We start from the raw sequence: 63,996 nt of genomic DNA, 5'->3' as shown, positions 1-63,996 counted from the left end.
ACACGGTTGGAGACTTGGAGTTATGAAAATGAGAGTGATGTTTGATTTTAGATTTAAGATATAAAAAAAATAAAAATAAAACATAGAATGTGGGGCCAAAAGCACTTTGCATTTTCAAACACTAGATTGGGTTTAGTAAAAACAAAAAAACAAAAAATACTTGATTGGGAGAAATTATTAAATTAGTTTGGCTAAGAGTGGAAGTATAAAATTAATCACTCTGATAACTTGTCTAAAACCAGCTTATTTTCATATGATGCACGTGACACAAGTTCATAATTTAAAAAATATTAATAATAATTACCATTTTTTATCTACACTTTTTTCAGATGAATTTACATGCAAAGTTCATTTATAACGATTTATTTATTTCACGTGAGTTTTAGACTATTATATTAACTCAGAGTTTATTTAGATAGTGTTTTGGAATGTTTTTAATAAACACTTTTGAAATTTTTTTGTCATAAAATTTGTGAAAGAAAAACATTTTTGAATTCGTGAAAAAAAGAACTCAAAATACTTCCTAAAAACATTTCAAAATACTACTTTATACATGTGAAAGATAACGGTGAAAGTGCTTTAAAACAATCACAATTTATTAGATAAAAAACCACCTATGTACGATGGTTTTTGTACCATTTTAGTACACTATTGTTCTCGTTAAAAGGACAATAAATAATGGGCCAACTCAAAGCACATGTAACTTTTTGCAAAACACTTTTTTTTTTTATTTTTTATTTTAATTTGGTTTGTTTAACACTCTTAACTCTAGCCATGCATTCTTTATCCCATTACACAATAAAAATATAATAATTGTTATATCACAACCTCCACCATATGAGCATTGTCTAGGTATGATATACCTATGTAATGATAAAATAAGCCACGTCCAATTAACCCATAAAATAATGTTTTTTTTTAAAGTTGTATCTGAAAAATGTTATTTTGATATAAAAAAAATGATTCGAGAGTTAAATTTTTTGTGGAATTTCGAAAATAGTATAAAGATTTTAATTGAATTTCCAAAGGCACGTTATATAACGTTATCTTTTAAGAGATGTTTTTCGATCTCTTTCAGGATACAATTAATGGAGTAAACCACTCTAATTCAAGACATGATATTGAATCTGATATTGTACATATTTATAGCAATTAAGAGTCAATTTTGAATAGTTAGTATCTTTTCTGAATGGGCACGCATCCGTTCATGAAACAAAACGTCCACTCACGAACGGACACAAGGTTTCTGAAGAGGTCGATTCCCGTAATTTTCGCAGTGAAGACCATTATTCGTTATCGGCACCAAAATTTCTGAAAATATTAAATGAATTCAGAAAATTATACAAACAAAATTTTAGAAAAAAAATTTCCCGAAGAAATTTCTTCTCATATAAATTAATTAATAATTCAGCACCTTGCATTCCTCCAAATTAGCTCCGAAAAAAGTAATCTATCATCTACAAAAAAGAGGTGATAGATCGAAGGAGCCGATCTAGCCACCTTAATGCCATGAAGCCGGCCTCTTCGAAATCAGGGATTTGTGATGCTCTTGGCGTGAGATATACAACTGATCATGGGCAATATCTGGGTCTTCCTTCTCTTATTGGAAGAAAAAAAACTGATATTTTTGCATTCCTTAAGGAGAAAGCGTGGAGAAGGATGAATGGGTGGAAGGAAAAAATGTTATCTAGAGCAGGTAAAGAGATTTTGCTTAAAGCAGTGGTTCAAGCACTTCTTTCTTATGTGATGAGTGTATTTGCGATTCCACAGTTGTTGTGCATGGAATTGGAACGTATGATGAATTCGTTTTGGTGGGAAAAATCGGGGCAAAGTGGGAATGGTATGCGCTAGAAAAGTTGGCCTAAACTTTGCCAGAGGAAGGATATGGGAGGGTTGGGGTTCAAGAAGCTTCATGAATTCAATTTAGCTCCTTGCGAAGCAAGGCTGGAAACTTCTGACAGATCCAAACGCTCTCGCTTCTCAGGTTTTAAAAGCTCGGTATTTCCCTCATTGTAATTTCCTGGATGCAAAAATTGGTCGTAATCCAAGCTATGTTTGGAGAATTTATTGATGTCCCAAAATCTTATCAGAAAGGGGGCACGTTGAAGAATTGGTTCTGGCCACCAAACAAATATTTGGAATGAACCTTGACTCCCAGATATAAACAACCCTTATTTAGAGTCCTTGGGCTGTTCTAAAATGGCCAATTCAAAATCCAGTTCTCTGCGCATTGCTTCAAACAGTGGTTGCGATATTGATATCTTGAAGGATTTATTCTCAAAAAGGGATCAAAGATTAATCTTATCGATTCCGTTAAGCCAGCACTTGTTTGATGATAAATGGGTGTGGACAGATGCACCGAAGGGTGAATATACAGTCAAGAGTGGGTATAAACTCTTAATGAACAACATCGCGTTGGACCCTATTGCACCAAATTTTAATTGGAAGTTTATGTGGAAGCTAAAAGTGCCGGCTAAAGTGAAGAATTTTCTATGGAGACTTTTTTCTTCTTGTTTACCAACGAAGAAAGCTCTCTTATCTCGGAGGGTGAATGTGATTGAGTGGTGTTCATTGTGTCGTCATGAGCCAGAAGATGAATTTCACGCATTAGTTGCTTGCCCTCTTGCTCGAAATGTTTGGAGTCTCACCTCTATAGGGAGTAACCTGCCAGTCACTCAATCTATCTTGGAGTGGTGGAATAGTATTGTTATGCGTCACGAGCATTCAGATATCGAATTTGCTTATATTGTTCTTTGGTTTATTTGGCAAAATAGAAATGATGTAGTTTGGAATGGCAGAAGCAAGGTCGCAAGTACTTCTATTTTCCAGTCAGCGTTCCAGCTTCTTTCTCAATGGAAGACAATATCGATGTCGGCGGCTCCTCTTCAGCAAAATCCTCAGCCTGCTCACAATACTATTTGGAAACCTCCACCCGAAAGTCACTTGAAGTGTAATACAAATGTAGCGGTGTTCGAAGGAGCGGAGTTTATTGGTTTTGGTTGCATTTTGAGAAATTCTCATGGATTGGTGATAAATGCTATTTATGGTACTGTGAGGGGGTATTTTTCTCCAACTACTGCTGAAGCTATTTGTATTAAAGAGACGCTAAGCTGGATGAAGACCAAAGGCTTTTCGCATGTTATCGTGGAATCAGATGCTAAAGTGATGATTGAGGCTTTGAATATTATGGAACCCGACACTTCTAGTTTGGGTCTTATTTTGCAGGATTGCATAATCCTTTCTAAGAATTTTCCTTTTTGTAGTTTTTCTTTTGTGTTTAGATCAACGAATCAGACGGCCCATGCTTTGGCTAGGGAAGCTGTTTTTTTGACTGATGAGGCGAGATGGGTCACTCCATCTCCTTCTTTGATTTTTAATGTAATTATTTCGGACTTGGTTTAATATTATCCAATGTGTGTTTAAAAAAAAAGAGAGAGGGAATTTCAAGTTCACACGTCTCTTTCAATATATTACTTATCCTTTTTTTTATTTTTTTATTTTTAAAAAACTAACAATTCATTCCTAAATCAATAAATCTACGAAGTTTGTGTTTGGAGTGAAGAATCAGAAGATTTTAAATTATATATGAATTTCAAATGATTAGGTGGAAGAGTTGACTCAAAATTTAAGCAAAAATATCTATTTAACTAAGAGGTCTCATGTTCGATTTCTGCTAATTGCGGGTTAGTTTCCTAATTTATTTAAGTTGATTTAGTTACTTTCATTGCTCGAGACAAGCACGTCTCGAGTTTATGCTCAAGTTCCGATCGGATGTAGGGACAATTTCATTCTTTAGTGTTATAATTTAATGTAATTTGATATCCGATGTACTTGTACTAATAAAAATCTTTCAATATTTTTTAGGGAATCTCTCATTCTAATTTTGGGTCAAATTGATACGATTTCAAATCCATATATTCAATCAAAATACAACCTAAGTACAATCTATCATATAACTATATACTCTATCTTAATGCAAAAGGTATTTATTTGATTTTTTTGACAGGGGTATTTATTTGATTTTTAATTGGCTATTTTTTAGAAAATAAAAGCACAATGAGAAATTCATTTAGTGAACTTTGGGATACAAGGAGAAAATAATGTTATAAGCTAAGAAATATATATAAGTGGATTTAGAGAAATATAGAATTTCTCCACATACGATGACATCAAATAAAAGAATTTTTATCCAATTATGATGATAAATAGTATCGGGCTTGGATACTCTCATCCGTACATGGGAATTTACATGCGAAAATGGGATGAAAGATTATTTATCTATCATACTTTGTTTTCACGGTCAATTTCTTATAATTTATTAAAAACTTAAAAGGTTTTTTTATTACAAGATATGTCTACCAAACAGAAAAATCTCTAGTCTCCGAAACAAATTGGAAAGAAGAGGAAATAACAAAACTGACTATCAAGTGTGCCATCCTATTCGTTGAGCGCCACACATGACTAAAATATATAATCCAATTCATGGGTTATATTTGTAATGACTTGATGAGTCTTAACGTTGCGTATCTGGTCTTGTAACTAGTTGTATTTGTTTGATTGAGTAATATAATTTATTTATAAAAAATATATAATCCAATTCATGGGTTTTTTATTCAAGTTTTCACGTGTCGCTCACTCATCAACATATAGGTTCACAAAAGCAACGAAATAGGAATCGATCATAAAAATCGAAACAAATGACGTGGATATAGTTCTACCGAGAAGTTATTATTTATTTATTATTTATTGTAATTTTAGTATTTTGTGTTATTAAATTTTGATCTTATTCTTTTTTAATATTTTTTTCCCATGATGTTTATATAACACATGCAGTGACAAATAAGCATTCATATTGAAAAATAACGGAAATCATAAAAAATTGAAAAATACATTAGCAAAATTAAAATTTATCAATATAGAAGATCAAAATATCGATGAAGCAAACAATACATGATCAAAACTGTGAATTTCCGTGCTTTATAACCAGAAAATGCAGTGCAACTTGTACACGTACGTAATACATGAATTTATTTACAAAAAAAGACTTTGTTCATGAATAATAATGACAATGTTAATTCGAGACAAATCGACTTTCATATATTCTAATGTTTTATAAAAGAGGTTAACTTCAGTGCTTCACTGACTGCTGCCGCTCTTCGTGGAAATGGGAAATCATTTGCCAAGGAATTCTACGAGTGCAGCATAGCCAATGATCCAAGGGTTCAAATCTACCGTATGTAATACATTTGACGGATCATAGTTTCAACCTAGAAAAATAATACGATGGAATGAAACAATAAAATATAAATGGTCCTAGAATATTTATATAAATTACTTCTAATGAATTAACTATTTTGTGTAAGATTCCATATCTATAAATTCTCTATAACATATAGCATCTAGACTTTTAACATTTTCCAACGGGTTAGGAACAATGAAACAAGAATATTCCCATTTCATTTGTTTTTTAAAAATGAAAATGAAATGGGAATAGAGATAGGTAGAGGACAACATACCTAAATGATGGGAGGCGAAAATTTTTGCAATGATAATGCGAGAATGGGATTGCTCGAGTGGTGATTTATGATGCTTACATTAATCAATATTTTAGTAAAACAATTCATAATATTTTATCTAATAATTAATTAGTTTGATTACAAGCAGGATGAACTGTATTTAATTTTTTTAACCCATTAAAATTTCATTGAATAAATTTTAATTTAAATCGGTTTCATCAATAATCAAAATTAGAGGTGTTAAAACGGGCCAACGAGGCGAGCCGACCTACAACCCGTCATAACCCACCATTAGGCAGGGCGGGGTGGACCGTCCCACCTTTTAGGCGAGTTGAGAAAACACCAACCCAACCCAACCCACCTATTTTAGGTGGCGGGGCGGGCCAACCTGATGGACTCACGTGTAAATTGACGGATTTTTGCGGGCCAATCCGCAACCCAGCACAACTCACCATTAGGCGGGGCGGTGCAGGCCGACCCACCTTTTAGGCGGGTTGAAAAATTGTCATCTCAACCCACCAATTTTGTATGGCGGGGCGAACTAACCTGACGAGCCTAACCCATTTTGACATCTCTAATCGAAATCTTCTGGCACCGTAACTTTTGGTTTGGAACAATGATCAGACCTACTTTTAAAACAAATTAATTTTTTTTATATAACTACTTATTTCTAGACAATTAGTTGGCTATTTCACAATGCTCAAGATATCCCCCAACAAAGAGAACATATGGTACTACTTTCTATTGAATGAATTACAATAACTTTCTCACATTATAATACACTGTCACTCATTCCAAAAAAAAAAATAATAAAAAAAATTGATCCTATGAAAATTCAGGACGAGCCCTAGTTTGAAATGATGTCAATCCTTGATATATTATATGCTATATAGGAAGAAACACTCTCGATATTTTTGTACAAAATGTTTGGACGAATATATCATTTTAAAGCAAAAAAAATTACGTACGAGCCTCACATGTTAGACAACATGTTGAGCAATTATATCACAAAACAGAGGAGAGAAAGCCAGTAAAAAAAGACTTGATAACTATTGTAAACAAAGTACGAGTCATCTCTTGCTTTATCAATCTTGAAATATGACATAAACAAACAAAATGTCAACTAGTAGTTGTTTCTTGGAAAGTAAGAGTAGGAATTCGTCAAACACCAGGCATAAAATATCCTTCACCCTGGTTCATACCAGATTACCTGGAGACATGGATTTCATCTCGATTTCATCAGCCGCTTTTATTTTCGGCTTCTTTACGATAATCACAGCTGCAATTCACGATCACCAGTATCTCACAGGTGACATTCTTATAAACTGCGGGTCAACCAAAAATTTTGCAGCAGTTGATGGCAGGAAATGGATAGGAGACACATCGGTGCGAGTAAAGGGCTCATCGACAAGCTCGAGTGTTGCCGGTGGATCAACACTATCTGCTGATCAAGCTCAGTACAAGACAGCGCGGATTTCGCGTTCTCAGTTCTCATACACATTTCATCTCAATCCAGGTCCCAAGTTTATTCGCCTTCATTTTAATCCGGTTTTATACCGAGGATTTACGTGGTTCAAGGATTTATTCACAGTTGAAGCCGGTCCATTCACTCTGCTTGGTAACTTTAGTGCTTCACTAACTGCTGATGCTCTAGGTGATAATGGGAAGTCTTTTGTCAGGGAATTCTGCATAAACATAGAAGAAAACCAATGGTTGGATATAGTTTTGTATCCTGATCAAAGCATTCAACCACGAGATGGTACGTATGCTTTCATCAATGGTATAGAGATAATATCAATCCCCATGCATCTTTCTTATTTTCGTGGAGGAGTTGAAGTGGTTGGCCTCAAGTACTCTCTTCTGTCCCACATCTATAATCACAATCACACTGCTTTTGAAATAATCCACCGACAGAATGTGAAACCAAGTGATGATTTTGCCAACATGTTTAGTGTCAGGACAGCCATTCCCGAGCGTAGAATCAACAAGCTCAATAACATTACTTGGAAAATAGCTGTGGATGTGGGATTCAGGTACTTTGTTAGGATTCATCACTGTGAGCTAGGACTCAAGAATGCAAAACAAGCCCAAGTGATCTTCAAAATCCTCATTAATGAAATCAGAGTAGAAGACTATGCTATTCAATTGGTTGAAAAAATGGACGAGAATGAGTTCCTACCATATAGGGACTACGTGACCACAATACAAGGACGAAAACAGGATGGCAAACAAAGTCTATTGATTTCCATAGAGTCAACTGATGAACTGATGGATAGGAATGGACCCTTTAAAGGATTTGAAATATTAAAGTTGAGTAACTTGGACAACAGTCTTGCGAGCCCGAATCCACAGCCACCAGCACGAGATTCACCATACTCAACTATACACAAGTTACTCAAAGTTTGTGGGGGCCGAAATATAATTGCGACTGCTAGTGTAACTATAATAACTATCGTAAACATAGTTGTTTATATATTGCAGCGACTTTGGGAGGATAACATTACAAAAGAAGAAAAAATGCCATCAGCCAGGGCGAGAAGACTATGCCGCCGTTTTTCACTTGCTGAGATTGAAGCAGCCACCCGAAACTTCAACCATACTTGTGTTATTGGAAAGGGTGGATTTGGTAAGGTCTATAAGGGAATTATTAACAATGGACAAGATACCGTCGCCATAAAGAGATTAAAGTACAGCTCCAATCAAGGAGCACGTGAATTTTGGACAGAAATTGAGACACTTTCTGAGTTGAGACATGTTAATCTTGTCTCATTAATTGGCTACTGCAATGAGCAACAGGAGATGATTCTTGTATACGAGTATATGATCCATGGAACTCTAGGTGATCACCTCTTCAAACAAGCTATGGGTGACAAACATTCTTCTTCTCTCTCCTGGAACCAATACCTTAACATCTGCATTGGAGCCGGTCGGGGGCTAGACTATCTCCACACAGGTCAGGGAATCATACATCGTGATGTAAAAACTTCAAACATCCTTTTGGACAAAAATTTCATAGCTAAGGTTTCAGATTTTGGCTTGGCCAAGCCAGAAAACGTATGCGGCTCGCAAAGCTATGTTAGTACAAATGTTAAGGGAACACACGGGTACTTCGACCCATATTATATTAGAACTCGTGAAGTGACAAGGAAAAGTGACATTTATGCCTTCGGTGTGGTCCTGTTAGAAGTATTGTGTCGGAGACCGGCTTTAGATCCTAGGCTTGAAGTAGATCAGCGCAGTCTAGCCACATGGGCTCGAGGAAACATTAGTAAAGGAGAGGTTGAAAAGATTATAAGTTCAGATATCAAGGGAGAAATCTTACCAGATAGCTTGAGGGCATTTGTGAGAGTTGCTGAAAGTTGTTTAGATGACGAACCAAAGAATCGACCAACAATGGGCCAAGTTGTATTACAACTTGAGTTTGCACTTGACCTACAGGAGAAGCCAAATTCGTTGGTATCTAATGGGACAGGTACGGCATGGGATGCATTTTCAAATGCAGCAAAACCATCCAACAAGAAAGACTTGAAAGATTCAGCAATATCAGGTAACTCTGTTCAATTTCCTATGAATATTTACAATAACTAACAGCAGCTTCTAAAGGGACGTCGTAATTCCTCAAACTTCTCCTAGTTAAGCTCAACCGCTTATAAAAAATTAATATTTGTATCGTAACATAAAACTGATATATGAAACAGTTAGTTACTAGGAAGAAAAAAGAGAGGTACTACTAGTTTTTCCTTTTGTAACTATTACATGGCAATGAATAAAAAGTAAAAAAATCCCTAGCTCCCTCTCCCAGTTTCTTCTTATATACATTTCTGAGTTATAAATCTATCACTTATTCCTTTGGAATTTGGGGACATTGCCTTTGCCTTACAAATGAAACCTCACAAGCGCTAAATGAATAAAAATTTAGCTATTGTACCATGTAATCCATTGGATGCAAGGAACTCCTTAATGCACGAGACAGTAATGCAAAAAAATTATGTATGCGACAGATATCAAAATGGGAAATTTTGACTGGGAAACAATTCAAGCTGCCACCAACGGATTCTCTGGTTCACATATTATTGGCAAAGCGCGAGGAGGCACTTTTTACAAGGTAACTTTTCAAGGCTAACGATTCAATTATATATTTCCCTCTATATCTTTAACCTTCACCATAACCATCCTTGTATTACAGTAGTAATGACTTTGTCATTGGTTCATATAGGCCGTGCTACATACAAGACAACAGGTAGTTGCAGTTAAACGGGTCAATCGTTCTTTCGCTGATTATTATCTGTGGATACGTGAGATTGACCATCTATCCAAATATAAGCATCCAAACATCATGAAATTACTAGGGAGCTTGGTTCATGGAGAAGAAATGATACCTGTATACGAGTTCATGGAAAACACAAGTAGTCTCAGAGCCATTTTGATATTGGGTTAGAATCTTTTCACTATAATTAATTTTGTCCCGCTTTAATTCACACGTACATTACCTGTGAAATTGATGAATAAATTCGTTTGATGATACAGAAGGGCGTGATCAGCTTCCTTGGGCGCTGTGCTTCAAACTCATCACTGGGATTGCTCGAGGGGTTCATTATCTTCATCAAAGTCCAGACTTGAGAACCATTTTCAGCAATATTGATCCACGCAATATTTTCTTGGATCATGACAACAATCCTAAAATATCAATCAACTATTGTGACCCTAAAACCGATACGGAAATCAGCACAACGTGAGTTCAAGATCCATGCATATATCTTAATTTCTGCAAAAAAAATTGATATCAATGGACAATGTTACTTTTGTGGGCAGGGACTACGACCCTCCGGAAGGTCGTTGTGCGGATAATATATATGCATCAGACATCTATAGCTTTGGACTTATAATCCTGGAGATACTGAGCGAAGGGAAACAAGACACTCTAGATCGGGTAATCGAAGGTTCTTAAACTCATAAACACAACTTCACTTTGGTCTATTAATAATGCTTAAGTCATTTACACTTCAAATTAAGGCCATATCTCAACTTCATTTCGGGGCGCATTGTTTCAGATCATTGAAACTTCAAAAACTAAAAACTAACGACTTTTAGAAATATCTCCACACAATCCTAGACGAAAATAAACTTTTTCTTATTGTTAGATCAATTGGAACTTCTTCTTCTTGAGTCTTCGAGGATTCCACTCACATTGGATTAATCAGACCATGCCACATTGGTATGATATTGATCAATGGAATACGAATATCTCACAATGATATGAATTTGAGCATAAACCCTCATGGTTTTCTTCTGAAACCAAAAAATGTCTCGTACAATGGAGATATCATTTTATCTATTAATCCATGATTTTTCTCTTAAATTTCTAATGTGGACTTTGGTTGACAATTCCTAACATATACAAATATGTAAGTTTATTTTAGAATTTACATGTCTACCCTCTATTACTACATAATCGATATGATTTTTTTTTAATTTATGTAACTATTCAATTAACTAATTTATTTTAAAAGTATATCATTCACTCTTTCAAATAAAAAATTAAAATTTTGTGCATTATCACGTTCTACTATTTATTATTTGCTATTTTTGTTATTTGATTTAATTTTTTTATTATATATATCTAATATATAATCTAATACTCAATTCTAATTTATTACATTATATACATATATATTTGTATATCGATCTATTATATTACATATATAAATATGTGTTTTCATTTGTGAATATACATGGATACATTCTGTTACTACATAATTATTGCGTTTTTTATATTATTTATATAACTATTGATCAATTAACTAATTTATTTAAAAATATATTATGCACTCTTTCAAATAAAAAAAATTAAAATTTTGTGCATCTATTATTTATTATTTGCTATTTTTCTTATTTGATTCAATTTTTTTTATTATATATCTAATATATAATCTAATACTCAAATTCTAATTTATTACATTACATATATAATTAAATATTTGAGTTTATTTGTAAATTTGTATGACTACTCTCCATTACAACATAATTAATTTGTTTTTTAATTATTTATTTATGTGACTATTCAATTAACTAATTTATTTTTTAAGAAAAATATATTATGCACTCTTTCAAATAAAAAAACTAAAATTTTGTGCATCTACTATCTATTATTTGTTATTATTTTTATTTTATTTTATTTTATTTTTCTATTATATGTATCTAATATTCAATCTAACACTCAAATTCTAATCTAACTATATTTATATATATATATATATATATATATATATATATATATATATTCTATACTATCTACAAATATGTTAGTTTGTTTTGTGTATAGTCATAATATAATTGTTCTTGTCTTAATTGTTATTTTATTTGAATGGTGAAAAGTCAATAGAATATTAAGTCATTTTCACAATAAATATATGTTTGAACTTGCGTGATTTTGATATTTGACATAAATAATTAAGGTCAACTGATATTTCCTAACTAAACTGCACTCACGCAACAAGCGAAACTAAAGAAGAAGACTGAACAAGTTTCAGAGCTAAACTGACATATTGATTGAGTTGACCATTGACCATAGCTCAACCAAACTTACGAAGTAAATTGCATTCAGTTTAGGGAGCTAAACTGAATCAGTCTCCCAGATCTAAACCGTCCCAACGAGCCAAACTGAAATCACCAAGAAGGGACAGTCGCTCAACTGAACAATCCAAGACCACATGACCAAGACTGAACTCTTTATATCAGTCTACCTTTTATGGATAGAATTTCCCGTACATAGCTAGCTGTCGTCGCAAAGCTACAGAACCACAGAGTACCTTCACGTCAAAGAAGTATGAGGTAGTAAACAAGACAAGATAGCAACTAGAATTTGAATTGAAAGAGCCGTTACAATCCACTTATACATAGAGATCAAAGGAAATATGTAGAAGTTGCCGGCTCTAAGAAAAACTCACAAACACACTCAAATTACAAAGAGGTAAACTGAACAGTTTACCCAAAAAATATTTAGTCGACCCTTAAGGAAGTGTCCAAGTTGGTGGAGTAGGTGAACTCTTTGCCAGAGGTCAAGAGTTCAATTCCTTCTACCAACACCTTTTTGGACTAACCTGTCATACAAGACTTGCTTAGTGTGGTTTACCTGGATTGTTCAGTTTACCCAAAAAATATTTAGTCAAACCCCAAGGGGGTATCCAAGTTGGTGGAGTAGGTGAACTCTTGGCCAGAGGTCAGGAGTTCAATTCTCCCTACCAACACCTTCTTGGACTAGCCTGTCATATAGGGCTTGCTTAGTGTGGTTTACTTGGCTAATGTAGTTTGCAGGCTATTGCGTTAGTACGAAGGTTTATCCAATACACATTGAAAGGTAGTGGCTGCGGATTCCCACGTTACACAAAAAATATTCAACCGAGGAGTTCAAAACTTACAACGAAGATTATATCAAGAGCCGAAGAACACAAGCACACTCATCAAGAATATCAAATAAGTTAAGATCATATTGTGCGAAGTATTGAGTTCTAACACAAACATTGTTGTATCTGTTGTAATCAATTGATGTGCTGCAAACAACATTGTGACAAGAAGCACTCGTGAACTATATTATTGTAGTGTTTCTAGGAGTTCTGGGATAGACAATGTGATAAGTTCTAGTCTTGGAGTATGTTTGTACAAATATGTTGTATAAATCAAAGTCTTCTAGAGTGAACCCTTCTGAGGTGGAAGAATAGTTGACGTAGGAGTTGTTGAAATCTTAGAACATCCATAAAAAAATTCTTGTTTTGTTACATTTCCAGTCAATCATGAATCTCACCCACTCAAAAATTCCATTTGAATAAGTTCAATCAGTTAGTCGACCTCATTCTGCACTTATCTATGTTGGTTGATTAACATAGACACACGAAAAAGAAAGCAATTCAGTTGACCAACCTCAACTGTGGGAACCTCGAGTACTAATCTCATTTTAGGGTAAATTATACATTAAAAATCATTAATGTAAATAAATTAAATCAAGCTCCAATTTTTTTTTAATTTTTTAAAAATACACGGACTTCGTGCACAGGTCCGTGCTCGGGTTTGTGCATTAATCTGTACGCACAAGATTAGAATTCAAGGTACACGGACCCCGTGCCAACCTCCGTATCCAAGTTTCAAAATTTTTTGAAGCTACTGTTTTCAACCTTACCTACACGGACCCCTACACGGACCATGGCACAGGGTCCGTGCCTTTGTTATTTCAAACAAATTCCAAAACAGTGAACTACACGGACCCATGCACAGGGCATGCACAGGGTCCGTGCCCTGCACTAGAAATTCAACACTTAGGCATATTTCAAGTCTGGAAAATGTGTAATCTATGGTACAAACTCTCATTCATATTCAACATGATATACATGCATGTAAACTTTTAAGAAACAATCTAAAATACATGAAATCACAACCATATACACATATCTAACATAAGTTCTTGTTTTTGTTTCCAATATGTTTATCAAACTTCAAAGTTTCCAAACTAAATACATCGTCTTAAACCCGAGTCACCACGTGCTACATCTCTCTCTCAAGCTACCCATGTTTTCGATAACTAGCTCCAGTCTCATCTGTTGCCATGCACACATACAAAACAATACAACAACCGAAAACATCCGATGAGAATATAATTCTCAGTATAAACGATATATGCATGGAAAACAATATAACATAAACTCTAACATATTGACTCAAGAATAAATAATATAACGCATATCTCAAGAATTGATTCATATCAAACTTTGCCATCAAGATTCGTATCCGATCTTGACATGGATATCCATCTATCGTAGTCGCATCCGACTCAAAAATAAGATCGCATCAGACCTTGGCATTAAAATCAATTCATTTATCATATCATATAAAATTCAAAGATCCACTACCTGAAATGAATCAACAATCACAAGTTCTAACTTAAGAATAATCAAAGAACAAGTATGTGATTTTCGGCAACTCAAGAATTGAAATATCGAGTATCAAATGCCACGCAATCAATATCAATTTATACCTTTTGTTCTCGTGAATTGTAGACTCTTCAAATCTGAAAATCTACAACAAAACCTCATATCACAATCTATTCAACTTCTCAAGTCAAATAACAAAAGAAAGTGGCCTCAACCTTCTTCACTTCGATCCCGGTTTCGAATGCGTATTTCTCGAGTTCTTCAATCTCTTAACAAGGCTGAAATATAGTGTTTATAATAATGAATATAAGCTTCCAACACTAATACACAACACAACTCATTCAAAAAATCAAAAGTGTAGAAATTCTGAAACCGACGGCGTAACGGTACAAAATCGGTAACTGAAACGATATCGAATTCAATATACCAATCTTTTCCAACTTAAAACATATACATATAAGCAAGATATAATTGAAAACCAACAATTTTAGATCTCTAACATAAACTGAAATATCATAATAAATGCATACGATGTCCGTTTTACGATCCGATTTCGATATAACAATTCATATGACGTCAAGAACAAAGACTAACAATCCATTCAAATTCCTCCCAACTTCCATAATTTTGAAATCAGCTGAAACATCAAAAGACTTACATAAAATCGAAGCCCTTCTTGCAAGGATCGCAATGCTATATTCGAAATTGAAATCGGATAACAGGAACACAAGATATTGAAGCTCAAAGATGATGAAAAATGCTTCCAAATCTGAAGATGGTGGTCTCGGTTATTAGCTGAAGAATTTCTAAGTAAAATGCATACATACACACGTGAATACATATAAAAATAATAAGTGTCCAAGCCAAATTTCAATATTTTCACTTTGGCCCCTCGAGTTTCCACTATTTGTAATTCAGTCTCCGAAAACTCAAAATAATTCAATTTCAATCCTAATTAATTTAATAATATTAGAATTTAATTCTAAACTCTCAATACTCCCAAATTAATTATTTTCGGATTAAAATTAAATACTTTTGGGCCTTAAATCAACTGAACTCAATCTGGAAGAATAAGTGGTCAACTACTATAGTGTCATTTATTAGCTTCGAGAAAGCAGTTTACCACCCCAAAACCGATCCAATCAAGTGGTATCAGAGCGAAGTTTTTTCTCATCTCAGAACAAATTCAAGATGGACTCTGCAAGTACCATTCCAATGTTCTCTATTGAAGATTTTGAAGTATGGAGAATAAGAGTACAAGCTCACTTGGCTGCGTATAATGATGATGTGGTTTGTCATAACTGATGGACCCATTACAGTTGCAAAGCCAAGATGTAAATGGACAGCTGAAAAGAAGATGATGACCAATATTGACATTAATATTGCCAATAAATTTCTGTTCAACAATCTCGATGATTATATTTTTTTGGCAAGATCAAGAGATGTCTTACTGCCAAGGACATTTGAGAAATATTGATTGAGCATGGAGAGCAGACTAAACCATAGAAATAATCTTATTGCTCAGAAATCCTACCAAGCCAAGATGATGAAGAACCAATCATGTGCTTGACTAATGATGATCAAGCATCCACAAGTACTGATGATGAAGAAGAGATCATCTACATGCAGGCTATAACTGATGTAAAACTAGAATTACCAGTAGATAGGACTTGCAGAGACTAGTTGGAGACAAAACTGGTCTAGGCCATGTTGAATATGATAACAATTCTGACATTGGTACTCAACCACAATTTCACACAAGCAAAAAAAAAAAATTCATTTAGTTTGTAAACTCCAGTGTGGTACATAAACAAGGTGATCCTACCGTGCAAAATGATAAACCAATTGAATTTAAGCACAAGGCCAAGAAGTTTGGCCTAGTATATGTGCCAAAGAGCTCTAGTGTAAAGTACGACTAGAGGACCAATCGAGCCAAACATGGCTCAATGAATGACAAGCATAACCTAGACTATAACAGAAAGCCTTTTCAAACAAAATTTGGGCCGACTCATGATTTGGGGAAGGTGAAACAATCATATGCATATCACACACATCACTCACAGTTCAATCCATATTATTTGCCTTACAAGCACACGAAACACAAAGCACAAACCTTATGAGACACATTCATGATAAATGAGTCAGGTTAATCAAACTTTGGATTTCTAAGGGAATAATTCATCAAGGACCAACAAAAGACTTGAGTACCATAGTCTAGTTTGATTTTGTGAATGCAAGTAACAAAAATTGAAGACCAGTTTTGATAATGAGACAAGAGGCGAATTGGTGTAAAGCTAAACTAATATCATGACTGAACTTCCCTCGTATAACTAAAGATTCTTATACAACTGTCAGAGCAGTCGCAACTGGACGGTGAAACCCACTTGAGCTAACCAGTATTTTTCAAACAAAGATTGATGGAGAATCAAGTCAGGGGAACACAAGCTTTTCCAAACTACTCATCAGTTGAGGGGGAATAAAGACAGACTAGGCAGACCTAATCTCAACAAGTGATATCAGTCGATGCACAATCCATCGTCAAAAGTTATATCATATTGGTTGCCAACAAGTGAGATATAGAAGAACAAAATCAGATTGTAGATGATCAAAGATGGAAGAATATCAGTCGAGCGAGATGATGCATGCAAGCTTAGTCCTCATGAACATATCAGTGAGATAATACCCATTGAGGGGGAATGCTATACTCAAAAACTACCACAAGGAACCAACCAAAAGCAGTCAAGTACTTCAAAGATCAACACATTCAATACAAGAAGTTTTGATCATATTAAGAAGGGAATATGAACTGTCAAAGAATTATGTCAATATAAAAAAGGGGAAAATTGTTGGAACTTGTGTGGTTTTGATATTTGACATAACAAAGGTCAAATGATATTTCCAAGCTAAACTGAACTCAAGCAACAAGCGAAACCAAAGAAGAAAACCGGACAAGTCTCGGATCTAGACAGACATATCAACTGATTTGACCATTGACCATAGCTCAAGCAAACTTACGAAGTAAATTGTATTCAGTTTAAGGAGTTAAACTGAATCAGCCTCCCAGATCTAAACTATCCCAGCAAGCCAAACTGAAATCACCAAGACGGGACAGTCACTCGACTGAAATATCCCAGATTGTATGACCAAGACTGAACTCTTTACATCAGTCTACCTTTTATGGATAGAATTTTTCGTAAATAGCTGTCGCCGTAAAGCTACAGAGCCACAGAGTACCTTCACGTCAGAGAAGTACGAGGTAGCAGACAAGACAAGATAATGGATACAATTTGAATTGAAAGAGCCGCTACAATCCACTTATAAATAGAGATCAAATGCAGTATATAGAAGCTATCGGCTCTAGCATGTGAGCCACCTGTCCTGCCAGCACTTTGGATCGTCTGATCTATACCTTCAGACGGTCCGATCTTCTCCATATGTCCACTCAAATGCATGCACATTGTGCACCTGTCCTGGTGACACATCGAACGGTTTGATCTTGCCCTTCGGATCATCCGATCCCACGTTCGGATCGTCCGAACTCTTCACAGCTTCCAAACCCAATTCATCCTTTCGATCTTATTCGGATCCTCCGAACTCGAGTTCGGAGCATTCGATCCATCCGAAACTCAAAATCCTTTCGGACCATTATTGATCGTTCTGAATCTATTTTTCAACTTCTTAAACCGATTTGGACATTACTTAATCCTGCTTTATCCAATTAAACATGATTAGTCATTTGATTAGATTAATTTGGTTACTGGCTACTACACAATATGTGAGTTTGTTTTATGAATAGTCATAATTGTCTTTGTCTTATTGTTATTTTATTTGAATGATGAAAAATCGATGGAGTATTAATTTATTTTCACAAATTTAATAAAGCTAATTTTAATTCTTTATTGTTGCATTCACTATTCTCTTACTATTACTATTATTTCTAAAAAAATTAAACATGTTTAAACCATTTTTATCAAATTATATTTGATTAATAATAACCACAATTATTGTTTAAAATTTGTCTTTATGTGTGCTTTATTTTAATGTATTGTAGTGGTTTTGGTATTGGTCTAAACTTTTAACTTTATGTTAATTTCTTTTATTGTTTTTTCCTAGATGAAAAAAATCTATTTTTTGATTTTTAAACTATACATGTATTGTTATAATGTATATGTTTATTCAAAACTATACATGTATTTTGTGTTTATATATAATTTTTATTAGTTATTGAATTATGCAAATCTATATGCATCTTTTGTCATTTATTTATTATTTTAAAATTTAAATCTTTCGCTGAAAACGTTGATGTGACACTGTAACGACAATTCCACATCAGCGCTACATTCGAAAAAATGACTAAAATTGTCAAAAAAATATAGTAAAATACGACTGAAATATTACAATATAAAAGATTAAAATCACAAAATAACAAATTTAAGGGATCAAAAATGCAATTTTCCCTCCTATTTTGATGTTTTAAGGGTAATTTCGCTTTATTTTATTCATTTTTTTTTACCCAGATGAATTTTAATGCGTGTAATCAAAACTTTATTCTCAATATAGGTGCTATGCAGGAAACCACCGACTTCAACCATATTCTATAGAAACTAGAAGTTATTGGATACACTAAAAGCCAAAATATACTAACTTACAAAACTAAAATTGTAATCGAATCTTCAATTTTTGAGTTATTTCTCTTATGGAAAACTTAACGAAAAATTAATATAGTACCGATGGGCGTAGCAAAAAAAAATTATTTAACCCTGGGCTGATTAATCCGTTAAAGAAATTAATGATGTAAAATAAAGATTTTAAATCAAAATATAATATAACACTAATTTATAATGAAGAAATAGCTTCAAAATGTTTAATGGTAGCTATAAAGTTACTTATTGACATGAAAAAATCATAAATTACTTAAGATATAATGCTTCAAGTGAGCTGACTCTGAAAAAATCTTGGAGCTGTAAAAAAATCATGTTTGCATAAATAATATATAATTTTTTCTTCTTAATATATATCCTACAATATACACATAAGGAAAAAAAATATGATGTTTAAATAAATATTATAAAAAAAAATTGCACGCGAATCACTCAAAAAATATCTCATTTATGATAAAAAAAAGTGAAAAAACTTTAAAATCCAAAAATTTATATTCTCATTTTCTAAATGAAACAAAAAGTTTTTATAAATCCTACCAGTGAATCAATTGAAAACACATATTATTTTTATTTTTCAATGAAGAAAATGCAAAAACTGTATAAAAAATTTTAGAAACTAAATGAAATATGTTTAAAAAATATCAGAAATTTACTTCACAATTATTTCTAAGAAAATCACAAGTATACATATCAATGAAATCAAGCAAATCTAATTAAAGAAACTAAAAAATCTAAATAAAAATTAGAAAAAATTGCAAATTTAGTCCTGCATGTTTGTCACTTTGCGATTTTGGTCTTTTATGTTTTCACATTTCAGTTTTAGTCCTGCATGTTCTGATTTTTGGCAATTTCGGTCCTTTTTATTCGAAAATGCTTACGTGGCACTGTACACATCAGCTCCACATCAGCACTGAATTGGTGCCACGTCAGTGCCACGTCGAAAAAATGACTAAAATTGCCAAAAAATTAAAGATAGCAGAATAAAACTGAAATCTAAAAATATAAAGGACTGAAATCGCAAAGTGACGAACATACAGGACGAAAAAAGAAATTTTCCCTAAAAATTAAAATTTTTGAACGAACTAGAAGAAATTTGAATTGAAAAATGATTTGATGAATTGAATGTGATTCTCATCATCTACTTTCAAAACCAATTTAGTAAAGACTACAAATATATTCAAAAAACAAGTTGGACAAAATATATGTATAAATATGTTTAATAAAATGAGTTAGAACAAAGTTTAGGCTAAATAAAAATTTAATGTAAGCTTAGATCATTGTTGAATATGGCTAATAGTTTACATATATATTAATACTAAACGAAATTAAACGGGAAAAAAATAAAATTAGACCGGTCTGGAGCCTACCCCAATTTTGGGGTGGCTCCGCCCAAGATTGTACCTATAATGGACAATGAACATTATGAGTTTTCAGTTTTTGGTTTTATATCTTTTTGTTTACTTTGAAAACAATGTTTATGATTATTATCAGTTAGATATATGTATTATTTACTAGATATTATTAAACATATATATGATTTTAGGTTAATCACTACATCGCACGTGCATCTTTCTTGTACATATAAATATATCAATTTCAATTATTAATTGTCATTATGTCCTCTGTATAAGTCCAGAAATTTTTTTCTTTAAGGGTTTTTTTTTAAAGAATTTCACATGCTTTAATTAATACGTGACAATTAATATACATTAACTTTTATTCTTTACTTTATCTTCAAATTACATTATTATCTTGAATTATATTAATAAAAAAAATCTAAATTTAATATTTGACCTAAAATAAATTGTTTTTTTTTTAAAATCTTCACTAGGGATATATTATTATATTAATCTATATACCATCTATCTCTAACGAGCTAGGAACTTTTATTCTCATTTATGTTCTTTATATTATAAGTCAGCTAATTGTTTTCTTTAGGGGTTTAGGAATTTCACGTGTTCTAAGTAGTAGGTAACAATTAATATATTTTAAATTTTATTCTTTACTTTCATATATTCAAATTATATTATTATCTTGAATTATATTAATAAAAAAACCCGATTCGAATATTTGAAATAAAATAAATTGAAAATGTTCTTTTATCTTCACTTTAGTACAAGCATAAGTGATATTGTATTTAATAACAAATTAATAGTTTTATATCAACATTTTTGCACAAGCATATTTGTAATTATGTTTTAACCCGTGATCAGTCATGCACTTGTCAAAAAAATCCTAGATCCATTCACTTTGACTGTCAAATCGTTCCTGGAGATGTTCCCAAACCACAGAGGCATCATTAGAGTAGACAATGGGTGTCAAGTTTTATCATATATATATATATAAATTCAAAATTTTATCAGGTATGGAAGCTGTGGGGTGAAGGGATGACGTTGAAGCTAGCAACCAATCCCTTTAATAGATGCATTGCAATCGCTCTTCTGTGCACCCAATCCCTACCACGACACCGACCTGATATCTCTCAAGTTCTTGGGGCTTTGCAAGGAGGTCAAGACTTAAAAGACGAGCTAAGAAAGGCGAGGACTCGAAGAAATTCACGATGAATACATATTCTATCTATCTATCTATCTATCTATCTATCTATCTATCTATCTATATGTATAATTCTACCTTCACACAGCCATTGTAACCATTCATTTAAGAATGAAGATTTATCAATATTTGTAGTGTTCATTGATAAAATTATAGACATCACATGTATTGATAAATCTCAATTTTTTAATCTAGGTTGGGTCAGTATAGGATCTCATTTATCCTCTATAACAATTAAGAAAAGCCTTGTTGTCTTTTTTTATAATTTTTTTAGTTTTCGATAATTTACAATTATGTCAGTATTCCGTTTTTAGGTGTTGTAGATTGACGACATGTATTTCGGGGATAATTAGGAAAAATTCGATACTGCAGCGTGTGAGGCTTCTATTGACTTAAATCATGTGGACCCCACAGATTGGCCAATAAAATGCTTCTACGCTACCCATGGGTAGCATCGACCAATCCGATAATTAGATGCTGGCCATAAGGCACAACCCCAATATATTCAAATTAGGACACCTGTCACGTGATTTAAAATAAATAAATAAAATATTAGAAGTCTCTTTTCAAAATAATTTTTTTCTTTACCATGGTCAATTAAGAATGGTATTTGGTCGGATGGGTAAAGACGGGTTCATTTCAACCTATTTTTCAGACATTATCCCTATGATAGATCTAAGGGTGCTCATTTATCAACACATGCGGGGTTCATAAAAAATGCACGATCGCTCCGATATACATTCCTTCCACCGGAAAGACACCTCAATCACGTCGGATGGACCTGAATCACGCCGGTAGAATCCTCTTTTTAATTTTTGTCCATAGTTATAAATTTCTTCGGTCTTTGATAGGTTTGGGTTATCTGCTCTTCTTAAATTTTTAGCCAATAATTCAAGTTTTCATAAATCCCTTCAACAAGAACTCTGTTATTATTTTGCTAAAAAAAACTCTTTAATTGTCTCCATTTAATAACACCAGTAGATAATTGCAAATATGTTATTGTTGTTGAAAATATGTTATTATTAATATTATTATTTAAAGTTGAATGTTGAATATTGAGTTGCAAAATATTGAAAATTAGTGTGTGATGATGTAGATGATGATGTATTAATATTTGGACTAATCTCCAAATGAGATCTATAAATAGGTCTATCCATTTGTGTAGAAAATCACAATTTTAAGAGAGAAGATTTTATTAAGTGTAGAGTTTGATATATTTTGAGTTTTGGAGTTTTTACTTTTTATTATAAAATTTTACTTTTTCACAACACGTTATCAGCACGATCGCTCGAAGGTTCTCTATAATTTCCGACGCTCCAAAACACAAAGAGAAGACAAAAATATTCAACAAGTAAGTATATTTATTTTATTGGTTATATATTTTTATGCATATATATTAATATATAATTTCATGTTATTATATAAAAGGCTGTCTATGACACCGACCTTATAATAACGTGATATGATATATATTTATTATATATATGTATATATACTAACTGTATTAATATATAATTTCATGTTATTATATAAAAGATTGCCTATGACACTGACCTTATAATAACGTGATATGATATATATTATTGTGTATTTATATACTAACCATATTTGTATAATATCATATTATTATATAAAAGGATGTCTATGACACCGAACTTATAATAATGTGATATGATATACATAATTATTTAATTATGATTATCATTATATGCATCACATGATTATTACGAATTTTTATTCAACACATACTCGATTTTTTTTCCTTACCCCCAACGGTCACAAACAGTAACAAAAATGGCTAGTTTTTTGCTTATAAATATGTTCACTCAAACTCATTTTCAATCACACCAAAATTCATTCTTTCTCTCAAAATAATTTTTCCTCGATTTTTCGAAGATGAAGATGATGACATTTATAAGGCTATTTTTCATAACGACTATGATCATCATGCTCACGAGTCTTGTACTCACCAGCGATTTTTCACAACATACTTTTTCTTTATTTGTACACGCACTTGTAATCTTCGTTCTTCCATTATTTTGTATTGTCATAATAATAGAAATTAACTAATAAAATGCATTGTTATTTTTCTAGTACCACCATGTCAAATTTGGCAAAGACTGAATTGTTGCGCTCGATATCACTGGAAAGAATTATATGTCATGGACTCTCGATGTAGAGATGCATCTTGAGTCATTGGGTCTAAGTGATACCATCAAAAAAAATAATATATCATCCTCACAAGAAAAGGCAAAGTCTATGATTTTCTTACGTAGACATCTTGATTAAGGAATTTTAATGTGAGTATCTCACAGAAAAAGACCCAATGATTTTATAGAAATGACTGAAAGAAATATTTGAGCATATAAGGGAAGTTATACTCCCGACCGCCCGTGATGAATGGAATACGTTGAGATTCCAAGACTTTAAAAAAGTCAGTGATTACAATTCTGCGATGTATCGAATAGTCTCGCAATTAAAATTTTGTGGGCATGTTATTTCTGAAATGGAAATTCTTGAAAAAACATTTTCCACTTTTCACGCATCAAATATAACTCTACAACAACAGTACAGAGTGCGTGGATTTTTGAGATATTCTGAACTCATCGCATGTCTTCTTGTGGAGGAAAAGAACAACGAATTGTTAGTAAGAAATCATCAATCCCGACCCACTGGATCAACGGCATTTCCAGAAGCAAATGTCGTAATTAAAAATGAAACCCAAAATCAAAGGCATAGACAAGATTTTGGTCATGGTCGAGGACGTGGACGTGGACGCAAAAATGATCGCGGTCGTGGTCGCGGCCGTGGATATGAAAATAATCGAAATAGTTATTTCAATAACTCATCTAAAAAGAATGTCACGAACCACCCACCAAAAAGGCAACATGAAAATATGAGTGAAAATGAAAATCACTCAAAAAGATCTGAGAGTGTTTGTTATAGATGTGGCACTCCAGGACATTGGTCACATATTTGTCGAACCCCTGAGCACCTATGTAAGCTCTATAAAGAATCGACAAAGGAAAAAGAAAAAGAGACCAATTTTATTGAAAACAGTAACCATTCAAGTGGTTCAACTCATTTCGATGCTGCTGATTTTTCAAATGATTTCGAAGACATTGATTAATATATTGGTGGAAATAGAATGTAACATACTGTATTTTTCCATGTATTTTTGTATTATGAAACATGTTATATTTTTCATATAATGTCATTAATTTTCTTTATTGCATATTTTCTTTCGAAGTTCAAAATGGAAAATGGTATGAGCAAAGCTAAACAAGGAAATAATCCCATGGAAGTTTGCATACCCGATAGTGGTACAACGCACACTATTCTCCGAGATAAAATATATTTCTTGGAATTAAAACCAACAAAAACAATGGTGAATACAATATCAGGTCTTGTAGACTTGATTGAAGGTTGTGGAAAAGCTCATTTTTTGTTACCTAATGGTACAAAATTTTTGATAAATGATGCTTTATATTCACCAAAATAAAAAAGAAATTTGTTGAGTTTTAATGACATATATTCTCATGGGTGGTACTGAGACGATAAATGATGAAAATCAGAAATATATGTGTTTTACCACATGGTGCTTAATAGTTCTTCAATATTAACCAATTGGCATGATCGATTGGGACATCCTGGTTCAATAATGATGCGAAAAATTATTGAAAATACGCATGGTCATCCATTGAAAGACCAGAAGATCTTTCAGAATAATAAGTTTCAATGTAAAACATGTTCTCTTGGAAAACTTATTATAAGACCATCGTCAGCTAAAATCCAAACAAAATCACCGATATTTCTTGAACATATTCAGGATGATATTTGTGGGCCAATTCATCCACCATGTGGACCATTTCAATATTTTATGGTATTAATCGATGCCTCTAGCAGATGGTCACATGTATGCTTATTGTCAACTCGAAATGTGGCATTTGCAAGATTAATGACTCAAATAATAAAATTTCGGAATCAATTTCCCGATTATACAATCAAGAAAATAAGACTTGATAATGCTGGAGAATTTACTTCCCAGACTTTCAATGACTATTGTATGTCAATGAGAATTACTGTTGAACATCCTGTTGCTCATGTTCATACATAGAATGGATTAGCTGAATCATTGATTAAACGTCTACAACTGATTGCTAGACCAATGATTATGAGAACAAAACTCCCTATTTCTATATGGGGACATGCAATTTTACATGCTGTGGAATTAATTCGCATCAGACCAAGTGCATATCATAAATTATCCCGATTGCAGCTTGCATTTGGTAAAAAACCAAATATTTCTCATCTGAGAATTTTTGGATGCATGGTGTATGTGTCTATTGCACCACCTCAACGATCAAAAATGGGTCTTCAAAGAAAAATCGATATTTATATCAGTTATGATAGTCCATCAATCATTAGATATCTTGAGCCTCAGATAGGCGATGTGTTTACAGCACGCTTTGCTGATTGTCATTTTAATGAAGAAATCTTCCCAATGTTAGGGGAGAAAAGAAACACATCGAAAAAGAAATCACATGGTATGTACCATCATTGTTACATTTGGATACAAGGACCAAATAATGTGAGAAAGATGTACAACAAATTGTGCACTTGCAAAGAATTGCAAATCAAATGCCAGATGCATTTACAGACACAAAAGGGGTAACAAAATCATATATACATGCTGTAAATGCCCCTGCTCGAATTGAAATTCCAAAGAAACAAATTGAAGACACTCATGATGTCATAAAACGCTTGAAGCGTGGAAGGCCAGTCGGTTCCAAGAATAAAAATTCTCGAAAAAGAAAAGGCATAGAGAAACACGATGATCATAAAATAGAAAATGGTGTTCCAGAAGAAACACCTGATGATGAAAATATTCTGTCAGAACCACAAACTGACGAGAATCGTGAAATATCTATCAATTATATTAATACTGGAAAAATATGGAACCGAAAAGATATAGAAGATATTGATGATATATTTTCTTATAATGTGGCATGTGACATCATAAATAAAAATGAGGATCATGAACCAAAATCTTTTGGTGAATGTAAAACTCGTCATGATTGGGCTAAATGGAAAGATGCCATCCAGGTTGAATTGGATTTGCTAAATAAACACAATGTTTTTGGACCTATAGTCCTCACACCTGAAGGTGTAAAACCTGTTGGATACAAATGAGTTTTTATTCGAAATAGAAATGAGAAAAATGAAATAGTAAGATATAAAGCTAGACTTGTTGCACAAGGTTTTTCTCAAAGGCCTAGAATTGATTATGAAAAAACGTATTCTCCTGTTATGGATGCAATTAATTTTTGATATTTGATTAGTTTGGCAGTGTCTGAAAATTTGGAAACGTGTCTTATCGATGTTGTTACAGCTTACTTATACGGATCACTTGATAGTGATATATACATAAAAATCCCTGAAGGATTTAAGATGCCTAAAGCACAAAGTTCAAAACCCAGAGAATTTTATTCTGTAAAATTGAAAAGATCATTATATGGGTTGAAGCAATCCGGTCGAATGTGGTATAATCGGCTAAGTGAGCACTTGAGAAAAAAAAGATATGTAAATGATCCAATATGCCCTTGTGTTTTCATCAAGAAAACAACATCCGGATGTGTAATTATTGCTGTATATGTTGATGATTTAAACATCATTGGAACGAATAAAGAAATTCAAGAAGTTATGATGTACTTGAAGGAAGAATTCGAAATGAAGGATTTTGGAAAAACCAAGTACTGTCTGGGTTTGCAAATCGAACAAAAAGAATGTGGAATTTTTGTTCACCAGGCAAATTATACAGAAAAGATCCTTAAACGTTTTAATATGGATAAATCAAATCCATTAAGTACTCCAATGGTTGTAAGATCATTAAACATAGAAAATGATCCATTCCGTCCATGTGAAAATGATGAAGTTATTCTTGTCCAGAAGTACCATATCTAAGTGCCATTGGTGCCCTTATGTATCTTGCAAATTGCACTAGACCTGATATATCTTTTGCTGTAAATTTATTGGCAAGATTCAGTTCATATCCAACAAAGAGGCACTGGAACGGAATTAAACATATATTCCGTTATCTATGAGGAACGACATATTTGAGACATTTGTACTCAAAAGACACCAATCAAAGTATCATTGGTTAAGCTGATGCTGGATATTTATCTGATCCACATAAGGCACGTTCCCAAACCGGATATGTATTTACTCGTGGAGGCACCGCAATTTTTTGGCGTTCACAGAAACAAACACTCGTAACAACTTCATCAAATCAAACTGAGATTATTGCACTACATGAAGCAAGCCGTGAATGTGTTTGGCTAAAATCAATGACACAACATATCCAAATTTCTTGTGGATTATCAGTAGACAAGAAGCCTGTAACACTTTATGAAGATAATGCTGCATGTATTGCTCAAATGAAAGAAGGATACATCAAAAGTGACAGAACCAAATATATCCCCCCAAAGTTCTTTGCCTACACTCAAGAACTTGAGAAGAACAAAGATATTGATATCTGTTACATTCAATCAAGTGAGAACTCATCAGATCTCTTCACAAAGGCACTTCCTACGTCAATATTCAGAAATCATATATATAACATTGGGATGCGCAATCTACGAAATATGTGAAGAATCACTCATGTTAACATGAGGGGGAGTTTACGTGGCTGCACTCTTTTTTCCTTACTATGATTTTTATCCCACTGGGTTTTTTCTAGTAAGGTTTTTAATGAGGCAGCATAAAACACGTAAATAAAGACAGTCATCATATCACGATCATCATCACAAGGGGGAGTATTGAAAATATGTTATTATTAATATTATTATTTAAAGTTGAATGTTGAATATTGAGTTGTAAAATATTGAAAATTAGTGTGTGATGATGTAGATGATGATGTATTAATATTTGGACTAATCTCCAAATGAGATCTATAAATAGGTCTTGGTACCATTCATTTAGTGAATGCGAGGTATTTTACAAATTTGGGTTGTACATTTTGGTGGTTTTATTTTTTTTGTTATAGACCTATGGAGGACAATATTGAATAGGTTGAAATTGCAAATTTAGAATCTATGTGTGCTTATGAAAATATTGAGGTACTATCTACATACTCTATCGTACGCAATCCTCATTCAATTTTTTAATATTGTTTACAAGTTGATCTCATTCAATTTTTTTTACCATTGTTTAGGGACATTATGATAACATTTGAAGGCAGCTCGATATTTGAAGAAAGTTGATGGTTGTGCATTTTAAAAAACTAATAAAAAGCACGTGACTTTAATGGTTTTTTTGTAATGTCCAAAAAGTCCAATACTCATTCACAAAAATTTTAAATGATTTTAATGGTTTTTTTGTTATTTATTTATTAAATTTAAAAGTTATGCTTAGTTTATTTGATGTTATAAATACGTCTTATATATTTTAATGTTTTGTACGCTAGTTAAATTTTTTCAAGTTTGGTATTAATTCTGGATTGAAATAACGAGATTAACCTACAAACGAGGTTGAAGAAAATGATTTTTTGAGTATTTTAAGTATAATATTGGTATATTTTTATGTTAAAAATCTAGAGAAGAAAATTTTAAAAGTCTGGGTTGAGGCGTATTAGACAGACGTTTTAATAATGTAAGTCTCCCCCACCTTATCTTCTTTTCCTTTCCTTTGTTTTTTATTTGTCCCCAGTATTTATTTGTCACGCCCCGGCCCTTCGCCTGCGCTTGCGCGACTCCACACAATGGGCCCCTATAGCAACCACTTTATATTTGTCCTCGTTTTACGAAAATAATTAACTCAAGTTTATATAGAAGGCCATTGTAGCCCATTATAAACTCATTTTAAAGCTTTTATTTTTTTCATGTGGGACGAGGGTCTCACAATTACCCCTCTTTCAGAACGCGACGTTCTTGTCGTGACCTGACCTTTGATCCACCCTCACTATTTTTATGTCTGCCGTTTTAATGAAGAGGATTTCTCCTTGACCGCCCGGCTTAATAGCCATTTCCTAGATGATATTCCATCCTATCTGAAGGGGTGGAAATGGGGGTACTTCTTTCTTCATCCCTCGGTCCCTCTTACTTGTCAAACTGGGTTCCTTTCTCAACTTTCTCATCAACCCGAGCTCCCTTCTAATTATAAAACTGAGGAACCTTACCTTCGCAGCCTAGAGTGAATAATAAATCGATCTATTTCCATCTCTTTGGCCGTTTGGAGGCCCACAAGTATGGCCTCATACTCAGCTTCATTGTTAGAGGCGCAAAAATCCAATTTTACCGCTAATTTAACTTTTTTTCCAGTTGAATAAAGGAACACTGCCCCCACGCCATTGCCGTATTTATTTGATGCTCCATTCACATACACCTTCCAAACCTTTATAGCATGCCCCCGAGTCATTTCAGAAATAAAATCTGACAATGCCTGAGCTTTGATTGTTGTCCGAGGTTGATACTCAATGTCATACTCCCCCAGTTCTACCATCCATTTAACCAACCTGCCTGAGATATAACCCATATAGGGCTGAGTCATGATCCTCCCAATGGCACGGTTCGTTAATACGATGATGGGATGAGAGAGAAAATAAGGTCTCAACCGACGAGCTGTGATGATCAAGGCCAAAGCTATCTTCTCTACCTCAGTATACCGGGTCTCTAGTCCAGTGAGTGCATGACTGACATAATAAGCAGGCTTTTGATCCGTCCCTTCTTGCTTTACGATGACAGAGCTGATTGCATGGAGGGTTGCGGATATATACACCCATAGACGTTTCCCCGGGCTCGGCTTCACTAGGACAAGATGATCATCCAAGTGCTCATCCGGATCCACGAAAGCCTTCTCACATTTCTCATTCTACTCAAACTTTCCTGCTTTCCTCAACACATGGAAAAAGTTATAGCTGCGATGTGCCGAGCGAGAAATGAACCTAGACAGGGCTGCTATATGGCCTGTAAGGCTCTGGACGTCCCGAATGGATTTGGGTAACACTATCTCTTGAATAGCCCTCACTTTCTCTGGATTGACTTCAATCCCTCTTTCCGTGACAATGTATCCAAGAAATTTCCCTCCTTTCACCACAAAAGTACATTTGGCTGGATTCAACTTCATACCATATCTGCGAAGAGTATAGAACATTTTCTCCAGGCCAGGTATGGGATAGTGCTCTTGCTTAGACTTTATTAGTATGTCATCCACATATACTTCCACACTTCGGCCGGATTGTCCCTTGAATATTTTATCCATCATCCTCTGGTAAGTGTCCCCTGCGTTCTTGAGCCCAAACGGCATGACCACGTAATAGTAAGTGCCCCCTGACATGACAAAACTTACTTTCTCCTGATCCTCCCATGCTAGAGGTATCTGGTGGTAGCCCTGGTAAGAGTCCATGAAACAGAGCAACTCATACCCGACTGTAGATTCCACCAACTGATCTATACGGGGTAATGGGTAACAATCTTTCAGGCATGATTTATTTAAATCCCTGAAGTCAACACACATCCTCCACTTTCCTGCTCCCTTCGATACCGGGACCACATTAGAAAGCCAGGAAGGGAATTGGACCTACCTAATGTGTTCTTCCGCCAACAATGCATGTACTTGTTCAGCAATTACTTTGTCCTTCTCCTGCCCAAAGTTTCTGTTATTTTGCTTCACTATCCTGGCATCTAGAGCAACATTCAAGTGATTTTCAGCTATGTCAGGTCATATTCTTGTCAGTTCCTCTGGACCCCATGCAAATACTGTGGCATTCCTCTTTAAGAAAAAAACCAGTGACGCCTTTAATTGAGCTTCAAGATTAGAGGATATCCGAGTAGTCCTCCTGGGGCATCCCGGGATGAGCTATATCTATTTGTACTCTTCTTCTAGGACGGCTTGTAATTCCCCTCTATGAATGATATTCACCCCTTTCCCTCGGGCAGAATACTGTGACTCTCTTTCTCCAATTTTGGTCCGCTTGGATTTCATTTTCATCATCTCCATATAACACTTCTGCGACGAAGTTTGACCCCCCTGACTTATCCCACCCGAGTTCCCACTGGGTACTTCATATTTTGATGGTAAGTGAAAGCTATGGGCTTAAAAGCGTTCATGGCTGGCGTGCCAAGTATCATATTATATGATGAAGGAGCTTCCACTACTGTAAAAGGAATCATCCTCGCCTGCCTCAATTTCCCTGTCCCCTATGTAAGGGGTAACATAATCCGTCCTTTTGGATACAGCGTGTGCCCATCAAACCCAAACAATGTTGTTTCCAAGGGTTCTAATTTATAACCTCCCAACTCCATCTGCAAAAAAGCATCCTGAAAGATCACATTGAATGAGCTGCCCGAATCCACAAAAACTCGGGTTACTTCATAATTGGCTACTATGACACGTATAACCAAAGCATCATTATGAGGGAGACTTACTCCCTCCATATAATGTGGTCCAAATATAATGATGGGAATGTTCGACTGGGAGCCCTTCACAACTCCAAAACTCTCTTTTTGGGTTCATTCTTTTCGAGCCCTATGAGAATCCCCATCAGTGGGTCCTCCCGATATCATACTGATGATCCTTGCCCTTTACCTCTCATCTGCTCCATCTCAGCCTTCAGGGAACTTACCTCCCCAGCAAGATTTGTAGCAGCCCGTAACCAAAATCAGTAATTAAGGGATTAATCATAATTACTTGAATAGAGTTCGGAAGCTCCGAAGGTAGGTTCGGAAGTTCCGAACAGGATCGGAAGCTCCGATGCAGGATCGGAGGCTCCGATCATATTACGTCAGGCATGACGATTGGCTAGATCGGAAGCTTCGATCAGGATCGGAAGCTTCGATCACCCCTATCCGAAGTCAACAAGTGATATTTTGACACGTGGCAGATCAAGATCTTCGAAAGATCCGATGGCAGGATCGGACGTTCCGATCGAGGTTCGGACGTTCCGATCGAGGATCGGAAGTTCCGATCGTTGTCTATAAATAGAGGGCCGAGGCTTCATTTCCAATTGCCAATTCCGAGTGTTTCCCTCTCCTTTCTAGTCTATTTGAGTTGTTCTAGCCTTCCTAGGCTTGACCCGGCGGTCGGCGAGGCGTTCGAAAGTCGTAGCAAAGTTGTGCCCAAGTTCTGGAGGCATCGACATCAAAGGGCTAACGACGGACGAAGGTATAGCTTTTGCTTCCTATAAATATTTAGGAGTATGCAATAGCTTAGTTAAGGCTTTTAGAGCACTTTAATGATAGTAGTATCATTTGGCAGTGTAGAGCAGACTATAGGCGTGGACCTAGAGTTGGTAGAGCTTGCACTGTTTTGAGGTACGATAGTACTGTTCGAGATATCCTGACTGAGTATGCATGTATTATGTGACTGCATGGTTATATGTCATTGATTTATGCTGCATTCATTTGCATACTGAGCTATCTCCTTCGAGATGTCTGTTAGTAGGGTTTTTCCCTATCCTGTTAGTGGTTGGACTTCCATCGATTTGGGTCCGGCATATCCACTTGTATTATGGTATGGGAGCCACCTCCTGAAGCGACGGCACAGCGTGCTATATACCAGGGCCCGGTCTGTCTCTGTTATCTGATCCTTGACCTCGAGTTTATAGGGAGTTCACTTTGCATGCATGTATACTCATACTCTCGTGCTGAGCATTTTATGCTCACGTCTCGTACTCTGTATTTCTGAACACCCTATTCCATGGGGCAGGTTTGCGATTGGACGAGGCGGGTGGATCCAAGAGGGGCTAGTCAGTGGTTGACCAGCTGGAGCTTCGTCTAGGTTTTATTTCTGTTGATTTGAGGTTGATACAGCTATTCGATTTGGTTGTATAATATTTGGATTAATTACAGATTTCTTTACTTGGGATTGTATAATGTTTATGGTTTCCGCAAGATTATTCTGATATCTGTTTTATTAAGTTTATTGCATGCCCAAGTTCTGTTAGTAGGTGATCCGGGTAAGGGTCACTACAAGATTTCTTTGCTCGGGTGTGGTATCGCTTCCCATCTCTTCAGATGTCCCCTCTTTACTTCCCTTCTCCTCGAATCTCTTCTCCCCTTCTGCAATTTGGGCGAGAGCCTCAACCATCGCCTCACAGACAGTTATCGTCACCATTTATTGCATATGATCCCGACTTACTCCCCCAGACCTCTTCCTAGTATGGGTTGGGGTGTCTGGTTGACGCATCAGATTTATGCTACTCCTCATTCTCCTAGTTGGTTCTCCTTGTGTTGACCATATCTATGTCACAGATATGAAAAAGAAGTTCCCACAAACGGCGCCAAATGTTAACCCTGGAAAAATTTGGGTAGACGTGGCAACTTTTTCCAATCAGATGTTTTCCTTCTTCTCCGCACTTTGATGACTCCCCTGGTTTTCTGCACACAATGAACAAATCGTAAATGGGTGCCGAAAGAGTTTTCGGCATGGAAACTCCAATGCGTAAGTCGATATAAGACTTATTGGAGGAGAAAACTCACAAAATAACCAACAAAATGTGCGATATAATGTGTATATGAGAGAATGAATGTTTAGTAATAAACCAAACCTGTATATATAGAGGATTCTGGGAACCCTAGGAGATTCCCACCGATAGAAAATATAATCTTTTCCTGAAATACAAATTTTATTTCCTTCGTTTCCCACATTCTTTCTTATTCAAAGGAAACCCGTTTATGTAGCGCATTTCACCTCTTCATCCAGTCCCCTTACCGCGGTCCCTGACGCCATCCTTTTATTACGAACCAAGCAACCCTTGGGGTCCTGGCTCTTACCCAGAATGAACCATCACAAAGGCCATATCTCGCCTCCAGGCTCCAAATCCCATCCCATGATAGCAACTTACTCCTGTCCTGACTCCGAGCTGTAATTTCGCTCTTCCTGGACATTTCTTTATCTATGAAATAACATGATCTAAACTCTATCCTTGGCCCGAGCTCCTCTACCTGAGCCATCTTGGCACCCATCCTGGTCCGAGGTGGCACCCCGCCTGGGACGAGGTGGCACTCAGCTTGGGCCGACCTGGACCCCATCCGAGTTCGAGGTGGCACCCTGTCTGGGTCGACCTGGGCCCCATCCGGGCCGAGGTTGTAACACCAAGAACTTTTAAAATTTGAATATCATGCCTAAAATTATTTTCAGTATTTATATTTTTAATTTCTTGAAGTTAATTGTTTAAGTTTCAGTTAAAGATAGCATTGCTTGACTTATTTGAATTAAATGCCTTGAATTGTTTAGTTAGTGAGTTTCTATCCCGGCAGGCGACGATGGTGGGCTTCGGTGGTATATTTTCAAGACTTTCGTTTTTAAGATTTTAAGTTAGAGGAAAAAGGGGATTTTGGCCAAAAATGTGAATTTTGAACTTTTAAGGGATCAAAAAGCAATTTTATCATTTTCTCGGATTATTTCCTAAAATTTTCATAAAATAGGATTTTATTAAATCCTGGCTAGTGTAATTTCAATTAAAATGTTTAGAGTTAAATTTTTCAACTTAGAAGTTTTTAAAGGTGCAAAAGCTTTGAGGTAAAAAGTTGTGATAGTACAAAAGCACTTTTACAAGTCCTTTAGCACCTTTATAGTACAAGATACATACACACACACACAAAACACTACACTCTCATTTATTTCCCTCTAAAATACACATTTACAACCTAAATCAAAACCCTAGCCCCTTTTTGACTCAAGAGCCGCCACCCCCCCTTTCCCTTGAGGTTTCACTTCGGCCGACTCCTCTCCCTCGCCTCCTAGCTGCCGCCGCCGCCAACCACCGCCGTCCCCACCGCCGGAGGAACTCCACAAGAAGCATAGCTTGGTGTTTGGCTAGTGTCCAGCCCTTTCCTCCCCCTTGTTTTCGATTTTCTTGTTGGTAAAGGTTGGAAGGCAAGTATAAATTGTTCTTGGGCTTTCATTCAAGCAATATCTATCCCCACCCTTAAGTTTATTTTGCAAAATTTCGAAATGCATGATGTATATGTATGTAGGGTTCGGTTTTTGCATGATTTAGTGGAGGTAGGGCTGTTTTTTTTTTAAGTATTGCATTTGAGTTGTGTTTATGTGATTAAATGATGAATTTAGAAGCTATGGCATGGATTTTTATGATTGGGTTTGCATAATTTCGAAAATTCAGAAGTGAGGTGCCCTAAATTTTGAAGTTTTGCATGTATAAGGGCTGGAATTGAAATGATGTTGAGGCATTTAATTGATTTGCATGAGTCTTGATTGATACCCAATATTTTGAGGCTTTTGATGCTTAAAATTTGAAGTTTTCGAAATGTGAGGTGAAAGTGTGGTTGGGTGTTGTCCAAGTGCTTGGGAAAAGTCCTAAGTGATGTTATTTGAGGTGTATTGATGTTTGGTATGGAGAAAAGTTGAGGAAAGAGGGTTATGGGGTTGAATTTTTGAGTTAGAGGTAAGTTGGGTGTTGTTGAGTGTGCAGGGAAGTACTGTTCACGGGGCAGGGCAGGTCTTGGCTGAGGTCTGGGCAGTGTTAGGGCTGTACCATAGTAAAGTTCATAATGTTGTGGTCGTGTCGGTATAAAATGGGCTTATTTCGGATAAGTTTGGACCAAGTTATGAGTCTTTTAAGTTGGAGGTGTAGGTGCAGATTTTTCTTTGTAAAAAGGGGCTGTCCAATTTTCTTGTCTTGTCAATTAGCTCGTTTGATCATTTGATGTTACCACCTATTCCTAGGGGTAATTTGAAGTGTTTGTTAAGTGTCGGTTCAAGAGGGACGGGTTTTGGTTAAGGCATGACAAAGTTTAGGGTCTTACGGTTCTCTTGCTCGGGATAAGTCAAGTTTGAGGGAAATTGTTGAGTGAAGTGTTTCTTTTGTCTTAGGGGCAGCCACTCATCCACCTTACACCCACATTTTTGAGTTGAGTCTCATGTCTTAAAGGTTGCCTATTCGTGTGCATATGACATGTTCTTGAGTTTCATAAAGTGAAAGGAAGTTTTCTTGTTTTGCATGCTATAAAGAGGTGTGAGTCGAGTCTTAATGAATGAAAAGGAAAAGAAAGTAAATGTTTTTGAATGAAGTGATTTGTTTGTGACAAAGAGGGGTGTTGCTAGGCCGGGGGATGCCTCGGTCTACTCACCAAGAGGTTATAGAGGTTTAGGTAGGGAGCAAGAGACATCTTGTTTATCCTTGCCACAGAGGGAAATGTGGGATCGGGAGTAATCTCGGTCTCCTTGCCACAGAGGGGCAATGTGGGATCGGGAGTTATCTCGGTCTCCTTGCCACAGAGGGGTTAAGTTCGTCGGGAGAAATTTCGTCGTCTTGCCGGCATAGTGCACTGCAGCCATGATCATGATCGAAACAGAGGGTCACAAATCAAGGAACTGATTTCTATGAAGAAAAAGAAAAGGAAAAGAAAAGTTTAAAAGTTAAAGTTTCATTATTTTAGTTGACTCGTCTTACGTTGATGTCAGTCAGTCATGCATGAGGTTAAGTAAAGTATGAGGTTGATGTTAAGAAAGTTGAAAGTCTTTTATAGCGTGAGTTCATCAGTGCATGTTTTCTATACCTTCTAGTTTCATGCATATTACAGTTAAAGTTGAGCTATTGCATCACGTATTTTAAACCCTTGTTATTACACTGTTTATACTTGTTGAGTCTTTAGACTCACTATGCTTGAATGTTTGCAGGTGAGGGGACTGTTGTTGAGATGGAGGGGCATGATCTACTGGGATGAGGCCATCGGCGGTGCAAGGCCCAGTGACCGTTGCTTCTTTATGTTTACGTTTTTTCGCACATTACTCTGTTATGTAATAATGAAGAGTTATTTGAGTACTTTCAGTATTTATAGCCAGGATGTGCATTCCCTGTGCTACAGTTGATGAATTTTGTAGTATGTCTACACCTATGCATGTTTATGATTATTGCGAACTTTTAAATGCCTTAGTTTACTTTATGCTGTAACCGGGAGGTGGTTACTAGGATTGCATGTTTATGATTAGCACACTTGAGTTTTTAAGTCAGTTTTTCTTTCCTTATTTGAATTGTTGACTGGGTTAAGATGGCTTGTTTGCTTTGCAAACAAGTTATGGCAAAAATTTTTAAAAATCCGCAAATTTTCATTTAAATTATTTTTAGTCTAGTAGTTAGGGTCGTTTCAGTTGGTATCAGAGCACGGTCTTGGTTTGGGCTGAGCTTACTGCCGGTTGCTGAAACTCAGGGGATCTCGCCTCAAAGTCTGTAAGATTTAAGTTTAATGTCTCTATCTGTTTAAGTTTTGATGTATTAGTTTCTTGAGTTATTGAGAAATTTAAATTTGAAGTAAAAATATTTTCTAAGGCATGAAATTTGAATGTTGGATTTTCTCAATGCGTTTAGATGGCTCGTCGTCGTGATCAGCGTGCAGTTACGCCTCCACCGCCGTAGGTGGATGTAGGAGGACAGGTGCTAGCGGGATTGGCCTGCATTCTCGAGCGTCATATGGATGCTCCTAGAGTTGGAGTGGGGACTGTTTATGAGCAGTTCCGAAAGATGAATCCGAAGGACTTCGCTGGCATCACTGATCCGTTGATAGCGGAGGGTTGGATCCGTTCTCTGGAGGTGATCTTTCGCTATATGCAGCTGGGAGATCCAGATAGAGTGAGGTGTGCTGTGTTTCTCCTCCAGGATGATGCCGCCCTCTGGTGGGAGGGAATGGAGAAGATTGTGAACCCAGCTACTCTACCTTGGACTGAGTTCAAGAAGCTGTTCTTTGAGAAGTATTTTACTGCTGATGTGAGAGCCCGTTTGAAGACGGAGTTTATGAGCTTGAGACAGGGAGATTTGTCGGTGGCACAGTTTGTGGTGAAGTTCGAGAGGGGCTGCCATTTTGTGCCTTTGATTGGAGATGACGAGAAGGAGAAGCTGGAGCACTTTCTTGTGGGGCTTCGACCCGCCATCCGTAGGGATGTACTTATGGCGGAGCCAGCTGATTATGCTTCAGCGCTGAGGCGTGCCTTGAGGTCCGAGCAGACACTGAGAGATATTAGCGCGGAGGTGCATGGCAAGAGGCCCTTCCCTCATCAGAGCTACTCTCAGCAGCAGCAGCACGGCAAGAAGCCGTATCATGGACCACCGAGACAGCAGGGACAGCAGGCACCACAGGGGCGTCAGGCCCAGAAACAGGCTCCTCCCAAGGCTGGGGAGAAGCCTATTTGCCAGGTTTGCCACCGCCCGCACTTTGGGAGATGTTTGAAGGATGCTGGAGTTTGCTTCAAGTGCAAGAAGCCAGGCCATATCTCTACCCATTGTCCAGAGCTGAGGAGGCCCGTGCAGGGCAGAGTGTTCGTGATGGAGGCCGAGCAGGCCGACCCAGACACTACTCTTCTCACAGGTAATATCTTAACTTTTGGGTTAGAGCAGTTAAAGATTTGTTGATGCATGCGACTCTAAGTCTTTGCTTGTTTGAGGTTTTACTCTAGTAACTTGTTGCATGTCTTAGGACCTTTGACTGTTTAGCATGAATAATATCTTGTTTGGGAATTGTTGAATTAGAATGAGCCTAAGTAGAACTCGTGGTTTTAACTTCAACCTTTTTGTCGTTGTAACTACTGCTATGCAGGTAGGATTGTTGTGGCAGGCGTAGCCACGAGGGCCTTATTAGACTCAGAGGCTACCCATTCCTTTATATCAGAGTCTTTTGCCCTTGAGAGGAGCATTCAGAGCGAGGAATTGGAGGTTGGATTCTCAGTTACTATCCCCTCAGGGGAAGAGCTATCCACCAGGAGCTTGGTGAGAGATCTTGTATTGCTTTTGCAGGGTCAGTCAGTGGTAGCAGACCTCATAGTGCTACCTTTGCCAGAGTTTGACCTGATTCTTGGGATGGATTGGATGACAAAGAATGCGGTGATGATAGACTTCCAGCAGAGATCAGTGCTAGTCAGGCCTGAGGACGAGGAACCGTTTTGGTTCGAGGCTGCTAAGAGCTTGAGGAAGACTCGAGTCATTTCTACCATGCAAGCTCAGAGGCTTGTACTTAGTGGGTGCGAGTCATTTCTAGCCAGTTTATCTTTGACAGAGCTGCCAGAGCGACCAGTTATTTCTGATGTGGCTGTCGTCAGGGAGTTTGAGGATGTGTTCCCTAGCGATGTTGTGGGAATTCCGCTCGATAGAGAAGTGGAGTTCTCTATAGATTTTATTCCCGGTACTGTGCCTATCTCCAAGGCACCGTACAGATTGGCTCCTACCGAAATGAAGGAGTTAAAAGAGCAGATTCAAGAGTTGCTTGACAAGGGATTCATACGCCCTAGTTTCTCCCCATGGGGCGCACCAGTTCTCTTCGTTAAGAAGAAGTACGGTAGTCTAAGATTGTGCATAGACTACCGAGGTTTGAACGGAGTGACTGTGAAGAACAAGTACCCATTACCTAGGATCGAGGACCTCTTCGATCAATTGCAAGGTGCATCCGTCTTTTCAAAGATTGATCTTCGTTCAGGTTATCACCAGTTGAAGGTGAAGGAGTCAGATGTGTCGAAGACAGCTTTTAGGACTCGTTACGGTCATTACGAGTTCCTTGTGATGCCGTTTGGGATGACGAACGCGCCCGCGGTTTTCATGGATCTTATGAACCGCATGTTTTAGCCTTACTTGGACCGCTTTGTCATTGTTTTCATCAATGACATCCTCATTTATTCGAAGGATAGAGTGGAGCATGAACAGCATTTGAGGACCGTTCTTGAGGTGCTTCGAGAGCACAAGTTGTTGGCCAAGTTTGATAAGTGTGAATTCTGGTTGGAGAAAGTTGCTTTCTTGGGTCATATTATTTCTAAGAGCGGTGTGGAAGTAGACCCTTCAAAGGTTCAAGCAGTGAAGGAGTGGTCTATACCGAGGAGCGCGTCTGAGATTCGCAGTTTTCTTGGATTAGCCGGATATTACCGAAAATTTATCAAGGGTTTTTCCTCCATTGCTGTGCCTATGACAGCGTTGACCAAGAAGAACGCCAAGTTTGTTTGGAGTGCCGAGTGTCAAAAGAGCTTTGATAGTTTGAAGGAAGCTCTTACGACAGCACCAGTGTTGACCATGCCATCCGGGCAAGGTGATTTTGTGGTGTATACTGATGCTTCCAAGTTGGGATTGGGAGCAGTTCTGATGCAGCGAGACAGAGTTATTGCCTATGCTTCTAGGCAATTGAAGGAGCACGAGAAGAACTACCCTACTCATGACTTAGAGTTGGCAGCGGTAGTGTTTGCTCTTAAGATTTGGAGACACTATCTTTACGGAGAAAAGAGTCAGATCTTCACAGACCACAAAAGCCTCAAGTACTTCTTCACCCAGAAGGAGTTGAATATGAGGCAGCGTAGGTGGTTAGAGTTGGTGAAGGACTATGACTGCAATATTAGCTACCACCCTGGTAAAGCTAATGTGGTTGCAGATGCTTTGAGCAGGAAGACTGCAGTGATTACCTCCTTGTCAGTGTCTAGACCGTTGCAGGTTGAGATTCAGAGGTATGGTCTAGAGTTTTATGCAAGTGGTAGAGCTCCCAGATTGTCTTCACTAAGTGTGCAGACTACACTTTTTGATCGTATCCGTGCAGCACAGTCAGTTGATGAGCAGATCAGGAAGTGGAGACAGAGAGATGAGGAGAAAGGCAGCGGTTTGTATGCTGTGGTAGATGGAATTATGAGGTACAGAGGTAGATTTTGGGTTCCCGCAGGTGATTCTCTACGAGTTACTATCATGGCAGAGGCACATACATCGTCGTACTCAATCCACCCTGGTAGTACAAAGATGTATCGGGATCTTCAGCAGCTTTATTGGTGGCCAGGCATGAAAAGTGACATTGCCCGATTCATGTCAGAATGCCTGACATGCCAGCAGGTCAAGGCGAAGCATCAGAGACCGGCCGGATTGCTTAAGCCTCTCCCTATTCCTGAGTGGAAATGGGAGAATATCACCATGGACTTTTTTGTGGGATTGCCGAAGACAGTGAGAGGTTCAAATGCTATTTGGGTTATTGTAGACCGTCTCACTAAGTCGGCTCACTTTTTACCGGTGAAGATGAATTTCACGATGACTCAGTTCGCGGAGTTGTATATCCGGAGATAGTCCGACTACATGGTATTCCAGTCTCCATAGTGTCTGATAGAGATCCACGGTTTACTTCGTCTTTTTGGAAGAGTCTTCATTCCGCTATGGGTACGAAGCTACTTTTTAGCACCGCCTTCCACCCGCAGACTGATGGCCTGTCAGAGAGGGTGATTCAGATTTTGGAGGATCTTTTGAGGGCATGTGCTATTGATTTTCAAGGTAGTTGGGAGTCAAGACTACCACTAGTGGAATTTGCGTATAATAACAGTTTTCAGTTCACTATTGGCATGGCTCCCTACGAGGCACTTTATGGGAGGAAGTGTAGATCTTCAGTGTTGTGGGATGAGATAGGTGAGAGATCAGACTTTGGTCCGGAGATTGTTCAGTTGACCACCGAGGTAGTGGCTAAGATCCGTGATAGGATGAGGACTGCCCAGAGTAGGCAGAAGAGTTATGCTGATCACCGGAGGAGAGACTTGGAGTTCTCGGTGGGTGATCATGTATTCATCCGTGTAGCGCCGCTGAAGGGTGTTTTGAGGTTTGGGAAGAAAGAAAAGTTGGCACCGAGGTTTATAGGACCCTTCGAGATTTTGGATAGGGTAGGGGCACTGGCTTATAGAGTGGCCCTGCCGCCTAACCTTGATAAGATCCATAGTGTCTTCCATGTGTCGATGTTGAGAAAGTACATCTCGAACCCATCCCATGTGCTCAGTTCGGAACCGCTTCAACTATCTCCTCACCTGTCCTATGAGGAGACGCCCATCCGGATTTTGGATAGACAGGAGAGAAGACTCCGTAACAAGTCAATTCCAATGATCAAGGTGAGATGGCAGAACCATTCGGATGAAGAGGCCACTTGGGGAAGCAGAAGCAGATTTCAGAGATCGCTATCCGGAGCTTTTTGGTGAGTTTTAATTTCGAGGACGAAATTTCTTATTAGGGAGGGAGGAATTGTAACACCAAGAACTTTTAAAATTTGAATATCATGCCTAAAATTATTTTCAGTATTTATATTTTTAATTTCTTGAAGTTAATTGTTTAAGTTTCAGTTAAAGATAGCATTGCTTGACTTATTTGAATTAAATGCCTTGAATTGTTTAGTTAGTGAGTTTCTATCCCGGCAGGCGACGATGGTGGGCTTCGGTGGTATATTTTCAAGACTTTCGTTTTTAAGATTTTAAGTTAGAGGAAAAAGGGGATTTTGGCCAAAAATGTGAATTTTGAACTTTTAAGGGGTCAAAAAGCAATTTTATCATTTTCTCGGATTATTTCCTAAACTTTTCATAAAATAGGATTTTATTAAATGCGGGCTAGTGTAATTTCAATTAAAATGTTTAGAGTTAAAGTTTTCAACTTAGAAGTTTTTAAAGGTGCAAAAGCTTTGAGGTAAAAAGTTGTGATAGTACAAAAGCACTTTTACAAGTCCTTTAGCACCTTTATAGTACAAGATACATACACACACACACAAAACACTACACTATCATTTATTTCCCTCTAAAATACACATTTACAACCTAAATCAAAACCCTAGCCCCTTTTTGACTCAAGAGCCGCCACCCCCCCTTCCCCTTGAGGTTTCACTTCGGCCGACTCCTCTCCCTCGCCTCCTAGCTGCCGCCGCCGCCAACCACCGCTGTCCCCACCGCCGGAGGAACTCCACAAGAAGCATAGCTTGGTGTTTGGCTAGTGTCCAGCCCTTTCCTCCCCCTTGTTTTCGATTTTCTTGTTGGTAAAGGTTGGAAGGCAAGTATAAATTGTTCTTGGGCTTTCATTCAAGCAATATCTATCCCCACCCTTAAGTTTCTTTTGCAAAATTTCGAAATGCATGATGTATATGTATGTAGGGTTCGGTTTTTGCATGATTTAGTGGAGGTAGGGCTGTTTTTTTTAAGTATTGCATTTGAGTTGTGTTTATGTGATTAAATGATGAATTTAGAAGCTATGGCATGGATTTTTATGATTGGGCTTGCATAATTTCGAAAATTCAGAAGTGAGGTGCCCTAAATTTTGAAGTTTTGCATGTATAAGGGCTGGAATTGAAATGATGTTGAGGCATTTAATTGATTTGCATGAGTCTTGATTGATTACCCAATATTTTGAGGCTTTTGATGCTTAAAATTTGAAGTTTTCGAAATGTGAGGTGAAAGTGTGGTTGGGTGTTGCCCAAGTGCTTGGGAAAAGTCCTAAGTGATGTTATTTGAGGTGTATTGATGTTTGGTATGGAGAAAAGTTGAGGAAAGAGGGTTATGGGGTTGAATTTTTGAGTTAGAGGTAAGTTGGGTGTTGTTGAGTGTGCAGGGCAGTACTGTTCACGGGGCAGGGCAGGTCTTGGCTGAGGTCTGGGCAGTGTTAGGGCTGTACCATAGTAAAGTTCATAATGTTGTGGTCGTGTCGGTATAAAATGGGCTTATTTCGGATAAGTTTGGACCAAGTTATGAGTCTTTTAAGTTGGAGGTGTAGGTGCAGATTTTTCTTTGTAAAAAGGGGCTGTCCAAATTTCTTGTCTTGTCAATTAGCTCGTTTGATCATTTGATGTTACCACCTATTCCTAGGGGTAATTTGAAGTGTTTGTTAAGTGTCGGTTCAAGCGGGACGGGTTTTGGTTAAGGCATGACAAAGTTTAGGGTCTTACGGTTCTCTTGCTCGGGATAAGTCAAGTTTGAGGGAAATTGTTGAGTGAAGTGTTTCTTTTGTCTTAGGGGCAGCCACTCATCCACCTTACACCCATATTTTTGAGTTGAGTCTCATGTCTTAAAGGTTGCCTATTCGTGTGCATATGACATGTTCTTGAGTTTCATAAAGTGAAAGGAAGTTTTCTTGTTTTGCATGCTATAAAGAGGTGTGAGTCGAGTCTTAATGAATGAAAAGGAAAAGAAAGTAAATGTTTTTGAATGAAGTGATTTGTTTGTGACAAAGAGGGGTGTTGCTAGGCCGGGGGATGCCTCGGTCTACTCACCAAGAGGTTATAGAGGTTTAGGTAGGGAGCAAGAGACATCTTGTTTATCCTTGCCACAGAGGGAAATGTGGGATCGGGAGTAATCTCGGTCTCCTTGCCACAGAGGGGCAATGTGGGATCGGGAGTTATCTCGGTCTCCTTGCCACAGAGGGGTTAAGTTCGTCGGGAGAAATCTCGTCGTCTTGCCGGCATAGTGCACTGCAGCCATGATCATGATCGAAACAGAGGGTCACAAATCAAGGAACTGATTTCTATGAGGAAAAAGAAAAGGAAAAGAAAAGTTTAAAAGTTAAAGTTTCATTATTTCAGTTGACTCGTCTTACGTTGATGTCAGTCAGTCATGCATGAGGTTAAGTAAAGTATGAGGTTGATGTTAAGAAAGTTGAAAGTATTTTATAGCGTGAGTTCATCAGTGCATGTTTTCTATACCTTCTAGTTTCATGCATATTACAGTTAAAGTTGAGCTATTGCATCACGTATTTTAAACCCTTGTTATTACACTGTTTATACTTGTTGAGTCTTTAGACTCACTATGCTTGAATGTTTGCAGGTGAGGGGACTGTTGTTGAGATGGAGGGGCATGATCTACTGGGATGAGGCCATCGGCGGTGCAAGGCCCAGTGACCGTTGCTTCTTTATGTTTACGTTTTTTCGCACATTACTCTGTTATGTAATAATGAAGAGTTATTTGAGTACTTTCAGTATTTATAGCCAGGATGTGCATTCCCTGTGCTACAGTTGATGAATTTTGTAGTATGTCTACACCTATGCATGTTTATGATTATTGCGAACTTTTAAATGTCTTAGTTTACTTTATGCTGTAACCGGGAGGTGGTTACTAGGATTGCATGTTTATGATTAGCGCACTTGAGTTTTTAAGTCAGTTTTTCTTTCCTTATTTGAATTGTTGACTGGGTTAAGATGGCTTGTTTGCTTTGCAAACAAGTCATGACAAAATTTTTTAAAAATCCGCAAATTTTCATTTAAATTATTTTTAGTCTAATAGTTAGGGTCGTTTAGGTGGCATCCATCCTGGCCCGACTTGGACCCAAACCAGGTCCGAGGTGTTAGATTGGGATTTTTTTAAAAAATGTTCCATGCATAAATTGGGCTTACGGGTGTTAGATGGGCTTGTCTATTCGGCCCAGTAAACTAGCTAGTCAGGTGTACTACCATACGACGCCTTGTAATTTTAAAACCCAGCAGAGACGCCTAAGGATGAGCGGCGGCGGCGGCGATCGTAGAGGTCCACCGAAGCACCAGAACAACTTCGCCTGGAAACCGAACTCCGGCCGGACGATTAACCCCACAGTATATATCTGTTTTCATGCTAAAACAACGATCTTTTTAACACACCTGTATGTATTTGTATTGAATTTGTGTCGTTGTTAATGTGATTGTTTTGTTGATGGATGGTTCCAGGAAGTTGGGGGAAGTTTCAGGCCGTATTCAGAAGTGACAGGGGTCTGCTCACGATGTAAAGAACAGATTGAATGGAAGAGAAAATACGGAAAATATAAGCCTCTCACGGAACCTTCAAAATGGTACGCTTTGCGTTTGTATTGTACAGTCAATTTACCTGCATCGGTTCTTATGCTTATTATTATTATTATCTTCTAGTTCATTGATCTTTATGTAAGTGGATTATTTGTAGTCAGAAGTGTTCCAAGAGGAATGTTCGACAAGCTTACCACAATCTATGCAATGGTATTTTTTTTTAAAAAATGATTTAGTTAAACGTTACGGCAATCATTCGAAATATAAGGATCATAATGTGTGGAAAGTTTGATCCTTTTAACTAAAAAAGGTTATTCTGATTGTCTGTGGGCGAAAATGCGTGTAGGCTGTGCTAAGGAGCAACATGTATGTGCAAAGTGCTCGCGTCCTGTTGGCCATATAATTGGGAGGTGTAATTTTCCTCCCATGTTTTGAATTTATTCTTTGAAATTTTGTATTCAGATCAATATCTTGGTAACTAATTTCCTTGAGAAAGGAAGAAGATCACGTGAAAAGATTTTGTTTGAAGTAATGGATTGTTGAGGTGGAGGAGGTGGCATGTTTAAGATATTTTTTTTTTGGTATTCTTGCAGAGATATTTCCGAAGTAGAAGCTGAACAGAAGACATTAGAGGAGGTTTGCCTTTCCTGATAATAAGAATTGCATGTTTTGTTTGTTTTCTTGCATATCTTCGATTTTTATGAATTTATGGAAATGAGTGTTGATTGTTATGTTAGAGCCTTATCTGAATGTTGACTGTTTATAGGCCATCAAGAATGCTCGGGAGAGGGAAAGGAGAACTTTGCTGCGAACTGTAAGTTTATCCTTCAAGCTTCCTCCCAATAGAAGATCTGGTTTCCTATTAATCTTGTTTTATCAAGTTCTGTTGTTTTCCTTGGGTGCATGGTAGTGCGTGATATAGAAATAGAAAAGTCTTTTGATAAAATTTTCCACATTTGTGAATATGTTGAGATTATAGGACTTTCATGAAGGGTTTCTTGTCACTCATGATTTGGCAACTTTACATGATTGTTGGTTTTGGATGGAATATATTGGGAACGACTGATATCAACCTGTCTTTAGTGCATAACTAGAGAAGCTAAGAGGAACCATATCTACATCTTAAATGTATATAGATGGCCCATGCATACGTGTGCAAGTGGTATCATGTGATTGTTGGGAAATGATGTAAGAAAGAAATTTGTGTTTCATCACGTTCATGATGCATGCATGCTAGTGCTCTGAAAGGACTCGTGAAACCTAGGTATAATGGTTTAATATATATTTGAAGTCTAATTAATGATGGAAGTCTGATGATACTCGAGATGATGAGAGCAAAACTGGAAGGGATTGGTGTTGCTACAGAAAAGCAGGAGAAAAAGAGAAAGAAACAAGTAGCGGAGCACAAATGGGATGTGTGGTGAACTTTATTCTTATAGGATTTTATGTGATTAAATTGAATTTCTTCAGTTATATATTTGTTCATTTTGTTCTGAAGCTTAGTGCTAATTCGATGACCGTGCGTGCAACAGATGAATAAAGGAAAATCACAAAGTTCGACGCTAACACCAACCAAAGACAACAGTAAGGTCGGTGAATTATTCACTGCCTCATCCCTAGATGAATATGCAGAATTTAGCAGAGATGATGAGGACGACTATAGCGATGAAGAAGAGCCCCGCGTAGTCAGCTAGAACAGATTTCAAGAAACAAAATTTTGAGGCAAGTGTTCACTGCTTGTGATATAACCGAGATCATCAACTTATGTAAATCACGCACATTATTTGCATTAATCAGAGGACTTTTCTTCCTCGACCAACTTCATGGTTTCGTAGCTGATTGTTAATTTGTTGTCCTTTTCCTCTCATGTTGTGCCCCTGACTCCTGAGGATCTGTGATTTGCAGGAACGTGCCATGTATTCAACAAACTTTGGGATCAAGATCAAATCAGTATGGCTAAATTCCATATTGGAGGTCGGATCCAGACCAGATTTGTTTTACACGGAACGGCGCCATGTGATTTTTGTGGTCTCCTGTTGCTTCTTGTACGAGTGATATTTCAATAGACGTGTTCCGACTTTTTTTTCCTTCCTCATAATAGAAAAAAATCACAAAATTCATCGAATTAACTTCTCATTGATGTATTATTTCATCAATCAAGATTTAGTCCAAAACAAGATGTTATTTTCTTGTTCTTGAATGAGTCCCCTTCGTGTTTTTTAGGTGCCTACCACTTCATAAATTGTTAGACGGAGTTCGAAAATAAGATAAAATGATAAATAAAGGTGTGTGACGAGGCTGTCTTCTCTCCCCCATCTCGAGTTTGAAGACAGTTTGTATTTTCGGCACATTTATTTCATCCATGTTCTATATCACATTTATTTCATTTTGGAATTTTTACACTATATTTTTATGTCATCCACAAAAAAGAAGTGATATATGGATGGAAGAATTGAAAAATAATAGTAGTAATAATAATGATAGAATACCCTAAAAAAAAAAATAATGATACAGAAGGCGCAAAACCAAATGAATAAAAGGGTGCACATGGCATGGGTAAATGTCGATATAAAAAAAAAAAAAAAAAAAAAAAAAACCACACTCACTGTTGGTAAATGTCAATATTGGATCTATTTCAAAAAAAAAAAATGTCAATATTGGATCACCCCATTAGAGCTAGAAAAAGCCCAGACACGCATTGGACCTTTGTCAAAACTAAAAAGGTCCACGAGGAAAAAAAAAAAGAAAAAACAAACGCCGTTGCCGGGGATCGAACCCGGGTCACCCGCGTGACAGGCGGGAATACTCACCACTATACTACAACGACTTCGATGTTACGAGTTTGTGAACTTATTTATATGTAATGTACTAACTAGAACAGATTTATTACATTCGCGCATAAGATGCAATTATGTTCTACTGAACCAAAGGATAAGCCTGTGAAGAAGAAAGAAAGAAGGCGCAGCTGAAGAAACAACGAAACATGTTTGAAAACATAACAGCATCCGAAATCGCAGGCTATGCCGTGGGGGCTCTCATGCTTTCCGCTACCATTTCTGCTCCTAAAATCGATTCCTTTATTGCTTCTTCCCAACGAAGGTACTCCACCCAAAACCCTTTTATTTCTTCCAATCACGAGTCGGAAATTCGGAGATTTTCCTTTCTTTTTTCTGGGTTATGAGTCCAGTTCCTAGAAGCTTGATTTTTGAACTCAAAACCTCCATTAGTTGAGAATATTGTGTGAAGTATATATAGTTTCTTTTTGATTTGATAATGTCTGCTCTTACTCTGTAACTGATCAGTAGATTATCGCCTAATGTCCGATCAATTTGCATCTTTTGGATGTTTAAATCTTCTATAATCTTGAGCTTTTACAAGATGATATATAGTTTCAACCTTTAAGTTTAAAACACGTGTGTAAGCTTGAAATCTTGAATCATGTGTATCCTAAATTTAATGTCTTGGTAGAGTATTAGGCAACAAAGATTAAAGACCATCCTAAGTTCACCTGAAATTGGGAACATCATCCGTAAATTGAATTCAATATCCGAAGAATACTACAAGTTGGTCGAATATTAATCAATAAAGACTGACTATTCTAAGGCCAACTTAGTTGAACATAGAGAGTAATTTCATGCTCCAAGTATAACGTCGGGCTCTGATGCCATGTTAAATTTGCTCGTCTCAAAGCTAACTTGAGCTCATGAGATGGGTGGCACAACCGATAATGGTCTTATGGTTTAACATGTGAATGGATTCTGATGCATTGAATTGTTCCCTAACTAGCAGTTCTTTGGGAATGTGCAAGAGATGTGGTGACATGAAGCTGGTTGCCTGCTCCAGATGCAAAGGCTCTGGATTGATTAAAGAAGGTGGGCTGTTCAGTTTGATTCCTGTTGTGGACCAGAATCCATCCATGGATGGAAAGTCGAGACCGAGGTCGTCTCGTTGCAGCAATTGTCTTGCCAAAGGGCATTTTTCTTGCCCAGAGTGCTCCAAGATTCCATCAAACCAAGCTTGAAGTTTTACATGGTACACTTATGTTCTGTTTCTTTGTCAGGAGGGTCTCTGCCTGGAGTGTATATCTTGGCGATTCAATTGTTTGGTTTTGGTATGGATCGGAGACATATAAAACTTCTTGAAATGGGCAATTGTGAATCACGGAAGGTGCAATGTTTTATCTATGTTTTTGTAAAATACATTTTTTTAAGTGAAAATAATTTTTTTGGTCCATTGTCAATGTTTTAGTTTTGGTTAATTAACTTTTTCGATGTGGGTTTTGGTATACTAACTTTTCATTTTCAGTTATTTTTGGTACACCTGTATACGTGTCAACTTCTGATTGGTCCAAAAATGAGCATGTGTACCAATGAGAAGCATGTGTACCAATGAGAAGCTGACACATATGCAGTTGAACAAAAATTCACTAAAAATGAAAATTTAATGTATCAAAAACTCACATTGAAAAAGTTAATAAACCAAAACATGAACAAGTTAATGGACCAAAAAAATATTTCTCCTTTTTTAACTCACGAGTGTTTAATAAATGACAAAAACTTCTATGAGACAGTCTCAAGGGTCATTTTTATGAGACGGATCTCTCATATGGGTTATCCATTAAAAAGTATTATATTTTATGTCAAAAGTATTATTTATTATTATAAATATGGATAGGGTAGATCCGTCTCATGAATGAGACCGTCTCACAGGAGTGTTACTCTTAATAAATTACTTTTGAACATGTGTATTGTTGGAAACATGAAACCAATTTTCATTTTCAAATTTGAAGTGAGTAAATGACCAAGGGAATGTTCTAGATTGCTTCTAGAAAGAAATTGTCATGGAAAAATTCCACAGTGCTTTTTAGAATAAATTTCAAACACTACTTTAAATTCTAATGTTTTAAACGAGTGAAAATGAGAAAAGTTGGATTTTGTATGTTTGGGATTTGGTGGCGAGAATGTGATACAATTGATAATTTGAAATGATTAAAACAATCATTGAATTTTGAAGAGTAAAAATACTATTTAATACAAATATTGTCGGGATATAACTAAATTTTTTTTTTTTTTGAAAGCAAAGGGATATAACTAAATTTGGAAATATAACTAAATTGATAAAGAAATATAAGAATTTTGGAATATATTAAATGGGACTTGTTAGGTAAACTGATAGGTTTAAATAATTTATTATCATAAATTTTGCGCTAAGTGGAGGGATATGTTAGGAAATAGGAGTAGCACATAAACAATTTGAGGTATTGTTACAAGGTGTTGATAAGATCTATAATAACACTTTGAGTAATTTGCAGCGGAATATGATTTAAACGTGAATAAAATAAACAAGCAACCAAATAGACTCAAATGTTTTAAGCAAGAGTATTTTATACTCTTGCAGTACCTCATGACAAAAGTTTTACTAGAAAAAAATCAAAGAGTTTACAAAACCCTAAAACTAGTGAATTATTGTCAAAATCAATTTTCAAACATGTGAGAAAATAAACGAATAAACGTTCTCCAAAAAATTCTATGCAAGATAGAATAATAAAATGAGATAAGGAGAAAAATCTTGACACCAAAACACGTGAGCAGCACCCTTCTTGATCAATGATGTTTCAAGTGATCTTCAAGGCTTCAAGTACTCACTACCGATGTGAGCTTGAGAAGATCTCAGTTCTTCTCTCAAAGTACGTACGCAAGGCTCTTAAGAAAAACTAAATTTTTTTCGATCTCTCTTATTTTTCTCCGTCTGTTTCTCTTTGCACGCCTATCTCCATATATAGGCTAGAATCCTTGTTTGTAGATGTTTTTTTGTAGACATGAGATTCTAGATCTTGTTTCTTTTTGATCAAGTCAAATCTACAAAGCAAATGAATCAAATCATTAGAGATAAGATAATAAATATTATGAGAAACATAATCATATCTCAAATCTAAAATAACTTCAAAAACGATTTAAAACTAAAAATTCAAGAAAGACAAAAGATCATATTTAATCTTTTTTTAAAATAGAAAAGATTTAAGGAATAAATATTCATTTCATTCTCCCCTTTTTGCCTTTCTGGACAAAACCCAAATAATTAAAAAACAACTTAACTCTCCTTTAATCAAAACTCCCCTTGAATAGATTCTTCCTCTAAGTATAAGCAGGGGTGTTTCATAGGATGTTGGCAACATCTAGCTACAACACTCCAGATTGATAAACATATATATAAGGAAAAAAACATATCAGAGCTAAAGTCACAAAAAACAGTTTTGATTAGGAGCAGAGCAAAAACAAAAACTTAGAAACAAGAAATCTAAAAACAAACTAAACCAGCAAAACAAATCTAGAATTGATTGCTCTCATATGAGCCCATCAGCTTCAGCTTCTTCTTCTTCTCCAGCTTCACTTTCTTCTTCCCCTTTTTTTTCAGAAGGGCCAACTTTACTTAGTAGTGACTCGTAGTAAGCCTTCAACCCTTCATAATAGACAAGATCAGCCTTAGCCTGGGCAATCTTCTGCTCAGCATGCAATAATTGAGCTTGAACAAATGTAGGATCATTGTTCTGAGCAGCAGAGGGGGGTACAAAAATTTCACTGGCAGAGGGGGTGTTGGCAACACCTGCCACAACACCCGCGGCAACACCTGATTCAGACCAAGGTAGGTCTATCTTTCTGTTGCCTCGCAGCAATGCAGGTTCTATCTTCAGCATCTCTCCAGATTTAATAAGAACCTCATCATCATCATTCTCAATCTCTTGAGACAACATCATAGAATAAATCAGTGATGGATAAGGCAACTTCAAGGTTGGTTGAGCACAGTCTGCAAAGGCCATGACCATGTCAAACACCAGTCGGCCATAGTTAAAATTTACTCATGTTCCAATGGCGTACAAGACTGGAGCTTGGTGCCTTGTGACAATAGTGAAATTTCCAGATATAGTCCATGTCTTGACAGCGGTCCTATGTAGAACAGAGTATAAGGAGGCGAGCTTGGCAGCCTGCAACTTCTTAGGGTGTGCTGGAAATACAGTGACTTGACCTCCTGTGATGACATATGTCATCTCATCCATGGTAGGCAGTGTCGCATCATCAACAAAAGGTGTATGAAGAAAGCCATTGATGATAGCAGGACTAAAGGTAAAAATCTGTCCTCATACATATACCTTCCCATACTTGACATATCGTGGATCCTTCACAGCTTCAGTCAAATTACAATAGAATTCTCAAACAATTTCCCTGCAATACGCACCAGCAGTGGAGACGGTGGCCAGCAAATTTCTCATCTCAAAGAATCTGACTAGATTATGAGCTCCATAGCTCTCAACATCGATATTGCGTTCCTCAAGGAACTCATGGTCAGCATACTTATCCCAGCAATCAGAAATCTCCTTGGAATAAAAAGCATACGAGTAAGAAGAATTTACCGGATATTATTCACTCAAGGTGTTCTCCAAGGTGTCGGCAACACCTTACTCAACACCTTCTTCTTCCTCTTCAGAGTCATCAGAATCTGACTCTTCATCCAATTCTTTCTCAGCATCTGAATCTTCACTTGAGTCAGTGCTGGAACTATCAGAGGAATGTGGGTGATTATCTACGAATTCCTGGAGCATCTCTTCATCGGGTTCTTCATTAGAATCACTAGTAGGCTCTGCTACTTTCTTACCCTTTGATTTCTTCATTTTAGCTATGAACTGTGCTATTGAAATTTCCTCATCATCAGAGAACACGAGAGGAGTAGCAGTGGCGGTCTCCTTAGGAACAGGAACAGATGCAGATGCACCTTTATCTTCAGCAGTAACAGGTGGAGTTTCTGATTCTGTGAATTCATCATCAGTACATGAAATCACATTTGATTGTTCCTCAGATTCAAACGACACTGGAATGGTTGGAACAGAGGGTTCCATGGCACTAGCTTTGCCCATTTTTCGATGCACCAACTTGTAATCTGCATCGTCGCTTGCATCATCAGATGAAAATTCAGTGTCCGCCAGATAAGTTCTAGATGGTTGACCCTTCCCTTGCAATCTTTTCGAAGCGGTGTAATCTGGATTGTAACCTGCTTGTCTCTTGAATCGGCGAATCAAGGGTTTCGTGGGAAACACCTTGTTTAGCACGGACATGTCAGACAAATTTTCCACGTCAATGGCATTACCAGGATCTTCTGGAGCAATGGAGTCCAAGGGAACAGGCTCTTCAGAAACTGGAATCAGGGCTTGTTCAATCACGGGATGTGGTGACGTAGGTGCTAGAACACCTTCCGCAGCATCCCTTGAAAATCCCATCTCAGAGCGGATGTCTTGAGGATCAAATTTGTTTCCTCCCATTAAAATTTCTGAGAGTGAAAGTTCGAAAGAAAATTTAGGGCAATAATAAGCAGAGGCGAGAGAGGTAAGGAAGAACGGAGAAAGAAACAAGGAAATAAAGTATTTCCTAAAGAAGATAGATACCCAACTATATCTATATCACTCAACCTTTCCTAAACTCACTCGGATTCTCAATAGACCCCAATGTTAACAAAATCCCCTAACGACAATAAATCCAATTTAAATTAGGCAATAAATCTCTTCGATTTTCACCGATAATCTAGGCTCAAATATTTCACCAAATATTTTCAATTTTAACTCCTCATCAGAATATAACACCACTGAAACAAAATCCAATCTCATTCAAATTAAAAAATTCAGAGGATAGGGCAAAATTCAAAATTTTTTGTTTGATCAGAATTCATAACCTTTCGACCCAAGATATTCACAAATAAAAATATGCATGTCCTAATTATGTCTAAAACAGAGTGTGACATAAAAATAAAATGCAATCACATGCAAAAAAATGTTGACAAATGAGGTGTTATTCATGATGTTGGCAACATCTTCCAGCAATACTTCAGGATTCAGAAATTTTTTTTGTATCCAATTCATTATTACAGAAGTGGTAGCCTGCACACTAAAGCGAAAGTTTTTTACTCTTGATTAGATATGAGAAACCATAGGTTGATTAGTGAATATATTTCAAGCACACATGTTTAACCAGTGAATTGTAGTGATGTATTAGATAATTTGGATGTCTGTTGGACCATTGCACGATAATAAATGTCAGTGGAACTTGATAGTTCTTAAATCTTGATGATCTTGTTAATATGGCATATACACTCTTGGGCGCACCTTTTAAAACTTTTTGTTTTATAAAGCATTGGTGAAAATCCAATTAACTCCATCCGTTTTAAAACATCCTCCCGAAGTGCTCTTTCTCTCATCTAAATCCCCAGCTCAATCAGCATCACTAAACCCTACCAAATTCGAATTGGTTTCTTTAGTGTACCACAAATCCAAATTCAAAGTCCCTGACACATATTTCAGTATACGTTTCACGGCCTTTAAGTGAGTAGTTTTTGGGTTAGATTGGTATCTAGCACACAAACAAACACTATACATGATATCAGATTGAGTATCACTTAAATACAAAAGACTACCAATCATGTTTCTGTAGAGGATGTTGTCAACACCTTCGGCAACATCCTCCCTAGACAGCTTTTCATTAGGCCCCATAGTTGTGCGCATGTGTTTAGTGTTTTCATTCAGAAACTTTTTCACCAAATTTTTAGCATACTTGCTTTGAGACAAAAATATACCATCATGCATTTGTTTTACTTGCAAATCCAAGAAATAAGTTAACTCCCCAATCATGTTCATTTCAAATGTAGAAGACATGCACTTCACAAAATCATCAACAAGTTTATCATTTGAAGCACAAAAAATTATATCATCCACATAAATTTGACAAATTAATATATTACCTTGAGACTTTTGCACAAACAAAGTCTTATCAACTTCACCTTTTTTGAAGCCAATATTGAGCAAGTACTCGGTTAATCTTTCATACCTGCATGTGGTGCTTGCTTCAATCCATACAATGCCTTTTTCAACTTATACACATAATCAAGATGATTTGGATCCTCAAACCCTTTAGGTTGTTTCACATAAACTTCTTCATTTAGGATCTCATTCAAAAAGGCATTTTTTTACATCCATTTGAAAAAGTTTCATCCACATATTACATGAAATAGCAAGCAGAAGTCGGACTGACTCAATGCGGGCAACAGGAGCAAAGGTTTCATCAAAATCCACCCCCTCAACCTGTGTATACCCTTGAGCTACCAACCTAGCTTTATTTCTAATGATGTTTCCCGACTCATCTATTTTATTTTTGAAAATCCACTTAGTTCCTATAACATTACCATGAGCAGGACACGGTACCAAGTACCAAACATCATTCCTAACAAACTGTTCTAATTCTTCATGCATAGCATTGACCCAAAATTCATATTTTAAAGTTTTTTCAATCTTTTTGGGTTCAATGTTTGACACGAAACAAGAAAATCTTACCTGAGAATATGTAGAACTCATGCACATTAAGTCTGCCATCTTTCTGTAGTCCACCTTTTCTTTCCTTCTAGTTTGCAAGTCTCCATGCACATCTCCAATTACTTGTGAGGTTGGGTGATTCTTCTGAATTCTGTTTGGAACATTCTTTCCAGCTTCGTTTACCTCACTGCCCTCATCAATAGGTTTTTCAACTTTTGTTTATGGAATTTCTGCAGGAGGTGTTGTAACACCTTGGACAACATCTGAATTTTCAGAATTATCCAGCAAATCATCAACTTCATCCTCAGCTGTTTTCTTTTTTAGATCTGCAAAATCATCGAATACAATGTTAATAGACTCAAAAATAGTCTTTGTTCTGAAGTTATACATCTTATAGGCTCGGCTATTTGATGAATATCCCAAGAACATACACTTATCACTTTTTGCATCAAACTTAGCAAGATGATCCCTATCATTCAAAACGTGACATATACATCCAAAAACATGAAAATATTTAAGGTTTGGCCATTTTCCATGAGAATTTCATAGGATGTCATATTAGTATCATTCCTCAAATAAACTCTATTTGAAATATGACATGAAAATATTTAATGTTTATCAGTAATGGAGGAATTCAAACAAACTGATCTCTGGGAGGTGTTACGTCCAGGTGTGGCAACACTTGCGGCAAAACCTAAAGGATTGACTTGAAAATTCTTTTTTATTTCCAGTAGGGCAGATAGGGCAGTGTGGCTTTCTTGATCTTCCTGTTCTTCTTCATCAGACTCTTCATCACTTAAGGACGTTGATAAGTGCATTGTGTATGCATTATTTTGTGTCATTTTTATGGTTTTCTAGCATGCATTTATTTTACTTCATGTATTTTATTTGTATTTTATTTATTGTGCATGCATTCTACTCTCATGGTTGAATTTTGTAGGTTAATGGAGCTTTTGGGAGAAAACTGAGCAACAAAGTCGCGCGCGGGCGGACCAACATCGTGCGCGCGCCAAAAGAAATTCCAGAAACACAAAAATGACCACGCGCGTGGGCGAGATCCTTTCTCGCGTGCGCGCAAGACGATGTTGCAGCCTTTGTTTTGTTGCACTGCACGCGCGCGAGGACCCTTTCAAGCGCGCACGCGTGTTCCGACGTCAGAAATATTTTTTAGAATTTTATTTTGTGAAGGAAACAAATTGATACGGGATCCGAGCACTATAAATATGAGATTTTAATATTTTTCGAGAAGGAGAGTTCAAGATTTTCAGACGCAATCAACGTGGGAGGCGGCTACTACTTGGGAGAGAAGATTTCTTCTTTTTTTTTATTTTATTTTGATTATTCATTATTAAAACTTTTTTTAAATCATGAATTTATTTATTGAGTATTGTTCTTTTTCGATCAAGGCCACGTGATTGGGCCAGACAATTTATGTAGAAAACTTATTTGTTTATTTGAGAATTTCAAACTTGATTTTATTTTATTGATTATCGAATTTATATTTGTCTTGTAAATTTTTTGGCCAGTTATTTGCTTGCATGTTAATTGATTCCAATTCGACAGAGGAGGTTTCGATTTTGATCACTTCGATATTCAACATATTGTAAAACCCACTAGAAATAGAATTTGGTTACATTATGCGGTTTGGGTGTAAACTGAATTTTCGCAGTTCGTCATGCATTCAAATTTGATTAGAATTACGAAAGATTAATCAGTCAATATTTGTATAGGCTTGATTGTTCTAGAAATAGTCCTTTAAACAAATTAGGAAAATTTCCGTGAATTAAGATTAAGTATGAGTCTTAAATCGATTGTTTGTTATATGAATTATCTGGTACCTACGTGTGTTCTTGATCGAGCTTTTTCCAAATTGAATTCAACCTATAATCTCTGCTGCGTTTTAGTGAATTTAATTTATTTTAAATTTTATTTATTAGTTTAAAATCTGAAATCACTCTTTTTGATTCGTCTAGATTAAGTAGAAATAATTATATTATGGTAGTCATATTTATACAGTCCTCGTGGGTTCGACATCTGATTTTATTCACTATCTATAACTTGACCTAGTACGCTTGCCAGTTGATTTTTTATCATACCGATTTTAGCGGTCAAGTTTTTGGCGCCGTTGCCGTGGACTATTTGTGATATCATAATTTTTGTTTCTCTTGAGATTAGACTGTATTTTAATTTATTTTATTAAATTTTGAAATCTCTTCTTTTCTTTGAAATTTTAAGGTGAGACTCATCTGCCAGACGAAGAGATGGAGGACAATCGTACTGTTTGGGATCTGATTATGAAACGACCCTAACTACTTCTTATAATTAATGATTAAATAAAATACAGGTTTTCGAAAATTTTATAAAAAAAATTTCGGCATGACCTATATGTTTAAGTGAAAACCCGCCTGTCTCAGATAGCAAACAAAATTAATGAAAGAAATAAACAACCGAAGACACAAGTAAACTAAACCGAAAAAAGAACGAGAACCCAAAGAAGAGATTCGACATAACAAATATCCAAAAGTGTTTAAAAATCTAATCTTTACATGTCCAAAACAATTCTAACTAAACATTACATATACGTTTGACAAATAGGCAAAATAAATGCTTCTTAACGTAAAAATTCTAGTAATTATGCGGAAGGCGAGCATTGGTCGGAGGGATGTATCGTGCTCGCATCGCAGTCCACTCGATAGTCTTGCCCCTCGATCTAAGTGAAATACTCCTCACCTGAAAATAATAAGTGTAATGAGTCTAAAAGACTCAGCAAGGATATGGTTGGGATAACGAGTACTATGTAAATACAAGCACATGCAGATTAAAATAGCTTGATAATAAAATATCTTGTGCCCTTAATTTGAATAAAATGGACTTATAAAATGAGAGAACGTGAATATAACATATGCATGGCTAAGTCATAAATAATCAACGTAAATGCATAAACTGTACTGAAACATAGTCATAAATATTTTGAACTATAACTGTGAACTAAGATCCTTGAATTGTGACTCTGTGATTTCGATCATGATCATGGCTGCAGTGCACTATGCCGCAATGAACTCAGGATAACACCCAACTCGTCTTGCCCATACTTGGTAAGGAAAGCCAGTATTTCTCCCAACACGTCCAAACCCATACTTGGTAAGGGAAGCCAGGATTCCTCCCAACTCGTCCAAACTCATAAATTTTGTAAGGAAAGTCAGAACGTCTCCTAACTCGTCCAAACCCATACTTTCTATAGTCACAATCATCTCACTTTGTTCCTAAAAATATTTTCCTTTCATACTTGAACATGGACTTAGCATGCATATGTAAATATGACGTAAATGTAAATATTACTAAATAATCATGCATATGACTCACACATCGATGATCGGGATGGTGATTTAGGTACTAAACCAAAGGATGTAGAATTTAACCCCTAATTTGCACTTACGGCAAACTCGAGCGGTTTGCCCTTAAAATTAATAACTTGCTCGTTTCTTAACCAAAAAGGATTCTGCTTGAAACCACGACTCCATGACATTTAGAACTAAGTATGGAAATCATCCTCGAAATTTATTTCCTAAGCGATCATTTTACAAAAAAACACAATTCCGGGCAGCAGCCCTGTTTGCTTCAAAAATTCTGCACCTAAGAAATTAAAAAATCTAGAACTCGACCAAAACTTATCCGAATTGATTCCCGCTTTCGCCGACATAATCCTAACATCCCAAACAAATTCCAGATCCGAGCCCATAATCAAAATATAATTTTAACCCTGCCTTAGTTATACATTTCCGGACAGCCCTGTTTTAAAGCAAAAATCTGCACCTCTATATTCAAATGCCTTAAACTCAACCAAAACTTAACCGAATTAAGTTCCACTTGAACCGACACATTTCTAACATCTTAGTCTAATTCCATACCCGAGCCCTTAATCAAAACCTATGTTTAACCCATGTTTCAAAAATGATTTCCGGACAGCAGCTAGGCCTATAAAATTCTGCTCAAGTTGAATCCTCCATAACCCATCCAAAACATATCTTTTTGTCCTTCAACTCTCAAGCCACTATCCTAACATCAAAACCAGCATCTAAGCTCACCCAAAGCCCCTTCAAAACTCATCACAAACCAGCTCAACCATACTCAAGAATGGCAGCCCCTACAATACCCCAAAACCGATCCCCATTTTCTCCTCAAGATCGAATGATCCTCACCCCATCTAAAAGGTCAACTTCAAGACAACAAACACCAAAATGTCGAACCACGAGCTAGTATATAAATCTGGAAATTTGAATCAAGCCTTGAGCCAACAAAATCTAGAAATTTGAACACCATTCTTAAGGAACAATTTCTGGAAAACGTCGAACAACAAGTTATGTGAAAATATGGAAACCTTCGAACACCAAGCTATGCACATTTTCTGAAAATTTCATATATACATGGGATGCACAAATCTGAAAATTTGACAGCACCTAGCATCAACATCCCAAGCCAAATGCTCAATTCAAACTCAACATTTAGTAGATTTCCAAAACATGAATTGTGATAAAAGAAAGAAAAAAAAATTATAAGCAACGAAGCATCTCGGTTTCTAGCAGTAACACCGAGCAGGGCATCTATACATATACATTTCAATAATTTCATGAGGTAAGAATACACGAGATACACTAGTCTACAAGGGGAAGAAGAAATCATATCCTTGCTTAGGCTACCAAAACCGAAGAACAAGAGGTTGATGGAACCAAAACCGATCCGCACGAGCTGAAATGTGTGGAACCTGCGCTGCTAAGAGCTGCACCAACTTCGGCCAGCTGGTTGGGAAGATGATCCACCGGAGATGGAAGCTGCTGGCGGAGGCTTGAAGATGGAGAAGGTAAAGCCGATCGAAGAAGATTAAAATGGGTGAAATCGATGCACTTGAGAGAATGAGAGAAAAGGGGCGTGAGTTGTGTGTGTGAAATGAGTGAGATTTGAGTGTGTGTTGTGTTTTGTGGCTAGAATTAAATCTTGATTTCAAGTGCTAGAATAGGTAACCCTAAAAAAAATTTGAATATATGAAATTCATGAAAAAGTGCAACACATTTTTAAAAAGTGCTAAACCATAAAAGCAATTGGGACTATAAATTAAATTGCACTAAATAAAACACAAGCTTGAAAATTCTAAGAATTAAACACTTTAAATATTTCGATATCATGGCAACGAGTAAAATATTTAATTCTTAGAATTTTCAAGCTTGTGTTTTAAACACTTTAAATATTTCGATGTCACGGCAACGAGTAAAATATTTAAATAACAAGCAGAGCGATTAAAATAATTTAAACAAACTTAACTAACGTTTAAAAGTAATTTAAATAAACACACAAGCAGCACTAAAACTTTTAAAATGATTTGGACAATTAAAAAAATGATTTAAATAAATAATCTAGGCATTTAAAATCATTTAAAATAACTAACCGCTAAACTTAGATTATTTAGAATAAATAAATTGGACACGCGAAAATATCCAAAAAAATAAGCTAAACAGTTAAAATCATTTAAAAGAATAAACTAGACAATTAAAATTGTTTAAGAGAATAAAATAAACAATTAAAATCATTTAAAAGAGTAAACTAAATAATTTAAATTAAAATCATTTAAATATGCAAGCTTAAACCTTAAAAATAACTAAAACAAATAAATTGCACAATATAATCATTTGAATAAATAATCAAATATTATATTAGTACGCAATTCAAATAAGGAATTTGAAAGAGTGGGTGCCCTATTAGCCAACTTGTGGCTAAGGGACTTTATGACTCTATATGTAAACAATCTTTGTTTAATGTAATTTACACTTTTATATTGGCTTTTGTTTTATCTGTTATCATATTATTATGTTGTGACGTACTATACAATGTTTAGATAAAGACCTTGAGTATACTAGAGTGCATGTAAGATGTGATAGTAGATTTGAATGACTATCATGAAACACATCTTATAATCACTGTATATTCTAAACAGTTCTTAGTCAATTGAGCCGTCCGCAAATAAGGATAAGGATCGCTCGAGATTGAGACTAGCATTTGCGATGCCAAGTACCACGTTTTATTGGTATGAAACATAGAGATGTTCGAAGCATGCAAATGGATATTCATTTGATGGATGATCGAACAACCCTATTCGGACTTTCCAAGTGGTTTTCTCTAATTGAGTGGATAAGTCCGCGGTTTTGGTAGTACACCATTAGTCCTTACTACTTGAAACATCATGGAGACTATATATGCTAGTACTGTACTTTGACTCGTTTACCGACTCTATGAGGGTCAACAGGTGTCGAGATTGGGTACAGTTATGACACATATAGGAGTCGATGCTTTGTTGTCAAGGATTCACCACACGCTTGCGAGTGTGGATATCCTATGCGATCTGAGGAGATATTAGTATGACAAATCTCTGGCCAGAGTACATGATGTGCTTTAGGTTACTTGGTTTCCTAGTTGCACATGCGATGTCACTATTTGATCTTCAAGATGTATTGCATAGTTATCGAATCTCGAACGACTCTCAATTTACCAATGGTTGTTGATTCGATCAGGATATATGGATGAAGGGACCGTACTGTACGCTAACCAAAACCTACTGGTTCTTGCAGGCACTATCAGTGATACCTAGGGAATCATGGGGTGATGTTGCTAGGCGCTCTTACCATGATTCAATGGGCAAGTCGGAAATTGTTGTTCCGAGTCACAAGGAGTTGTGGGCCCACGGATAGCTGTATCCCTGAACCATTTAGGGTTACACAAGTAATAGTTTTCTAATCCCCGTTGAGATAATTAAATTTAATGAGTTAAATTTAGTGTATGAGAAGTAGGACTTCTTATTAAAGAGTAGAGGGAGTGAGATTTCCTAAAATGACATAGGGATGCCATTTTTGGAAATTAATGAATTCGGATTCAAAAAATTTATCTTGACTTTAAAATATGCAGAAAAAGTTTCTCTACACATTGGTGAAATTGATTTATCAATTTGAGTCACGATGAATTTTATATTAATTTCTGAACATGCGGGCTTTGCTTGTCAGGCTTGAACTTATGACTAATGGGCCCTAAGCTGTTAGCAGCCCACATTATAAATAAGTTATTGCAGTACAGAAATTAAAAACACAACAGCTCATAAATTTTGAAACCTAGAGAGCTCTCTCTCCCTAGGGTTTCGGCCGCCCCTCTCCCCTCTGTGTTCGAAAATCCAGTCTGCAATTTTCGAAAATTGCAATCTGGTTTAACAGATCAGATCTGTTAAATTCTCTTCGTAGAAACTTCTGATAGAATTTCTAGTGCAGTCTATTAGAGGGATTAAGAATTCTGTTCGTGGACCTGATTCAGGAGTTGATCGATCGAGTCATCAGTTCCTGGGATATACAAGAAGAGCAAAATTTTCTGTTGGAGTCCATAACCTCAAGTTGAGACTTGAGAGGTAAAATTTAATTCTGTTTTATTTTACTTGTTTGTTTTAATCGTTAGGATTTGATACCCATGATCTGGAATCGTTTCAGATCAGAAAATAAA

The 63,996-nt window shown here is 36.4% G+C and overlaps 3 protein-coding genes and 1 non-coding gene across 4 annotated transcripts; 3 read left to right on the top strand and 1 right to left on the bottom strand.

Moving 5' to 3' along the window:
- Positions 1-6,576: 6,576 nt before the first annotated feature.
- On the top strand, positions 6,577-21,837 carry LOC140879797 (putative receptor-like protein kinase At5g39000). Its single transcript, XM_073283708.1, has 6 exons — positions 6,577-9,063; positions 9,518-9,621; positions 9,733-9,949; positions 10,044-10,248; positions 10,329-10,446; positions 21,462-21,837. The coding sequence occupies exons 1-6, from the start codon at positions 6,633-6,635 to the stop codon at positions 21,660-21,662; spliced, it is 3,276 nt and encodes a 1,091-aa protein (XP_073139809.1). The 5' UTR covers positions 6,577-6,632; the 3' UTR covers positions 21,663-21,837.
- A 23,956-nt stretch (positions 21,838-45,793) lies between these two features.
- LOC140883690 (uncharacterized) lies at positions 45,794-48,234 on the top strand. Its single transcript, XM_073290252.1, has 8 exons — positions 45,794-45,932; positions 46,044-46,165; positions 46,276-46,328; positions 46,465-46,528; positions 46,712-46,754; positions 46,885-46,932; positions 47,651-47,840; positions 48,024-48,234. The coding sequence occupies exons 1-7, from the start codon at positions 45,840-45,842 to the stop codon at positions 47,810-47,812; spliced, it is 585 nt and encodes a 194-aa protein (XP_073146353.1). The 5' UTR covers positions 45,794-45,839; the 3' UTR covers positions 47,813-47,840; positions 48,024-48,234.
- Positions 48,235-48,873: 639 nt separating this feature from the next.
- On the bottom strand, positions 48,874-48,945 carry TRNAD-GUC (transfer RNA aspartic acid (anticodon GUC)). Its single transcript has one exon. It is a non-coding gene; the product is annotated as a tRNA-Asp (tRNA).
- A 105-nt stretch (positions 48,946-49,050) lies between these two features.
- On the top strand, positions 49,051-51,118 carry LOC140884574 (uncharacterized). The gene is made up of 2 exons (XM_073291364.1): positions 49,051-49,217; positions 49,908-51,118. The coding sequence occupies exons 1-2, from the start codon at positions 49,102-49,104 to the stop codon at positions 50,137-50,139; spliced, it is 348 nt and encodes a 115-aa protein (XP_073147465.1). The 5' UTR covers positions 49,051-49,101; the 3' UTR covers positions 50,140-51,118.
- The last annotated feature ends 12,878 nt before the right edge of the window (positions 51,119-63,996 follow it).

This window comes from Henckelia pumila, chromosome 2, assembly GCF_033568475.1.
Source record: "Henckelia pumila isolate YLH828 chromosome 2, ASM3356847v2, whole genome shotgun sequence".
In the NCBI taxonomy this organism is placed as follows: domain Eukaryota; kingdom Viridiplantae; phylum Streptophyta; class Magnoliopsida; order Lamiales; family Gesneriaceae; genus Henckelia; species Henckelia pumila.
This window is presented reverse-complemented; position numbering and strand designations above follow the sequence as displayed.

Bases quoted from the DNA above. Each gene is read 5' to 3' on its own strand.
- LOC140884574 (XM_073291364.1), top strand. From the start codon at position 49,102: ATGTTTGAAAACATAACAGCATCCGAAATCGCAGGCTATGCCGTGGGG. The intron at 49,218-49,907 runs GTACTCCACCCA...CCTAACTAGCAG, and splicing joins ATTGCTTCTTCCCAACGAAG to TTCTTTGGGAATGTGCAAGA.
- LOC140879797 (XM_073283708.1), top strand. From the start codon at position 6,633: ATGTCAACTAGTAGTTGTTTCTTGGAAAGTAAGAGTAGGAATTCGTCA. The intron at 9,950-10,043 runs GTTAGAATCTTT...TTGATGATACAG, and splicing joins CAGAGCCATTTTGATATTGG to AAGGGCGTGATCAGCTTCCT. The intron at 10,249-10,328 runs GTGAGTTCAAGA...TTTTGTGGGCAG, and splicing joins GATACGGAAATCAGCACAAC to GGACTACGACCCTCCGGAAG.
- LOC140883690 (XM_073290252.1), top strand. From the start codon at position 45,840: ATGAGCGGCGGCGGCGGCGATCGTAGAGGTCCACCGAAGCACCAGAAC. The intron at 46,166-46,275 runs GTACGCTTTGCG...GATTATTTGTAG, and splicing joins CTCACGGAACCTTCAAAATG to TCAGAAGTGTTCCAAGAGGA. The intron at 46,329-46,464 runs GTATTTTTTTTT...AAATGCGTGTAG, and splicing joins TTACCACAATCTATGCAATG to GCTGTGCTAAGGAGCAACAT.